The sequence below is a fragment of the Caenorhabditis briggsae genome (genome assembly GCF_000004555.2).
Source record: "Caenorhabditis briggsae complete genome, chrX, whole genome shotgun sequence".
In the NCBI taxonomy this organism is placed as follows: domain Eukaryota; kingdom Metazoa; phylum Nematoda; class Chromadorea; order Rhabditida; family Rhabditidae; genus Caenorhabditis; species Caenorhabditis briggsae.
The window spans coordinates 11,982,498-12,039,158 of NC_013491.2; the positions used below are offsets into that span (position 1 = coordinate 11,982,498).

A 56,661-nucleotide genomic window follows, 5' to 3' on the forward strand; every position below is an offset into this window, starting at 1 on the left:
TTTTGGCAATTAGATCAGTTTTCAATTCAATTTGAATCGGTGTGCAATATGATTCACTGATAAAAATCGCTTCACTTGCCCCTTGTTTGACGCAATCGACACCTATTCTTTTCTGCGTGCCGACACAGGCACACAGTCCAGCTCAGTCACTCTCTCTCTCTCTGTTTCTCTTATTTCACGGCGCCATCAATTTTAAGCTTTCATTTCGTTACTTATCACCAAGCGGCTTATTTTTCTGGAAAACCTCTCACTTGCTCTCAAATTTCACATGACACTGACCAATCGTCGGTGATTAAGAGTGTGAAACGCTGTCAACCTTCAAGCGGGCGCGCGCCAAATATCGCCCTTTTGCTGATAACCGTTCTGAGCCGAAAAAGGGGTTGGTGAAAAGGGGGTTGGGTGATAAAAAATAGAGAGTTGACTGATTAGCAGTGCCACTTTATTCGTTATTACTCGAGTGCATAAACAGGTCTACTTGACTTGTTCTCTCCTCCAGTTGTACTAACATCATCCTATCAATAACTAACATCAACATGGCTGCTGCTTACTGTATGTACCGTACACCAACTTAGAACTGCAAATGACAAAAAATAAAATTATTCCAGGCGAGACCCAATTTCATGGTTTGAACCAGTTTGGATTTCCGTTCACAACTTTGAATACAAGTACGGAAGTTGTGAGTTTATGAAGATATCATACCAAATGCACACAGTACATTTTCAGATTCTTCTTCACCAATGAACGGAGCTGGCTCAGTTGGTCACCGATGGAATTCTCTGAGCCCGGAGCCCCACTCGGGAACCGAATCTACTGCTAGTACTCCTTTTGTGAAAGCGAGTTTCCATTTGATGATGATCTTTTTGGCATCGACCAGGTTTGTGTTTTTTCTTGCCTTTTTTGGGTGTGGTGTTGCCGTTAATTATTTTATGGGTGCTCTAAGAAAAAAAATGGGAGAAAAACGATTTGATTGAAAGGTGGTAGTTGGAAGAAATTGAAATTAGGAAATAGTATTTGAGAAAGGTTTTCAAAAAAAGACACGTCATTTTTTTGTCGTCCTCCCACTGATTCATAGTACTTGTTATTGTTTTTCGATAAATTTTCAGTGTCGGTGCAAATGGTCAGTATGGGTATTGCTCCAAAAAGCAGTCTACAAAATTATTTTGAAAGAATTTCCATATTTTTTTACTTGTCGTCGGCTCTTTTCCATTTCTAAATTATTTCTTAATTCTAATTATTTTTCTTTTTCTTTTTCCATTTACGGTAAAGCACGTGTTGCGCCATTTACGTCAATGGGTTAATAGATGATAAGACTTTTTTGAGTGACTTTTTTTGCAACATTAGAGACAAGAACACAATGTACAATAAGGTAAATTTCAGGTAAACAACGTAAACAAGCAACATCCGATGGATATGTGTCACGTTCCAGTTCCACCTCTTGAATACAACCGAAGATTTGCAAAGGACGCTGATGGCACCTCATTTGTAAAAAATGAGATTGAAGGTGGGCTTACTGTAGATGGAATCTAGAATACATGGATTTTCCATTAGTCACATAATAAATTATTCGCATTCAAATTTACGACCAACATTGATGTCAATCATAATTTCGGTTTCGTTGTTTTCCTCAATACGACCTGCGACTTCCTCCTTTTTGATCCCAAATGCTTTTCCTCATTGGAAAACATCTCATTGCGCCGGGGCGGGCATACTTTTAGAAAACACGTTTTTGTCTCGATTAGGGTAGTTAGGCACAGGTCAGCTTTTCCCAATCTGACGGCACGCTTGGATTGACCAGTGAAAGTTTTCAATGTTTGTTGTGTCTGCGAATAAAAAAAGTTCTAATCGGGGTCACTTTTTATACTGTAAGCAATCGACGGAGAGGATTAAGAAATGACACTTACTGAAATGACAAGTGTTATGAAAAAAGAAAAAGTGAAGAGAGAACGAACGATACTAGGTGTATATGGAAATGTGTCAGGGTTAAACAGTGCGGGTCATTAGCGGATGACCGACATGCATCGCCGCTTTTTGTTTCTCTTGTTTCTCTGAATGAAAAAGTACACCAATCAGCCAGAAAAAGTTTCAGAAAACATCCTCAATTTCAATGTCAACCCGGAGATTGCGCAAGACAACGGTCTGGACACCCAACAGATGGATATCTACAGGGATTTGATTCTTCGTCATCTCATCCAGGATATCAGCACGACGTGTGCCAAACTTGGCCTTCCCACTGACTTCTATCTCTGGACACCAGAGCACGGAGCTCGTTGGATCAACGAAATGTGCCAACAGTTCACTCTTCAACCTCCCCGAAATTGTTTTGTCACCGGTCGTGTTCTGCTCGGAATGAGTCAGAAAGACTTTGAAATGTTTTTGCCGGAGGGAGGAGACACCTTGCACGCCCAGCTCCAAGTGTGGAAGACCGGTACGTCAGATTACGTGAGGAGAGAAGAAAAAAACGTGATGAAATCATAAATCACGCCCTTCCTTATCACTTTACGAAACGTCAATCCGTATTAAGAATTCCTTTTTCAGCCTTCGAATCTTATCATCCACCAGCGACAATGCAAAGTTCTGGAATGACCGCTGCCGACAATAACATGCAATCCAAAACTAATTGGGTATGTTAATAGTCCTCCTCCCGCCCGGGAGCAACTCTTTGTGTCTGCATATTTGCTCAATGCGTTTTTGCGTTTTTTTTTCATAAAGCCTTCTCGTATTTTTAGATGGCCAACACCAACAATCAAACAAATACCATGGCAGCTGGCGAAAACCCGGCTCACCAATTCTTCAATGGAAACGGTAAGACAGACCGGAAGGAATGCGAATTGATAAAAACGAATTATTTATAGGTGGGTATCCAAACATGTCGATGAGCGGCTTCTTCCAACAAGGAACTGTCCTGCCGTCGCCAAGCAACAGCGACACAAGCAGCAATGGAAGCAGTCAAGACAGTATGTGGAACAAGGGATTAAACATTTTAACTAATTGGAGTTTTTCAGTGAATGACGATGATATGGACATCCACATGAATACTCCAAACTGTGGACTATCCAACTTCTTCCATCCAGGTTATATGAACTCTCCACTTGACTCCATGTGCAATGGAAGCGAGGGAGACGATGATGACCGTGCCTACACTCGCCACCAAGGAACTGTCCATTTGTGGCAGTTTATCCGCGAGCTTCTGGATCAACCGAAGCAATACAGCAACTGTGTCCGATGGGTCGACAGAGACGAGGGAACGTTTAAAATTGAATCTTCCCTTCTGTTGGCTAGATACTGGGGGCAACGAAAAAACCGTTCACAAATGAATTACGATAAATTGTCTAGAAGCCTTCGCCAGTACTACAAGAAAGGTAATTGAATGATTTTATAACGTGGATAAAATCATTGATTTTCAGGAATTATTCAAAAGCCAGAAAAGAAGCAACGTCTGGTCTACAAATTTCTACCTCCTTACAACATGTAGTCATCCGACTAGACAGACCTATTATCTGTGTATTTCGTTTGTTGCGCAGCGCGTGAAGTTCATGCGTTTCCTCTCTTAATCCCCAGTTGTACATTCTGTCCGGTCCAGTGTGGTCCCAATTCCCGATATCTGTGATACAAGATATACTTCCATGTACTGTTCGTTGTAGAACACTCTCTTTGTTTTTCGATTGTATTAATCCCAAATGTCAAAATATATTTAATCCAAGTTCTTTAATTGTTTTTATTTTGGGAATTTTCAAAAGTATTACTGTATTCTATTATTTCCTGTCCGAGCGCGTAGTTCAGATGTCTGAATGATTGTCTCACTTGCTATTATATTTATTCTTGCAATGTATACCGGTTCGAAACCGTGCAATGTTGTACTTTGGCTTTGTCCCCACCCCATCCAGTCCTCTCGAAACCCCTTCTCTCTCCCGAATACTTTACCAAAAATAACGGCTCATCATCTATTCACCAGTGACAACAAAAAGAAAAAGCGTTTTACTGTCTTGAATTGAACTGTATTTATTTTTTCTAAATTTTGATATTTTTCCGAGATTTCTATTATTATCGTATCAAGTCCACATTCCACGTATTCTCTCTTTTTCTCCCCACCCTAACTTTAATATATAGCCTAGATATATCCTCCCCCAAAGAGTTTGTATTAAAACAATGTATAGTCCCAGTGTTTTCGTGTTTTCCGCCCTTTGAACATTTTGAAGATTCATTGTGCAATAATCTTATCAAAAATTGTATAAATTATGAACGTATTGAATATATATTTTTTTTTGAATTATTAAGTCTTCCAGAGCAATTTAAGGGTATGAGATTTCAAAACAGACATACAAGTAAAAAATGTTAGCATTATTATATAAACTGTTATCAATATCATAATAAGTCAACCCAAATAATTCATCGCTGGAAATGTTGGTTGTGATACCGGCGGCTGAAGAAGCGCTTGCTGCTCGACAGTTTGCTGAACAAGTCCAAAGGTCTCGAATCCGGTCGGGTAGAACTGCTAAAGAACTATAGGTTATTACGTCAATACGTTTTCGGAGAGCTACCTGTCCATTTGCATTATCAGTAATTGGCATTTGCTCTCCGACTGTGAAATAGTTTGGCTGTTGAAGAAACCCTGGAATGTCACTTTTTCTGATGATGGACACAAATTGTGCTTGCGGTTAGGAATATAACGGTAAACATGGCTGGAAATCGAAGAACAGGGTCGACTTTGGAGCATGACAATTAGTTAGGAAGGTTAGATGAGAAATCGTGAAAATAATGTATTTAAGAAGAGAAGCTGAAATTTCAAAAATTTTGTTAAAAAGTATTTACAGTAATGGTCAATGAGATACGCAAAAACGTATTTTTTAGCTGATTTTCGTTCATTTTGACCAATATCAAAAGTCAGGAGCTTGGCTGTCAAGCTTTTGCTCAGTTTTTAAATTTCGTAGGGTTGTGAACTAGACCTAGATTGAGTTGAGAAAGTTGCATTCACAGAATTTTCAAAATGCCTAATTTTTTACCTATTTGCCAATTTCTGAAAGACACCTCCTTTTCGGCCCAATTTTTCAATCAAAAACGTGAAAAAAACAGGTTTTTTTTCAAAAATCGACAAATAGCTAAAAAACTGAGAAATCTCAAAAAAGTCTGTAAATGCCAAGTTTTCAATCTATGTAAGTCCTTTTACACCCTTCAAATCATTCAAAGTGGTTGGAAAATAGACAGCCAAGCTCCAGGCTCCTGAAAATGGTCAAAATGAGTGAAAATCAACTGAAAAAAGGTTATGTATGAAAAAGGTCCGAAAAACCGAAAAAATCGAAAAATGCTTCAGCGCGTCTTTTTCAACGTGAAGTTATAGAAACGATTGAAGTAATACATTTTTTTTTTGATATCTCGTTAGTAAAAGAGCACACACCTGTTAGTAATAGCTCACCACTCGAATTATTGATTACGGTAGGTTGAACGCTAGGAATCATCATTGCTTGCATTGCAGGATTCACCAATGGCAAATTCAGAATTCCCGGATTCACTAAATTGGTAGATGCAGCAATTGCTGCTTCTGTAGCAGCATTCTGTTCTTCCAGTTCTTTTTGTCTTGCCTCCTCAGCAGCAACCGCAGCGAGTCGCTTCTTCTCTTCTTCCTCACATCTCAGAGCTTGTTGTTTCGAACGGATCCGTTGATTCCCAAACCAATTGTTCACCTGCAACACTAATCCATATTATATGTATAAACAAAAAAACAACAACACATCAAGTTAATCTTCAGAAGTTCATCTCTAGTCCCGTATTAGTACATATGTGTTTCATTCATTCAGATCTGGCTGTATTTAAAGATCTCTGGCTAATGCTGGTCACATAGTTTCTGTTGTCAACTATGTATTGTTATTTACAAATCAGTCTCGTCAACAACATCAACGCCGACGCACTGATGTTTAGAAAAGTTTGATGATATCGAGAATGAGGAACGGATCAAGAGGTGTTGTGTATTTTATTTACATCTGAAGAAAAAAGAATGCTATTTTTGTGTCCTGTTATTCAAAAAATCGGATTGTGTCCTATCAAAAAGTGATATCAAATCTTGCACATATCAAAAATCATGTTTCTTTGAAAAGGTCGCTGCTGATTCTAATGATCTTATGAAGTCTGGAAAAAATCCCCAACGTTCGCATATTGGAGAAAATATTGTTGTGCACAAACTCCACTTTTGTCAAACGATGATTTCAGCTACACTACCCTAACAAGATTTTATTTTTTCTGTAGTCCTAATCGGCTCGGGATAGTATTTCCTCGGTTATCCCATCATCGCGTTTTTAAACTTCGACGTCAGTTTTCTTCTCTCTTTTTAATGCAATTTGTGCTGATTCACGAATTGTTTTCGAACGGATTCGATACATTTTGAACATCACACACCTATCACTAATCATACATTTGATCTTACCTGCGAAATTTTGATATTACATTGTTTTGCTAATTCGGCTTTTTCCTGGTCGGTGGGATACGGGTTTTGGCGATGCTCGTGGAACCAGTTCTGCAGAGTATCCGTTGTGTTCTTGTCGAAATTGCGTCTCTTCCGGCTGGAAAAAGTTCAATGTGAGGTTTATCGAGATCTTTGTCCATCATTGTTTTGCAAAAAGTTTTATCTTAGAGTTCGTGCTCGCTGTTTTCATAATCGTACAAACCGAAATCTGATTCGAAACGCTGTCTGAGTTGTCGTGAATGGAAATCATTCTTGCAATTCGATCTCCCCCTCTCCTTCCCGGCACCCGTCCCGTATCGATTATTCGCTAACTTTTTGCCATCATCGCCATGTCTGCCATGGCGCCTCCGGCCAAGAGGAAATTTCATTCGAGCCTGGACTCCGAGCCTCTACTGTTCTCTCCAACAGATCCTGCACCACCTCTCTAGTTCAATCTTTTTCGAATTATAAAGCTACTATTTTGAAATACAATACACTAGACGTCGTCTTTTTCGATTTCCGCAAAGCTTTCGACCAGGTACATCATCAACTTCTCATCCAGAAACTTGCTAGCTTTGGAGTCCCTAAATCTTACGTAGCTTGGTTCTCCTCGTTTCTCTCTGGTCGAACGTTCTCTGTCAAAATCTATGATTTTATTGGACCCCCTTCCTCTGTCATTCCCTCTGGTGTTCCTCGAGGATCAGTCTCTTACTATTTCTCATATTCATCAATGATCTGCTCTTAGAACTTGAACAAATCCCTTCTCTTCACTGCCGCCTTTGCTGATGATATCAAATTGTATTCTCATGACCCAATTGCCCTTCAAACTGGTATCAACATGGTTGTAAATTGGGCTACCGCCAACCATCTCCCTCTTGCCCACTCTAAAACTGCCCTTCTTCGCCTAGGTTCCCATAATTCTTCCCATCCTCTCAATATTGCGGGTGTCACACTTACTCCCTCCTCCTCCGTCCGGGACTTGGGACTCATTACTGATTCCTCTCTCAAATTCTCTGCTCACATCAACAAAATCACATCTTTAGCTCTTCTCCGTTTCAAACAACTCTTAAAGTCATTTAGATCTAAATCTCCAGAATTCTACATTCATCTTTTCAAATGTTATGTTCTCCCAATTCTTGAATATTGTTCTGTAGTTTATTCCCCTCCGCCTTCTTCTCGCCTTGCTCTAAAACTAGAATCTCCCTTAAGATTTTTCTCTAAGTGTATTTTCCAGCGTTGTAATATCCAGTACAGTTCCTATTCTGATCGTCTCTCTATCCTCAATATGTTCTCCATTCGACATCGTAGGCTAAAAGCTCAATTAATTCTTCTCTATAAATTTTTAAATGGCTTCGCCTACTTTCCTAACCTAAATGCACATGTCAAATACTCCTCCTCCCCTCGTCGCCCTATGAACTTCATTATTGTTCAGCCCTACTCCTCTGACTATTTTTCTTCAATTGTTCCCCTGTGGAACGCCATCACTTCCCAAGTTACCCGATTTCTCCTACCTTCCGAGTTTGAATCCTTAATTCCTTCCAGTATTACCCGTTATTGATATATTTGCTCCCTATTTTTCTTTTTCTACCGGTTACATCTTTCCTGTGTCAAATATCTTAATTATCCCGTTTCCCCTCCCCTACTCAGATAGGCCTCATGAGGGGCATTTTTTCTGAGTCTTTCATGTCCTGCCCTCTAATATTTCATTACACCTGATCAATAAACAAATTAAATTAAATTAAATAAAGTCTCAACAAGTGGGTGTTCATGATCTCAGCCTTTTTCTCAAATGTAAAAATGGAACACTGTCTCAAAACATTTTTTTTCGTGCTTCCTACTCAAAATCTTGAAAATCCTATTCAAGCTACTGAATTCTTGCCAACTTATATTTCATGTAGGTTTTCACGGAGAATGTCTCTAGAGGACCGAAGATATCATCTTGTTATTCTTTTCTGACCCCCGGGTTGATGTTGGGACTGTGTCATAGTTTGTCTAGTGAATGTTTTGGAAGTATTTTGGCAAATGCCGAGCTACGTAGCGTCTGGTATGGTATGACAATAAAAGTAGGCTGAAAGTATTCAGATGAACAGAAACTAATTTTTTCAGTTCTTAAATTAACAATTATAAAGCGAACGAAATTTAAATTTAGTCGTGAATTTTGTTCTGATCGCCTCCGGAACATTGCTTAATTCGTTACTGCATCTTCAATGCTCAACTGAATACTTGTATGGTTTTTATTCCAGTTTTCAAAAACATAGCCTGACAGAATACAGAATGTTTGCTAACATGACAAACGTTCTGTTAGTTGCTGATTGTTTAGTACACTGATTAATTACCGTATTTTCTTAAATAGAATGTTATCTCAAGTTTTTATTTTGACCTAATTATCTCGATTCTTATAAAAATTATCACGCTCTTGTCGACTACTGTTTTCTTTGAGCCTATCTACCTTTTTTACCTTTGTTTTTTATTTCGACTGTTAGATAGGAAAAAATCTATGAATATTGTCTAAAAAGACTAAAAAATACGGTAGTACGCTTTTGCGCCTGAAAAAATTGAAGAGGTAGCTCTCAATGTGCTTTGATTTTGGACTACAGTAATATCCCCTACGCCTTATCAATTAAAAGATTTTTGACATCTTTGACATCTTATGGACCGAGATTATGGCGACCAAAGTGCAAGTATAAAGGTGGCTAGGAACTTCTGTATACGAAAACTCTAAGTGTGACATCTTTGTGATGGTTTGTTATTCTCACAAACCCCAATGATTGCAACAACTCAAAAAATCTGACTTGATATTATTGTTTTTATAATGTCTTTACCCTTGTTGCTCGATATCCCTGCGGAGGACCAGAATCTTTGTCGCTGCTTCTCCACGAAGACTGACTTTGGCCTGATCGAAATGTCGACTGATGCTTTGCCTGATGTTACAGTAGTCCTGTAAGAAGACAATTTTAATACAGATCAAAAACTTTCAATATCTTGATCCGTATATATTTCTTCCTTTTGCTTCTCAAATCCTACTTTATGGGGAAAACTGTGTCTGATTATTTTGCAGTAAACCTCTGGAATCTCGGATTGTCGTGTAAATAAGAATTTCACTTGCAATGTTCAACCGTGACGTTGCGTTCATACGATGTTTGTTTCTTGCTCGTTAAATATTTTCAGAACATCTTAGCTTATCGTGTTTTGTGTTGAGCCGTTTTGTTGAAGCGCGGAAGTAATGTCATTCACGTAGTTTTAATCCGAAACAAACATTTGATTTTTTGGCCATTTTGATCATCCTAAACTCTTGATATTTTGTTTTTTTTCCATTTTTTGTAGATGTTTTTGTATCAAATCCACAACGGAATTGAAACAAATAATTGTTCGAGCAGTTGAACTGGGAACTCGCGTCGTGAGTATTTATAAGGATTACAGTAGGTTGGCGCCAAACAATTGAGCTAAGCTTTTCGAAAGGATAAAATTCAAGACAACAAAACTCGTGTTGTGTTTTTATCCCATTCTTCAGCACCTGACTTTTCCACTTCTGGATTACTAATCCCAATTATTTTCCCAAAAACACCTCGCTACAGACTGATCGGCCTGATCTTTTTTCCTGAACTCACTCTTTCATCAACTGGCCGAAAATCGCGGTGACTTCTGAGCACCTTCTCTCCGTGGGTCAACGATTGCTCCATGTCCTGAAACATGATAAACATTCTGAAAATAGTGACAAAGAGAAATCCGCTCTAATAACCAAAGTCCCTTAAGCAAGGCTATCCCAGCTTTCCGAAAAGCAATCCAGCATTTCATTAAACTTGATCTAGCATGATGACATATTCATTGACAGGCGTACTATCCTGTCACGTCTGTTGGATTCTCAGGATGAGAGTGCCGGAAATCCGACTTGGCATTCAATGCTGTCATATGCCAATGATCCCTCTAGAACGTTCAAGGACAGTTTTCTGATACCTTTTCCAATTGTCCTTGTTTTAAAAGCATATCCTCCTTGATTTGATTTACACCATCCAAATATTTTTTCTCCAATGGTTGCCACTCTTCATCTTTTTCTGTATTCACTTCTTCGATCGGGAACGTCGGATTTTGAAATTGAGCCTGTAAGATTCGCGAGAAATTCTATTTCCTTCATGACGTCTATTTTGATTACTAAGAGTGCTATGTGAGTAACTCTAGAGTACATTGTTTGTGACTTTTGAAAGTCATCGTAGTCCATGTGTAAACTTTTAACAATACTACTCATAGTAGTACTACTCATCTATTTTGCAGAGAAAAAATGAGCTCATCAGAGTATTTTGTATATAAAAAGGAAGTGGTCTAAAATCTTCTAAAACTAGATTCTACAATCTACAGTTTATTTTCTCGTGTTTAGAATTAGCATTTAGCAGGTGTAAATATTAAAGTCGGATTTCACAGACTCATCCAACCATTTTGAATGATTTAAATTGTTTTGAATTGGTTGTTTCTAGTATTCCATTTTTATAAATTTGTTTCTTTCCTCACTCACTAGGATTTCCTCAATCTCCGTCGACGGTTCCTCTGTATCGAACATAACCACCATGTTCATTCTGGAGCCTACAACTAAAATTAATTTTTGATGCATTCGTCGCATTTTTAAATTTGAATTTATGTGTCGTTGAAACTAGATAATCTTTTAGTGCATCCTTTCGGAATTTCCGCTCGATGAGCTAGCTATATCCTAGCCATTAGTTTTTAATTCCGTAAAAGACCGCCGGATATGGTTGCGACCTTTCATGCAACTTATGTTTCTAATTTTTAATATTTTCCGCTTACGTAGAAGATCCTTCCTCTCGAGTAATACTTCGTGAAGCGTTCGTCGGTACGGATTCATTTCCACGCCTTTTCTGCAAAACAGTGTCTAAATTATTATTTAAATAACAAAATTAACAAATTTTTTGAGTTGTACTCCCACAAGGTCTCTGTGGGATGGATTTGTAGCCTTAAGGGAGGCAAACTTTTCCTGGATTCAGAATCCGTGAATCACGCACCACATCATTTAAATGTGAGACTACTTGTATAGGGAATTGTAGTTCAAACGCCCAGATATTTTGATATTTTTCCTAGCAGATCTGACCTGTTTCTGGAAAAGAACTAGAACGCCCACTTGTAAATCTGTATAAAAGACTAGATTTTATGAAATTCAAATTTGTATTCATTTAAATATTTTTTCTAAATTCTTTGAAACGTGAGTTACAGTTTTTTTCCACCCATTTCCTTTTCTATGACTTTCGTAATCCAAAAAAAAATCACAAACCATAGGTTTATATTTATTTCCAGACATGATCTAGATCAGGAAATGTAGATCCTAACAAGTTTTGAACAAAACAGCACCTAGTATTGAAATAAAACACATTTTGTGTCGTGTGTGTCATATATCTCAATTTCTAAACTTTTTTCTTTTTCAAATTGGACGGATCAAACTCACGCGATCGTATTACGGTCGACGTTATCAGTGGAAACTGCTTTGTGAAGTTGCTTCATCAGCTCATCCATGATAAGAAGATCAAGTGAGTTGTAGTAGGAACCTTAATAATATTTTGATGTGTCGAATTGGTTAGGATTAAAAATGCAAAATGCAAAAAGACACGGAACAAAATATAGGCTACTGTACTCCAGCCAGTAATAGGTTTATTTGATAGAGAACGATATTTGTAGTGCAAATACAATTCTATTGGATTACTGTCACCCTTTCGCCTACCTCCCCCCTGTCGATCTGATATTTTGAGATCCAATTGTGTTGACTCATTACGTGATACATCAATAAGCCGAGGCCGACACTTATTCTCTAGCAAACACTTCTGTCAATTAAGCACTAATCTTGAGGCACAAAAAAGGAAATAGTATTTAAATTGACATCTATTTAAAAAAGCGAAAAGAAACATGAGAAAGCAATGAAAATCTAAAGTTTTTTGAAGGGAAAGCAAGCAAAAAAATCAAAAAGCCACGCAAAAAACTACTGATAAAAAACATGAAAGAGTTATTGAGCGAGAGTTTCTATGTTCTTCTAGAGCATGTTACACGTTACTGATAACGGGTTCCAAAATTGTTGCGATTTAATATTATGGCAAGTGTCAATTTCGGAAACCTTGTTCATTTATTGGTTTTATTAGGTTCAGTTGTAAAGCATGTGAACACTACAGTATTTCACTGAATGCACGCATCCAATGGGAATTAGAAAAGTTTTTGAAAGCTCTAGTTTTGTAGTGACAGAACTTTGATTCGAGTTGTATAAATGATCTTCACTCCCATGCTAATTACTCGAGTGTAAATATCACGGTAGATTAGTTTTTTCTTCTCATTCTCGTTAGTAGAATGAGAATTTGACATTTTAAAGAATTGCTCAAGCACACTTGCTATACTTTGCAATATTTTTTTCCCTGTTGCCCAACACAAGTAGGATTTTGATAGTTATGTTTTTGCACCAAATTGCACTGGAATTCGGATAGGATCAGGAGAGATTTGAAATCAGATAATGTTACTCACACACCCTGCGGGCAAATCCAACGGAACTTAGTGAGAGTTATGGTATGACATATTGTGTTGTGCTCTACTTTTTTTTCCTGTTCTCCCGGGCTACTGTACCCAATGAGAATCGTGTGTTTTGTATTTGTTTTTTTTTCACTCTCTGCGAGAGTCACATATGTGACAGGACCAACATTCTCACTCCGGCTTGATCGGTAGGTTACATGATGAAATTTTTTTCACGTGTGTCAAGCAAAATCAAACGTAAAACTTGTACGATAGAAAGAGTGGCAAAGCACAAATCACTCCAGAAAGAGGAGGCGACAAGATGAAAGATATCAATTGAGAACGAATCAAAATAAAAATCGAGTGTTGTTTTTTTTTTGATGGGGGGGGGGGGTGTCTCTGTGTTCACAAAAAACAATTTAAAAAGTTTTTCCTGTTGCACAGTCACCTGTTTTGTCTATCTGGACGCTAGGGGGCTCACGAGGTGCTTTTTGTTTTGTCTGACCACTGTTAAGGGTTACTGTAGATATGATCAAAGACCATTTTTTAGGCAGGGATGCCCCACTTTCGAAAGTCGTCGTTCTTTCAAAATGCATTCTTTATTTTGTCGGTTCCCTTTTTTTTTAAGTTCTCAATTTCGATTCTCTAGGAACATGTTCGTAATTGGTTTTTATGCTCGATATTCTGACGTTGACTTTGTAAATAAAAGTTCAACATTTGAACTTGTGTTTATTTCCTCTTGATTTCTTCTTACTTTTTTTTCGATCTGTTTTCTTCTACCGGTAAATCTGGAATCATTATTCATAATTGAGTATTTCTTGTTTGACTTTTTCTTCTGTTCTCATTTTAAAAGAACATATATGATCAAAATACATAAGCAGAAAGGATTTCTGCAGAAATGACAGGCTTGGACCACCCCTGATCTGTCGGTTTCAGCCGGATTTCAATCTGAACGCATTTCGAATTCACCAGGATTGAAAGATCTTTCACTTTCCAGTTGAGTCGGTATGTAGTTATTCATTTTTAGGTTTCGCTCTATGAAGTTTGAAAAACCTTGACTTGGAAAATTTTTTGACTCAATCTGCTAGACATACTTTGATCTTCTCAGCTTTTTGTTGATAGTTTCAGATTATGTTGTCTTCCCTGTCTATCATTTTCATCTTCTCATTCGGACTAGAGTTCTTTTCCAAATCCGTCATTTAATTAACTACGTATCTTCTAAACATCATGGATCATAGAGCAATATAAAGTGGATAAAAATGAAAACATTGTGGGTTATTTTTACCATAATTTCAGTCATATAATATTTTCATTGTCTGTGACATGGAATGTTGGTCCCAATTTAGATACATCTATTATTAGATTAGACGCTTGTTCCTTTTCATTTCAACAACTTCCAATTTTATTCACTTGGCAGTCTGATGTCATAAATTTGACCCACTGACCTCTCGGCCCACTCAATTATTTTTGAATTTGTTCAAAAGTTTTTTGAAATTTTTCTTTTGGTTTTGGCTTTCAAAGTCACTTCTGTTTGCTCTTCATGTTTTCGGAATGCCATCAAAAATGAAATCTCGAATACCAACTCATATGATCACTGTGATATTTTTCTATTGGAATCCTCTGAAACTTTTCGGTGTTGTAAATTTGTTCCGGGTGTTTGGTATTGCTATTAAAAGCGTTTTTATGCATGACTATTTATTTTGATACAAAAATTGGATTTACAAGAAACGTTTCAAGAATTAAGAGCATCCACAGCAGGCGTGGACTCCGTTCCAGTAGGCTTGAGTTCCGCCGTTGTGGCATCCGCGTGGTCCTCCGTTGTGGTTACGGGCCATGATCTAAAAATGTCAAAGATTGTGTTTTTTTATTATTTGAACAAAAATACAACGAAAAGTTATTATGTGCTTAAAACTACGTATTATCGTAGCCTTTTTTGATTTTCGATCCGTTTTTTTTGTCTTAAATTGCTTTATGCATATATACACAAAAAAAATAATAGTCGAACGTGACACGGCGTTTGTAATTGGCAAAGGAGTCAAACCGTTTTGTAGTCCACTCTTTCTTGCTGCTTTCGTCAGAGTCGTTTCGAAAAGCTAGGTGGACATGTGAATTTTTAAGTAGCTAAATGTTATATACCCACTTGTATCCCATGGAACGTTTTACGTCAGTTGGGCTTTGTACAAGTTAAATTTGACCTTTTCAACTTATTCTCATAAAATGTCACTTGGTCAGTTGACATTTACTGGTCAAAATGGGTTCTAAGAAATTTGGTTTTTCGTTCCTCTCTTTTTTTTTCATTCCTTGAACTCCCAAAAAATGCCACCGATTTTGATTCTGCCATTTTTCAGTTTTAATGTTAGGTTAGAAAAAATGAGACATGTTCTTAGTCTATCATTTCAAATTAAATAGACCAGGAAATTTTGATTTCTTAGATTCTTAAACTACATTTTTCGAAGAAAATACATGTCAGAAAAAGAGGCGTTACTGATCATATCACAATTGAATGTTGCCTAACTTTTTCTGACCCCATCACTTTGTATGGTGCTTCTTTGATACCGTGATTAATTCAAAAATCAGAAAATGGCTGGGCAACCTCCGCTGAACAACTAGACACACCCGCCCCTCAAAACTTCGGATTGTATCCTCGAAATACAAAATTCGCTACTAGAAACAACAACGTTTTTTTGCGTAGGCGAGAATCTTTACCTGGCAGGCTCCCATTCCGAGTCCGTTGCACTGGCTCTTGTAACGGTTGTAGTAGTTCTGAAAAAAAATTTTTGATTTTTAGAGTAGAATGTTCTGAATTTCCATGATTGGCGTTTTTGTTCAAAACCAACTTGATTCGAAGAATAGAAAAGCTTCTAACGCTTTAGCGTATTCTGTCATAATCTTGGTTTTTAGGTATCCATAACAATAAGTACTTTTTGTTGGTCTCTATTTCATTCTCGCAATGCAAATCTATTAATAATGTTTTGCCTCAAGCCAGAATGTGCATGTTTACGTTGGGATAGGTTATTTTTGTGATTTCCTTCAGATCATTGTCTCAAAAATTGTTTTTCTTATCACGGAGATGTGTGTATTCAGTTCCTATTAAAAAATTGGGAATTCTAGGCTATGACGTGATAGACAATTAGCGCTTAGATGATGCCACCACACCCTCACAATTTGCAAAATTTTCTCTATCCCAGGTGGGCGCGAAAGAAAAAACACGTAATCCATGGGCTAAATTAGGAGTCAAGTTCGCCAGCATTTCTCATTTCCTAGAGTGATCTACCAGATGACGGGATCCTCTTGAGGATCAACCATTAGGTATATGCTTTAAATAGGCGACATTCTATCCGGAATTTGGAGATTTTACGGATTCAAGCTGCTCCTCCTACTCGGATCAGCTGTGAAAGCAGAATTTCGTGACTTTTGCAAACCAGCTTGCTTTATATTTGGGTACATACCTCGACGCAAGTGGTTGAGCAGCTGAGATCGTCAGCGCATCTCTTCCAGGCGGCTTCAGTAGATTCTCCAGACTTCTTTCCTGGCTGTCCGCAGTCCTCGTAGTATCCGATCTTGATCTTAAATCAAAAAATATGTTTTTTTCTGCTTTTCGGCGCTGATCGTATGCACCCCGTTTTCTAAGATCATTTTCAATATAACCGGGTTCAACTTTTTGCTTTTTTTGCTTTACTTCTTCCGAGTTCTGACACCGGCTGTCTGCTCCAAGGAAGTATTTAAATTTCAGTGACCACTTTTTTTTCAATGTCAGTTTTTCTGTTGTTTTTTGTTTTTTTATTGCTAGCCTACTTTGTGGTCCTCAATCCGGTGTTAACCTTCTCAATGTTCTCTTCTTATCTTCACGAGCTAGCTCACGCAACATTAAACAAAATCAATTCTGTGCTCTTTATCATTCCAAATACCGCGTGTCTTCCAATATTTACATTGTGATGAATATGGCTATGTATAGCCAAACTATACTAATTGTCAATTTTCGATCTGCAGCTCAAAAGCAAAAAATGTTTAAGAGGCAATCTACCGTATTAAAATTTAGTTCAATGCATAATTTTGGTGATATCCGGAAACTTTCAAACTATCGAACATCTTCCTAATTTATTTTTGACAAATCTCATATTTCGCGATGTTATTGTTTCCTCTTTTGAATGTCAAAGCGATCAACAAACCACCGAACACCTAATAAGGTTTCGTTTTCAATGAACAACTTTTCGAGAAACCAAAACTTACGTTCTCATTCCCACTTGTCACATTTTTCCTACTTTTCCTCTTTTAATTCTGTATGGTTTACCTGGTAGTATCCGCAGGAGAGAGATCCAACGTCCATGTGGCATCCAATTGGCTTACATTGAGACTCTCTCATGCAGATGCAGTGAAGGCAATCAGCGGAGACGTACGCGATAGCTGAAAAAGTACCGTATTCTCGTGATGTTGGTTTTTTAGAATTTCTTTGTATTTTCAATATCAAGAATCATGATTCAACATCCCAATTTTCTATTGTTCCAAAACAAAAGAAAAACATAGAATTTACTTATTGCTAAGCTCAATTATAATAAGCCAGAACTAACAGCTGATTAGATCCCGTGGTTAAAGTCAAAAAATGATATGAGCTGATTCGTCGCACTTTTATTCGGTTAGCCTCTCCCCCCTCTAATGATATCCAGCAAACACAACAACATAAACAAAACCAGTAAACATATTAGCTAAAATGTGGAAGGTGACTAGATTAATCATTGGTTTTCCTCTTTTCCGGGTCCAGCTAATATCCGTGGATTTTTCTCTTTTTTTTCAATTTGCTTCTCCGAACATGTTATCTTTGAGATGAACTTAAGTGTTAACATAGCAAATTGAATGTGCATCAGTGTTCAGGCTGATCAGAAAGGCTACACCACAACTCAAAACTAAAAGTCAAGCAAAAAAGTAACATAAAACTAAGTTACCACCTTCCAATCTAATTACTAGCAGAAACTAGTAATTTTATAGAAAAAAATCAAACAATCCATTTATCTTGAGCTACTGACTTGGTTTTTTCTCGTTTAGAAATACCTTTACTGAAAATATAAATTAAATTAAGTTGACTTACCGACGGAGAGAAGGAGAAGAGACTTGACAAACATATCGGCAGATGGACAAGCTGTCTTGTATTATCTGTTTCAGAACTGTCTTTTTATACCGTTTTCCACGTGCCTCTGCCCACTTTTCCCTTATCATTGATTCCGGTAATTCCTACGTAAGCACCGCCAATGATTGTACTAAAGACCATAAAAGGCGGAGCCGAATAGATACCTGATCAGAGAGCGAAAGAGCAGTCAATTTTATTAGGTACTGTTGATAGAAACGGGAAAAAGGAAAGTTCTAGAACACATTCTTCGAATTTTTCAATGAAAGGGAGACACCAAGTCAGAAAGATTGTGATTATTGCCGCAACTTTTCAATAGTTGGGGATTAGGATGGATGTTTTTGGTTAATCCGATAATCTAATCTTCGAGGTCAAAAAGAACGCTCAATATACACTTGATTATTGGGGGTGTGCTCAAAAGAACAAGGAAATGCTCAGAAATAGCCGGCTGGATTTGGATTAAACTTCTTTCCTTCCAATCTCATCTTTTGTTCTTCCCCGATGAGTCTTCAGTTGTGTCGTAGTAGTAGAATGGTGTTTTTTTTCTAATAACAAACGTAAAGCTCTAATTTTTTGAACCCTTTTTTTCAGTTCCCCGCAAACATCGCGAACGTGTGTTTGTTGCTGAAAATGAGCAAAAATGTGTTTTTTGTTATTTTTTTAAACACAAACATTCTTCGAACCCATTATCTCTCCTCAGCAGGTAGTAAGTAGTAAGCGTAGTATTTGGTGTTTATATATGCGGAAGATTGGCATAAATTATTTGCAAACTTGTCATGTGAAACTGATAAACTCACTAGTAAAATCACTCATCCCTATCCCTTTCGATTAAAAGGGCAATGTGAGTACTACCTTTGAAAATTGAACATCAAATAATCAAAAATCTGAAGAAATTGTGTTTTTTTTTCGAAGGTTCTTGAATGCGAAATTTTGAAAAAGGACCATAAAACAGTCAAACCGTATTTATTGGAATCAAATCCCTTTTTGTTGGCGTGTATGTTTTCTGACGTAGCGAAATAACAACTATTTAATTTATGTCCTGTCACCCACTGGTAGAAACTTAACAATAATAGAAATATAAACAGATCCAGACGCTGACGACGTAGCCCGGATTTACCTCCAAACAGAGATATTCCAAGTTTACCCACTACCCCCCGCTTTTATTCCCTATTGTTCTTCCATTAGTGCAGTCTGTTGTGTCATATTTTCATTCATTACGGCCAAGTTTCGACGTCATCGAGATGTGAAAAAAGAAAGCATATTAATTGATATATCCATGACTAAAAACGCATCAACTGGTCATCTTCGCAATTATCCTCCCGCCCGTCTATGTATATGAACTTAGGAAACTCTTGCTTTCGGTACATTTGAGTTCAGTCATTTTCGGATTTTCTCTCTATCTTCAAGATTTTAAATTAATACTATATTCTTGGCAAGCTGCAAAACTTGACCATTGCTATCTGTGTGATGCTTTTCGATTCTTCACTCCTCTTATCATTTTTCTTTCGTTATATGATTGTCTATAAGTAGTGTGCTCGGTATGGTTTTGGGCCGTTAAGACTATTCGGAAACGAATTAAAAGTTGCGTTTATGCGATAAATGGGAGTGAAATTGTTCTGAATTCGGTGTAACTCCACTTTTGTAGAACTTGTAGCAGAGTGGTTTTTTCCTGGAAGAATTGCTATTCAGGGCCAATGTCCGCTCCGTGCAAGCCATTCTGATAAGTATTCCGAGGCAGAAACTCCTCTATAGTGCTTCGGTAAAATCACAAAATCGTACGAAATCGAAACAAGCATGTGACACTCATACTGTCTATTTCAAAATTCTAAAATGAAATCACAGATCATACGTATCGTACTTCCGATCGTCTAAAATGTTAGTTGATTCATTGATACCAAATTTAGAACATTAAAGCATTGCAGAATTTACAAAACAGGATGTTTCCAAATTAAAACTCAAGTAACAAAGGTTAACCTTCATGACTGTAAACCCATAGCAAACATGTTTAACTATGTTTAACAATTCTTTCCGCTAGTAGTATCCCCAATTGGATCTACTTGATATGCATAATTCGAAGCGTAGAAACATGGAAATACACGACCAGGAAGAAGAATGGAGATCGCTGACCCTTGGACTTACAAATTGTTAACGAAGAATACTGATCACGGAGGAAGCGAGTACTTCTCGTTCGAGTTGAGGGTTTTCTTAAAATTGGAAACAAATTTGAAATTGATGCTTATCTGGGTATGATCACTATTTTCATATCTTTGAAAATTAGTCCTCTCGTGATTTCTAAAAATTGGTGTAAAATCTTCTTCGGAGTGTTGTAACAGAAGATCCTGATGTCTCGCCAATATATTTCTCTCGTTTTCGTTTGCGATTTGAGATTTACGATTCATTTCTGATTGACTTTAAGCTTTTTATAATACCGTAATCTTTTAAGCTTGTTTTCACCGCCGTAATGAATTTTTCACGCAGAAATTTTCGGATTCGATGTTTTCACACCAGACTATATTTTCTGACACCTTCTTCGTTCTGTCTGTTGATTCTGCCCAGGAACTAAAGTTCCGTATGAAACTTTTGGCACCTGATGTGCAGTAGGCAAAAAGGTGAAAGACGTGATGATGTGCGTGAATGACACGTGTTTTTTACTACTACATTAGTTTACGTTTTTAAGAGAAGCTAATGACAAAAAAAGCCGCGATGCAAGAAAAAAATAATGAAAACAAAACTGAATGACCTAATTGAATGAGAAGAAGTGACGACGTATCTTTGGGCCGTATGTTGACCACAAGAATTGTCAGAATCGGACACCACAGATGTCAAATCACGTCAGAGCGATGCTGTTATAGTGCGCTATGATTGTCAAAGCCCAGGTTGACAATGTCAACCAGTGCACATTTTTTTTGGTCGAGACATCCTAGACTATTTTTTTGCATTAAATTGAACACGTGTACCAAATAGAGCTGCGGATCAAATGAAATGATTAAATTTGTTCTAGATTAGATTTAGATGATGTCTATGGAGTTTGTTTCCATTTTTTGTCAATCGGAAACAAACACAGTTTCCCGGTACTCACCTTGAACCCAAAAGTCATATGTCGAAAGGAATTGACTCATCACAGTTAACAAGCATTAGAAAACATCCGGTATACGGATGCATGTACTTGTATGTATCCGGACCTCTCCCTCTCCCCCGGTTTTCCTCGTTCCATCCTTCCGTCTAATTTTCACATTTGAAATGCACTCTTTCTCAAGTTTTTTGCTCTTCTTACCAGCACATAATTGGATTGGAAAGAGATTCTTATGCGATTAGACTTTTCATCTTTATGGTTGCAACCTTTTTCGAAAAGCTTCTTGCCTGGTCTCTAATCTTTCCTCTGCTGATTTTCATTTCCGCTATCAAGGGGAAAAAGATGAATGAAAAAAAAACATGAAAAAGAGGGAGGTGGAAAGTAAATGAACGTGAAAATTTGAAAAAAAAATAATCTGCAGGTAATTAAGCTACTCTTTTTTAAAAGAAATTTCTCTAAATGAAACTTGATCTCATCTACTTCAATCTATTCTATATTTTACCTACAGTCGGAAATTGTGATTGTCAGCTTTTGTGTTACGTGTAGATGTATTGTCAACAGCGTTGTGTACGACATTGAGCTGAAATAAAAAAAATATTGGATAACGTGATAACACTTCTGCCGTACCCAAATATCTCTCGTCACTTCAATCAAGCTCAATTCCCGAAAGACTATTTTTTAGGAACCGGGAGACAGAGAGAAATGATATATGTATATTTTACACCCCCAACTCCGCCATCCGGTTCGAATTGGAAATTAGTAGTAATTTGAACAGCAGAGACCTCCAACGCTTATCGACGTCACATCCTTGTTTATCATTGTACCGAGTAATCTGCATTTTGTCAAACTTTCCCTCTTCCAGACTTTCTTGTCACCCCATATTGCTCCCCGGTTCATGTCTTATTCACTGATCTAAATTTGACATTTACGTAGAACATTTTGATATCCTCTCGGGTTTCTTAGAATATTACTCCTACTCTATTTCCGACGTAGTAAAATGACAAAAGCAAAACCATTTCTGGGATTCCTAATCCTCCTATACGGAAACAATGAAACCCACTTTTTGCATATACAACACAAAACGAGAGGTGTAATAGGGTGTTTAAAAATAACATGAAACCCTTGGAACAATGATTTTGCAATTCGTTCCCAGTAACTTGAAGTCATTAAAAATGATGAGAGTTTTTTATTACGTTGCTCTTTGATGAAACCAAAGAAACGAGTAAAAATAATTTCCCTTTTTTCCAAGGAGACATCAAAAGTACGTCACAAATCGCTCCCTGACCCACTCAATTCATGTTTTGACGATTAATCGCGCCCCGTTTTTCAGAGAAAATGAGTTGTGGAATTGGAAACGAGTAGTGATTTACGGGATAGAAGGTTAAACCCATTGCACGCTCTGGGTAAAAAACACGAAAGTAAACTGGGGAAAAATTAATGAGATTCGATGAGCTCTCGAACTGACTTCCACCCTCAATCCCACCTACACCGCGAGAAAGATGCATTTTCGCCCCTATTTTTACTTCTGATGCAATCGTTGGGGGGACCTCTTTGAATATTCAACGAGACACCTAAAAAAGTGCAACATTGCGAACCAGATTCCGGGTTGGCTAGGTTGGAGTCACTATTAGAACTTGGATGACAAACAAAACCGTTGAACAGTTATTCTAGAACCCCACTCTTTGAATAATAAGCTTAGATTCACTGAGACCAACATTACAGAAATAGAACCAAAAGATAGCATTTATCTAACCGGAGAATCTTAAGCTTCAATTAGAGAGTCTCGGTTCAGTCATGTCAAAACAGTGGCATCAAAATTGGTTTTTCCAAAGATCCACTTCCTATAAAAACATCTTCGAAACATGTTTCCTCAAACCTCTTGAAGACGTCATCAAGTCAAAAAGACTTGATTTCAGTTCAACATATACTTCTATGTAGTTCGAAGAAATTTTAGCACCACTCAATTCATCGTTAATTTTTTGAGAGGACTCTTCACATTCTTCTCCTTTTTCTTCACTTTTTTCCAGACGCCTTTCTCTACTCCTCTTCCTCTTCTAGCCTGTTTTCGCTATTGTTTCCGTGAGCCCTTCTCACCCATATCTTTAGACTCTCATTCATTCTCAAAAAAAAGGGGCGGCGCTTGGGATTCTAGATTTATAAACATGCTACCGCTCCCGCGATAAGTTTTTTTGTTTGGCTGAAACTGAATTCCAGAAGACCTAATATGTTCATTTCCTTCTCTCATTAATTCTTCTATTTTTCGACCTTTCTTCCTGGTTTTTGGCTTTTCCACATTATACCGTAGCACTTGCTTGTAAACACATAAATCCCTTCTCGTGCCCGAAAATGTATAGCCTTGAACTTCTCTGGCCTACAAGATGCAGCTGTAAAATCTTTGTTCGACCGAATTTCGATAGTAGCATCTTTCAGTTTTCGAAATTTTTTACTATTACTACTACTACGATTGAAACCTTTCAAATCCCAAGATTAAAATCGAAAAGCACATGGAAGAGTGTCAGAAAAAGAAACGTGGATTAAAAACTCGCAAGTCCTTTTGTACTTCTGCGAATCACAACAAACAAAAATCACACATGATATTACTACGACGTGTTGTTTCAACAAACAGATTAAAATATAGGAGATTTTCTCATTGTACTAATTCCGAAATTGCTACAACTTCATTCCTTGTGATCAAAAGCCGTGTGGATAGATGTTCCCTGATCTTATGGTATTTTGTTGTTTCCCTCATTTCTTGTCATGAGCTACAGTAGTACTCTTTCATTATTCTTGCAAAAGCATCGACCAAAGAGGAATCTTCATGGACCAACCCAATAAGAGTGTCTAAATTCGCTGGATTGTGCTGATCAGTTTTTGCCAATTAGGCATATCAGCCATTCAACCCCATCTCGCCTCCTTACTACAATCTCCTATCTTCATCTTTATTTTTTTTTCCGCTCTACTACTTTATAGGTAACTTCAAAGTGAGGTGATTTATTTTTTTTCTCCTGCACACACAAATTTTGATCGGAGGCGGCGTCCAAAAATTTTGGAGGCGTTCAAATAAATAAAAAATCTAGATCCTGGATTGAGAATACTGATCCCGAAACACCTAAATTTCTGATAATCCTGGTTACATCAGTAGTAGAGAATAAGTTGGAATTTTTAGACTTTCTTTGAAGTCACATACCACACCTCCCGTTTTGTGTCCGCTCTCCGTTTCCTGCTCCTCCTACCTTTTGAAGCCCCTCCGCCACCTCAAATCGTTACGTTGAACTACGCGTTCTTGTAATTCTGCAAATTTGCTTTAGTTTGTTAAAGAGAAGAAGCAGTTCATCAATCTCTTTCAGCCCCGCCCCGTTTCTTCTCCCACCCACTTTTTTCAAGTCATTTTCTATATGAGCTGAATCTAAATAATATTCAAGATGTATTTTAACCGAAACATACTCTTAAATTAGATTACATTCGAAAGAGGATGAAAACACTTCGGTTCTATGTCCTTTCTTGTTCCTGTTCATTCTTTTCTTATATATTCGTCACTTTTTTTGAAAATTGAGACCTGTTTATTTGTTCAACCTTTTCTTATATACTCGGTTCGACTTTCGGCATTCTCAAGAACATTCTGGTTCCTTGTTCTTTGTTATCCTATTTTCTTTTCTCGCATTATTCATCATACTGTAAACTCATTAATAAAACATATTTTCTATATAAAGATTCATTTTAGGATGTGCCGTTGGTTCACACTCCTTTCGCTTCAATACCTTGTTTATCTGATCTCGGCTTTCGGACAAGAGGTAAGTACAGAAAAACCCACCACCGATATTTACTTTTTCGTTTTTCTTAGTATTACCCAGATAGACGTCTTGATTAGTTTTTTGCTATCCTTGCTTATTGCCTTTTTTCTTATTGTCACATCCTTCTTATTTCAGGAAAGGAACTCATTAATACGACCCATCCATCCGAGGCGACACAAAAGAACGGAACAAGTCCGTCGGCCAGTTGTACCAAGAGCTCCTTTTGTGATGTGGAAAAGTAAGGATTAGGGATAAAATATGGATCGTGATGAACACTGAGATCTTACCAGGGTCACATTACTAGAGCTCAAACAAAACGCGACCTACTTCCTCTCTTGCAGATGATCTAAAATGCATGACAATTCTGGAACGTCCGGGAATGGCATGTCCCAAGAAAAACGTGGACGACCCACTGGAAAAAACAGTATGCATTGAACCTTACCAACTATGTGACGATATGCGAGACTGCCCGGGTGCCCATGATGAAGAACCACATTTCTGCATGTTCAAGAAGCTGGTGAGTGGAATGGCGACACATCTCATGAGATAATATACTAACTGTCCTTTTCTTTTTCAGGAAGATGCAGAATTGAGAAAGCTTGAGTCTGAAATAATCCTGATTATCCAAAACAAAGAAAAACAACGACCAGAATTCAAGGATGTCATTGTCAAAAATGATGATGCAACTGCCACAACAGTTCCAGCCACGCCTAGCACTATTCAAGAACCAATTCGGGAAGGAATCTTCCGGTCTAGCGGTCTGGGTAAAGCAGATAAGACACCTAGCTGGATGCTTAAACAAAACGCACAAGAAGATATGAACAAAACTGTGGAGGAAAGTGAGGAAGAAGAAGAAGAAGATGAGGAGGAAGAAAATGAAGAACAAGAAGAAGAGGAAGAAGCTGAAACCAAGAAAATTCAACATCCAAGAAGGAGGACGACGAGGCATCTGTTCGCGATAAGGGCGATACGTCTATAACCCCGAACAGATTTTTCTAGTCACCTTTTATCTTTTTCCTCTAGGTATCGTGTATTCAATTCTCTTCTACTGCCTACCCAATTCCCCTACCTGTTCTGAATGTTTTCTATCGGAGCCATGTCTCATGGAAACTATCCCACTGCTTGCTTTCTTGCTTCCCACATTTTCGGTTCATTTGAGTGCCCGATCATCTCATGTCACAACCCCAACCTATTACGAGTACTCATTTTTAAATTTATTTTGTTCCCACTATAACCCATCAATTTATTTTGTTCATAGTGTAAATAGAATGTAGGTGTCTACAATAGAGTTGTACTGCAATTTGTATGTATTAATATACCTAGATCTCCGTTTTTTCTCTCCTGATGATATAATATTGTCGTTCCGGGTAATCAGATATCTAAACAAGTGATCTCACTTCATATTTGGTTCTCTTCTTTCCATCTCTGTTTCTATTTTTTTTTGCTGCTACTTAATACGTGTATGCTTTTATTTTTGTGGATTACTTAGCACATAATAATGTATTCTTCAAACAAAGAATTCATACAAATTGAAATCCGTCTTTTGTCCTTAACAACGCAACACAATTCACAAGTAACGTGCACTTTAAGGTGCGTAGGTTATCAATGTAGTCTGAACAATGACGCCAAAAATTTCTGTCTATATGACATTTGCGGGGGGCATACTTTGGGATCAAGCGGGTTTATCTCAAATCCAGATTCCTGGCAACATTCTCAGGTAGGTTTTAGCGGAATTTAAGAATATTCAAGTGACATTTCTCCTTCAGTTTAATTTTTGATGCTTCTCGCTATTTCAGTTCTCAAAAACGCCATCATGTGCCACTCCATTTAATGAGTCGAATTCAAATTCTTCCGTGTTGTTTAGAATCCTATTTAGAAGGATCTAGATAGAAGTGTAGGTGTTTCATTCCCTGAAAATGACTGATCTTCGCATTTTCAACAACAAAAAATTGCTGTATCACCTTCCAAGAAACACAAACATTTGACTTTATGCACTGGGAATTATAACTTAATCCCTGAGCTGTCCATCCACCCTCTTCTCGCAATTTCTAGACCAATGCCATAAATAAAACAAAAATTAGTTGGGCATTTTTCTGATCTGCTTTTTTTCTTCCTCTTCAACTCCTTCTAACACAGATTAGCACGGAAAGTTGTTGAAAAAACATACTGGGAAGACCAAAAAGACGGGAGAAAGGTCAAGCCGGTTTCGCAGAACACTACTACCTGCTGGACATTTGACTGAATTTGGATGACATAAGCAACAGAAGAGTAACCAATATATGTGTTTTGCAGTTTTCATTTGTCCCTGGGTCACGATGTAGTTAATTTGCAATGAGTAATATGTTTGGGTGATCCACTTGAAATTATTCTCCCGGTCCGAAACCGTAGTCCGAGTGGTTCAAAGATCTTCAAAGAAGCGGGACCAACACAAAAACACAAACAAGAAAAAAAGATCATGTGCCTGTTGTATGTCTGTATATCCGGATCACTTCTATGACATATAACAAAAATCAGTTAAATGCCAGGCTTCATTTATGACGCTTCCTGTATCTCGGTATTTTCTAGATTGAAATTTGTTAGTCTAATCCATTAATGTGTGGCTGCCTACTCCTCCCTTTTTTGCGGAGGTCAAACCACAGGGAACACCTCTAAGCGAAAAAAATTTGTGAAATCAAAATTCGAATTTTCCAAATCCTTTAATTTGTTATGTTTTCATATATCTCGTATCACTACTCTTCCTGTAAGGATTCCTGTAAAATTTGATTAATTAGTGCGGGATCAGAACAAAAGCCCCAATCAGAAGAGGATCAGTTGCCCTATCCGTGTAAAATTGGTAAATAAATAGAGCAATGGTGGCCAAAGAATTATGAAGACGTCCAGATAAGTGGCGTGTTTACATTCAACGAACGCTAAAGTGCATCCAGAATTCCGATAAAGTACGTAAGCAGATTTCTGCATTAGCAGAGGGGACTTCTATCAACAAGCAAAAAGGGATACATCGTCGTCACAGGCGAATGTAGTTCGCGGACTCCGAACTTGAATTCTGACGGTTTACGTAAAAAGGCAACACGAGTAGGTACAATTGAAAGCCATGAAAAGCACGGGGTTGCACGTGTGAAGTTTCAAAAATTTTAAAATAAAATCACAATGTTTTAAGAATTGTATTTTGTCTTTTGATGTGTTTCAGAAGCTATCAAGTTAAAAATTTGGGAATGATGAGGGAAATGTATGAGACAGACAAAAAAGGGATCAGACGAAGACGAATTTAAAATTGAGTGTAGTGTGGGTGTTTGCACTATTATCCAATCAGAAACTGATGTACAATACTTTCGAAAAAGTTCTTTTTTGAGAACTTAGGGATCATTACAGTTTCGAACTGCCCTAAATGTCATTTTCATAAACTTTATAAGTTAATTAGCATTTTCAATAGTTTCCAAATGCTATCAAAAGTTCTAATTTATTAACATATACCGAAAATAATTTGTTTCAGTTCTTCTAACATCTTAGATGATGTGATTCTAAGATTAGTGCTCTTTATTAAAGAATATCAGTATAATATTTCTCAGCACATGGTATTCTGACCAACCTCTTTACTTTTAGAATATGTGATTCTGACTAACCGAATGACCGGAGCACACTTTCCACCGCCATATGTTTCTTAAATGTTCCCTTCCGGTTTCTTTCTTAAAGTGCAAGTGTTATTTTTGGATATTTGCAACATTGGGGTGGTGTCCTGTCGTCGACCGACCAACAACGTGTAGCATCTTAATCCTTATTTTCTAATCAACGACGTTGCACAACGTGGCCGGATAATAGATGAAACAATTACGTAGCAGTCCATTAGTAGCCATCGGTGCTTTTGCACCGGTCGCGATTTCCTGGGATTGTATCTAAAATTGGCTTGGCTCTTGCTGAATTAAAATATGTATTCTGGGAGACGATTTTCATGAGAGATTAGTTTAAAAAACCAAATCAGAGGAAACGTGGCGGATATGAAGCGCATTATTGGGAACAGGAATGATGATAAGAGAACATGTTCCAGATGTATTTTTCAGATGACACTTTCAATAGATATCAAACCTCCTTTCGTGATGATCTCAATGCATTCGAAACTTACATTGTAAGTGATGTGATCCGGATCCTTAATTAAAAAAAACTTTGATAACAATTTTTGCCATTATGGATATTAAACTTCAATCAAAATTAGAGAACAAAAAATTGGAAGCTTCTGCAACAATCATTCTGGAAAAAATGCTTACAACAGTAATAAAATAAAATTGCATAATGATATTTTACGCGGATACCGTAGGCTCTGTGATAGCGGACCTCTAAAATATATAAAATAGTTAATTTTGAACGAATTTTTTTACAGGAACCGAGATGAAATCGGACGAACTTGGGTTTGAAACTCAAAGTAATTTGGTGCAGTGGTGACTGAAAATGAAGTTATTTATTTGTAATTACAGAAAATCATCAGATTATCAAATAATGCTATACCTATCATTTATAATTTCAAAGAACTTTTCTGTATTTTTTCTAATAGAAGTTCATTCGAACTGTGAACTTAAAAAACAATCATTTCGATTCTTGTGAGAAATATCACAAATATGTCAATTGAAAAATCATTTATCAGAATATCACCAATATTTTGAGAGTTTACAATTTTTTCAGAGTGTTTGCGGCATAGTGTTTGCGGCATTTCCCTTACTGATGAAATGTTTATTAGTAAGGAACTTTGAAATTCAACTTTCTAATTTTTGTTGTTCTGTTTGAACTAAGTGATAGTTTTCAGTCATGTTTCCAGTTTCATAAGATAATCCATCAAAAATGTATGTTCAGAATCATCACAAGTCCCATTATTCAAAAATAGTTCGAAACACAGGAATTTCAGCTAAAGTTCAATAAAACATGTCTTTCCTTTGACTGTAAAAACTGTCTTTCTGATTTGTGATTGAACAAACTTCCAAACAAGTCCTAAAAAATTCTTCATGACGCTGCCCTTTAATTCGGAAATGTGGAAATTTGATACCGCAAGACCTCACGACATTGAGAGCGCCTACTATTATTCGATTTGACGACCTTTTTCTTACTTTGTTTGTGTGCGAAAACTGTTGAAATTGAAAAACTGAGCTGCTCAAACCGACTTTTTTAGTGCTAGACAATGAAAAAAAAACTGAAAAAACGGAAACAACGTTTTTTTTTCTTCTCGCTTGAATGAAACTTAAAAATTGAATGAGTGCCTAGTTGTGAATGTGTGCAGTATTATTGCATTCCATGTTTCAAACTTTTCTTTTTTTTTCTTCTTTTCCTTTTGTAACATACATACATTTCTTCATTGCGAAAAACGTTCTTCCCGATTGTTTTCCCATCTAATGTTTTTCCCCTATTGTTTATAAAAAAAGTATTTTCCTCCTCCTGTTTTTTTAGCATGAGAAGCCGAAATTTCAACTGGTTTCGCAATACCGAATTCAATTTTTATTTGTGAGAAGAAGATACGTAGTTACTCAATTTAGTGAAACGGGTGGTATGTCGTAAGCGACAACGGAAGAGAGCTATTTCTGTTTTTTATTATTGCATTCAAAAACCGAATTCAGTCTTTTTTAAAATAAAAATGAAACATTCATTTGTATATCAAAATATCACCTAGATTACTACACTTAAAGAAAACAAAAATCACCAGGATTGGATTAAAATTCATGTGAGCTCGATCTTTGTTATTGCCCTTTCAATTGTTTATATCAATGACGAGACTTGAAACTTTGTGAGACTAGGATCAGAAAAATGAATGCCATCATTTATTTAACATACTGGTGGATCGAATCAGAAGAACAAAACTAGAATATAGCAGAAAACTGATCCATTTAGACGGGGTGGGTTATCGAAATGTGAGACAGATTACATAATTCAAGCAACTTTTTGAGGAAATGAGAATTTGGAAATGGAGATGTGGGAGTTTCAGGGATTTCTAAAACTGGAGTTTGAAAAGAACGTCACTGTCTTATAGATATTGAGATTATAGAATTTGGAGTCCAAGTATTAAGTGGCGTTCAATTGAATTATTCACAGTTAATGGGATGATAGAAAATTTAGAATTGAATTAATTTTCTTTTTGAAGTAGGTGAAAAGCACACTTGCAATGAGCCGAGTTTTTGAAAAAGAATTTTCAGGGTTCGGTTCCACGGTCCAGTGTTGTTGTTTTTTCCCTTCTGGAGTTAAATGAGAATTTTTTTTAACTCGCAGAAATGAACTCATAAAGGGTAGTTTGTCGTAAAAAATATTTTTCACTAGCATTATTTATCAAAATTTCAGAAATCTCAGAACTATTCTAATTAGAATCCACCGGGCCGGCCTAAGATTTTTCAAGTATGATAAAAACTATAAAAGAAAACCCAAAATCTCATTTTCTCCGTTAAAGACCACTCGAGGACTAACCTCTTGCGACAACTCTTGAGAACTCTCAAGAGCTCAACTAGTGTTGATATCATAGGGAGCAAAGGGTCAAGAGACTGTTCTTCCTTTTTTTTGTGCACAAAATCGGAAAGTGAAACTATCTGTGTCTCGGCCCTCAACCACACATTTTTTGATTTCACATTTGTCTGCCTGCCATAATATTTTGAAAGGCAAACATGAAACGTTATTCTCCCTCTGTTGCCTTTTTGCGGAAAACGTTGGCAAGTGTTTGTATCTCTTCTAGACACGTTTTTCGGGTTTAGGGCCATCATTATTATTTTGGTTTTTATTCAGTGATGAATGCGGCTGGTTTTTTTGTACTCAAAATAGTTTCAATTTCAGACTGAATCTTCACTTAATACTAGAAATGAATTTGGAAAATTCCTTCTCTCGTGGAGTACCACATCAATTTGAATTGTGCGAACATTCTAACATTTTGAGTTTTGTCAAAACTGTGACTTGATTTTCTCGTATCAAATTGTGACCGAACTTGAGAATTATTAACTTGTTTAATAGCTTTTGAAATATTCGAAAAAAGCTTTGAATGAATAGTTTGTAAATAGCCGTGGTTTACCAGTTCATCATACGTTAATTTTTTAGTGTTTCTTCTTTCAAAAAACTAACTTTTTGGTTTAAATATTGAGAAATGAGTTTGAATGACTTTGAAAGGGTAATTGACACAAAAATAGGAAAAAGTATATTTGATTTTTCACAAGCTTGCCGATTGGTAATTGAGAAACCCAAATTTTGTTTTGATTTAATGCTTGAAAATTAAGAATTTTGAAAATGCATTAATTTAAGAATTAAAAAAATGATCTGAAACAAAAACGTACTACTTTTTGAATATTTTGTCTTCTTTTTCAATCTTACTATCATATTTCGGAAATCATCTTTTGTCAGGGCTCCGTTAAATTTTCTTTTCTCCATTTAATAGGTTAACTGTCATTTATGACTTTCAACTTTACCGAAGCACACGCTCTGGTACGCCTCGACACACGTACAACCCCCATGGTCGGAGAAGCGCGAGGGAAAGAGGGAAGAGGTTCAACACCCTCGATACGTAATATGATTATACATGTCTCATGATGATTCGATCAATAACCGAACGCGACAGTGCGTCGAAGGCCGGTTGGCCGAAAGATCCATTGTGTGTCTGTGTCTCAAGCACTTGTTGTATACACGCACTCACTCTCTCACTTCCTCCAATTCGGCCCTCACTCTCCCGAAACCTTCCGTCTCCCTTGCGATGTTTTGCTTTCCATTGCTTTTTTTCGTTCGGTTCGTCTCTCAACCAATCTAAACATTTAACCCGGGCCTCACGCACCGTATTGAGCATTGTGTTCAGCTTTTTGTATTCTTTGTTTTTCTATCTTTTTAAAGATTTTCCTTTCTCAAAAATTTAATTGAAAAATCGTTCATGAATATTGGGCAATTATCTTTTGCGACATCAGCGGAGAAACGTTTTTGTCTTTTACACACCTAGTAGTGTTGTCTATTTCTTCCACACCCAGTCATAATCTTTGAGGTTTTTCTTCAATGAGAGAATTTCTTACAGTAGTGAAACTTATGACCTTTTGCATAATCTATCAGTTCCCCTGCCTGCACATTTTCACGTGCGTGTGGTGCAAAAAGATCTAAAACAATACAAAAATCGTCCCGACATGACGAGAAATGACATCATCACAGTCAGTTTCTCCCTCACAACCCTTTCCTTGATACTTTTCCCCTATCAATTCGTTTTTTCTATTTCTAAAAGAACAAAAAGATTGTGAAGGAAAACGAAATCGTCATCGGAAATGGGTCGATCAGCAGCAGTAGTTGTTCCTGTGTCAGATTTTTTTGGCCTCTACCCATGACTCACTTACTGTCATTTGTCGTCCTCTCTCTCCATGATTATAAATCTTTTCTCAATCCTTTTTTCCTCCTATAATCAACCATCAAGTTGCGTGAACGAACCCCCAGTTAAGCCTCTCTGAATCACTAGCCAGAGGACAATGTAAACAGTATCTTTTTTAACCATTGCAATGTTTGGAAGTAAAAGCAATATGTGTTCATTTCATGAGTTGTTGAAATGTTTTTGATAAGGTTTTTGATAAGCTCCAAAAGCATGTGACTTTTGAAAATATTGATTATTGGTTGATTTTGTAGGAGAACATTTATGATTTCCGGTATTTTCCAATAAGTCATGAGGAACATAAAAAACTTTATAAAGCTATTTTTGCTATTTTTCATTCTTTTTACGATTTGTTACTATTCTAGAAACAGCTCAAGTTATCCGTTGAAAAATTAGTGGACGGTCAAACTATATCGACTGTTTTATTAATTTTTTTTAAACTTTAGATTATATTCATTTTTCCGCGCTTTAGTTATAGTACCGTACAAAAACTTTTATTTGAACTATCTCAGTAGTGAATACAGAATTTTCCGTGTCCTGAAAAATTATCCCAGTGTTTTTCTATTGCTATGAAAAGTTATTCTGATGATTTACGTTGTTTGTAACCAAAAAAAGTGCCAAAAATGCCCGAATTTACACTGGAATGGGTTGTTTTGTATATTCAAATATCTCTTAACTCGCATGTCAAATTTTCGCAGTAAGTCATTCACAAAAATGATACTCTCACTTTATTTAGGATATTCTGAAAGTTGAGACAAAATCGAAACATTCTGAATTACTTTTTCAGAGCTTATGACCAGAAATTAGCTATTTTTAAACAATTTTCTTTGTTTTTCTCTGTCAAAAATTCGCTAATCGACATTTCAGTTTTTTTCGTGTGATATTATATCACAGCTATATCATTTTGTTCATCTAGGAAAATAGAGTATAGCTGATACGAACAACTGTTTTTCTCCCAACCACTCCTCCTCCAATCGCTTGGCACAGATTTCAAAACTAAAAAATATACTGACACATCCACACGATGCGTTGATCTTTTTTGATCTTTTCAATCGTTTTACATAATTGTTCCATAGTCTGTCTGTGTGTTTCATCACAAAATACTCGCAAGTTGTTTCTCTGATCTTCTTCGCCTTCTCCTTCTCCCTCCATCATTGCGAAATGAGTGCGAGAAGAGTTGCTTCCGTTTTTTCCTCTCTGGAGGTTTTTTTGTATAGACAAGAGACACATGTCTCCCGTTGCATCTTCATTTCGGACCCCATTGCTCCCACTCGGTGTTTTTTTATTTTCCCTCGCCTTCTGTCTTTTTTTCATGTGAGACTCTAACATGTTATCAATTTCCTCCTTAAAACGGAATTTCTGGTTTGTAATTCGGACTGTGAATACTTGATTCTTATCGTTCTAAAGGGAGCAACCCGGGTTACAACTGATATGCGGGGTTTTTTCTTCTATTTTCTGCTGCTTAAGACAAGAAGGAAGAAAGAGAGAAAGAAGCAAGTTATGTGAAACGTCGCAAGTGTTTCAATTTTTCAACATCTGCTTGCTTCTCCTGTTTTCTCTATTCCTCTTATTCTTTCACTCTAATTTTTCTATTTTTTGTCATTGTTTCCCATTTTCCGGTTAATTTTTCTTATTTCGTTCTCAAGTCTTCAATTAACATGTACATTTTCAGGAGGCTGACAATAGCATGTCTTGCGGATAATCGACAAAATGGACATCGGCCCGTCGTCGCGAAATTCGGCGAAGGAGCTGATCAGTCGAAGTTCCATTTTCCGCTATTTGGTGCTGTTGACATGCTTCGTGTCAGTAATTGACGGACAACTCAACGGGAAACTCAATAGTAATGGCGTTTATGTATCACGAGACGAACTGCAGAATAAGAATGTATGTAATCTATTGGAAAAGTGTTAAAATAACAAAGTGGGAAAAATAAGAGTTAGAATAGGATCTGTTCTTGAACATTCATTTGCAATAAAAGCTTCTTTGGGGATAAAAAAAACAAGGAATTTGGAACAAAGTTCGAATCAAATCTAACTGAATTACTAATATTTTCCTTTCTCAGGTTCTCGGAGTCACAGAAGGCTTTGGTGTACTCGTCGTTGCCACTCATTCAAAACTCCACGTGTTTGAGAACGATGAAGAACGTAAGACTTCCAAATATCCTCCAAATGTATCGATTAATCATTCAGGACGAACAACCGGTCACGTAAATTTGGATATGCAACCACGTAGCAAATTTATTGAACTCAAGCTTCTCTCAAAATCTGAAATATGCTACTGTGACGAATCTGAGTGCGGACTGTGTACATATTCCGGAGTAACGTCTTCTTGTTCGAAACTTCAGTTACACGAGGATGAACCCAAAATTCAAGAAGTATTAAGCGCGTCCGCTGTAAAGCTTCAGTCATCTGGTGATACCCTGTTAGCGGTTTCATTCAGAAATGTGGAGGATGACTTCAGAACGGTGATGCTCAGATACAAATCACAAGATTCTGGGTGAGATTTGGAAAGCTATATTAGTTATTCAATTATGTTTAAATTTCAGAAACAACTACCCAATTGCATATCATGCGGAGCCAAAGTTTATCGAAAACTACGTACTGACGGCTTTTGAAAAAAATGGATTCGTGTATTTTGTGACGACTGCGACACAGAGCTTTGCGCCTGATCTGATTCTTCATGGAAACGCCAAACCGGTTACGGTCACAAAAGTGATTCGAATGTGCTCAGGAGATCAAACTCCAGATATGGCATCAAAGATTTCTGTGCTTGTTGGATGTGATCAAGAATGTAAGATTTTCAAATTCAAACTTCTCAGTAATTTTTCTCAAATTGCAGATCAAAGCATCAGTTCACGAGGCGAAGCGGCTGTCTACGATAATGAAAACGGACAGCTTAATGTGATCAGTTTTAATCATTCATCTATGGTATCTAAAATGGAATTTCTCGTGGTTAATTTCACTTAAAATTGATTTCAGGCTCATGTGATGTGCCGATTCAAATTATCCAATCTCGAAAAACGATTCGGCAGTGTGTGGAGTTTTTGTCAGGAGACTTCATTCAACGAGATCCCCGGAAAAAAGAACCAGTGCATCTTTCCACCGATTTTTGATGGTATGCGGAAAAAGAAGGGATGTCTCGTTTTCAGTCGAGTAGATGACGAGCTGATTCCAACGCTCTGTGCTAAATATGGCGTGAGTTTTTAAACGATTATTTTAAAAAAGTTAATCAGTTGATCGGTGTTCAGAGGGATCAAGTACTGGATAATTGTCAGCTTCATCAAGCAAAATCAGACAGCTATCGATACGGATGGTTGGAAGATTTCAACGTTCTTCAAGGAGAACTAATGATGAAGTAAGTTTCCTATTCAGAATGAGATCCTAGGACTACCAGTTCTTTCATTTTTTGAAATGCAAAAGTCTTGGGTGAAACTCTCAAAAGCTGCTGTAAGTTTTGTGTATTATAAAATTGTTTCAGAGTTCCTTTCCCTTTTTTGGAAAAAGTTGATGCTCTGATGATTGATGGAGGTGCATATTTTGCAGCCACTTCTGGTGATTCCGGTCACACTGATGTTATTCGCGTAAGGACTCATTTCTACTCTTTAGAAATTCATTGTCAGTTATTAGTTCTCCCCCTCGGAAAGCGCTGATTTCAAGGCAAACTGGAGAACCAACATCACAGAAACTGGAAAGTTCTCGATTTCTAAAATTCAGGAAAATCGCCTACTTTATACTACTGTTGAAGGAGTAAGTACAGTAATTCGTCGATTTTTTCACAAGTAATTTTTCAGCTTCAAAGCGTTCTCATCTCTTGCAAGGAGCTCTACCCAACCTGCAACTCATTGAAGTCTGGAGGATGGCAAGATCCACTGGATTGTTCTTGGTGTGCTGATGAGAACTCGTTCCGTACCATCACGGCGTCGGAAGTCGGTAGTTGCAAAAACAATCTAAAATTTGAATGCCCGCCAAGCATGCGATGGGTAAGAAATGTTCAGAGGAAATAGATGAAACTCTATGTATTCTCAGATTCACAAATACAACAACAATTCTGGATTCACCGCGGTGGTAGATGGGTTCCGAGCTCTGAAAAATCCAAAGTTGAATGCATGTGGAACCAACTGTGTTGTCACCGTGGTGGATGCATCCAGTATCCAATGTGATACCAATCCAAATGATATCATTGATGACTCTTGTAAACAAGTGTATTTGAGTGGAACAATTGGAGACAAAAACTACTCCTTCCCATTCGATTACCAACAAGCTGACAGAGGAACTCAAACTGATGTCAAGAACTCACAAGCCGAGGGACAAAAGGGTAGCAGTCCTGGGTGGAAGGTTGCTATTGCTATTATCTCGGTTATGACTATTATTCTCATCGTGGCGTTTATCGTGTACTGGATGAGAAATCGATTCCCAAGAATTAAACCTCATGTGAGACCACCATTCCGTGAAACTATCGAGAATGAGTACCGCATGGGAAGTTTACCGGGAAGTCTGACCCAAGTTGTGATCAATGGAGATAACTACGTTAAAGTGTTCAGGTATATCCTAATTCATTTTGGAAGCTTTAATTTTTTTTCATAACTTTCAGAAGTTTCCCACCAGATTTGAAAGTGGATTTCAAACAATTGAGAGTGGACAAAACGGATCCTATTGGCCAAGGACACTACGGAGTAGTCTACAAAGCCATCTATGCACCATCCAAGACGCATGAAGAGAAGGTGGTCTGTAAATATTTGAAGGACGGAAAAATTTCTGAGTTTTACGATGAAGGTATCTTTTTTCGATTTTATTAGTTTTTCCAAAAAAAATTTTTTTCAGCAAAAACCATGTCGGAATTCAATCACACCAATATTCTAAGATTTATTGGGTTGGCGCTAGACGATGTTTCCCATTTTCCAATTATCATTACCGAGTGGATGGCAAACGGAGATTTGAAGGTTTTCATCAGCAACACGAGCATTTCTATCAAAATGCGAGATTTATTTGAGTTCGCATTAGATATTGCCAAGGGAATGAACTATCTTCACGAGAAAAAATATATTCATCGAGATCTCGCTTGCAGAAATTGCTTGTGAGTATTTTAACAACCTGCTAAAAAAGTATGAATGTTTTTTCCAGGTTGGATGAACATCAACGTGTCAAAATTGCTGATTTCGGTTTGTGCAGGAAAGTGAACATGGAAACGGGTCTTTACGAGCCACATAATGAAAGAGATTTGCCACTTCGTTGGTTGCCACCGGAGATCGTTGAAAGAGGGGTGAGTATTTGTTGTATCTAGTGAACAGTGGTCCACACTAGACAAATCTTGACTAACATTTGTCATCAGGTCTGGCTATTTTCGGAAAATTTGCTCTAATGGCTTTTTGAGTTTTTGACTATAAAAAATTTCAACAATACTCCGCCGTAACGCTAATTTCGAAATATAAAAGTTGTCAAAAGTTTCAAAATTTCGAAATCTGATCCGGTCTGACTTTTATAGGACCAGAGTAAAATTGAGCCAAAGTTGATGATGAAGGGACCTAAATTATATCCCGAATCCTTTTGAGACTCATTATCAGTCAATTACTTTTGCAGTATGGAGTCCACTCGGATATTTGGTCATATGGAATTGTGATCTGGGAGCTATTCACCCGAGGAGCCACACCATACCCTAACAGGTCAACGAAATTCCTTTTGGACTGGCTCCGAGATGAATCAAATCGATTGGATAAACCACCATATTGCCCAGCTATTTTGTAAGTTATTTTCAAATTCACAAGAAATATAATTATTGATTTTTAGGTATACTGATGTGATGCAAGCGTGCTGGCGAGCCATTCCAGAGGAGCGACCGCAATTCAGCGAGCTGGTCACAATCATTCCAAACGTTGTGAAATATTTGGAAGGATACGATCGCTCACAGTTACATGCTGGTTATGAGCGAGTAAGTAGTAGGTGCTGCTTGCTTTTCTTTTTGTTCCCCTACCCCAACATAAGATTATAGAATTTCGAATTTTTTTTTGAAGAAAAAAAACAGGTTTTCACATCTTTTAATTAAATCATAACTTACTTTGTTCCTACCGCAACCTAACACGAAGGTTTTAACTGGTGGTTGTATTTTTTGTGAGACGTGGTTTGTCGTTTTGTTTTTACGTTCTGTTTCGTTTCTCGTTTTTGGAAATACTTCCGAAGTTTCATTCAAACCACTTTAATTTTCACTTTTGTTGACTTACCCCCAATATTTTGAAGCTCATAATCATTAAATTTCTATGTTTCAGGTTTCTGAGCTTATCACATCACGACCAAGCATCTCCAACATATCAGAATGAGCCTTCTCCAACCGAACCACTTCTTCGTAAAAAACCGTTTCAACATACCGATGTATCCGACTATCTTGCCGATTCCGAAAGTCCCTCCAGCCGTCCTTCAACTTCAAATGCAATTCCAAGCACTTCTGAATCTCAATACGAATTATTGAGCGGAACTTGTGAAACTCCGGTTTAAATCTAAATTCCCTTAATAGATCTCAAATAGTTTCTCATTCAGTTTTCTGTAAATTGCTTCGAACTTTGTCAATTTTTCAAAAATCTTTCATATAACATTTATGAAACATCCACAATCAAACGAATCCCGTTCCTCGCGCAATCAATCCGATTCTGTTCTCCATTACTGGTAATCGTCTTGTGATTTTTATTGTACTGTCCCTTTTTTTTCAGATGTTTGTTCAATGTCTTTGGTAACTTATATGCGTTTTGTGCGTCTTCCTTAATACGGAAATAAAAATGAATTTGAATTTTTAGAATAAAGGAATATTTCACGAATTTGAACAAAGGATAGTGTAAGACAAGAACGGAATAAATACAAATGGCATAAATTATTGGCAAAAATTGTGTTCATTCACTGTGGTTTTTTACTGTTTTCGTTGCTGAGGCTGGATTCTGTTAATCTCTTCCCGAATTCGTGGAATCATTTCTGGAGAGAATTTGTGGATTGTAGGGGCCACCGCGTCTGAAAACAAGACATTTCGAAAAATAGTTTTCAAAATGCACACCGCGAACATTTTATTTCTCTATTGTAAATATTTTCGAGACCAAAACCGACCTATTAATGTCCTCCATGGGTCATTGTGTGCCATTTCCTTCTTTGTTTCCGCGAACGCACTTAATGCGGCCGAGAAATAGTTGTTTGCCTGATTTCCGAGTTCCGTGAAGTTTAGAGAATTGGATTTCAACTGGTTGAGCAGCGGGTTCACCGCTTCTAATGGAGACGGGGACGGTGTAGTGGTTGTTCGTGTAAAGTCAATCTCCGGTGGAACAAATGACGGGTTTTGTATGAACCATGGTGAAACGTACTGAAGGATTAGTATGTGGAGGATAGCGTTAAGATAACTATAGTACCATTCCTGGAGCTTGAGTTGGCTCCTCCTTCACTCCGTCATCATGCCAATTGATTTCTACTCTCAATGGTTGTGTAATATTTTGCTCGGGTGTCATTTTGAAATTAAAGGAAACTGGAGGAGCAGCGAGCACATTTTCATTAGGTTTAACAACCGGAGCCAATAAACTAGACAGTGTTGAAACCTGTATATCATTTTTCTATATATTTTTGAAGATCCCTAACTCACCTGAACTGCATCAGCTTTGTAGTTCCATGGAACATAGGTTTGAGTTGGTTTATCACCTGCTGGGATGATAGTTCGTGTTGTTCTCACAATATCATTTTTCAGAGTATTTGGATTCTTAGTGGTATATGGATTTGGTAGAAATTTATGCACAATTTTTGGCTTCTGCGTTGTTGTTGTTGTCCTTGGAGCCATTGGCGCTCCCCGTTCATCAACAAACACCGTTTTGATAACTGGTCCAGCTGATTGAGACACTGTTGGTCTCGGCTTATTTTTAGAGTGAGGATCAGTTCGTCTCATAATAGGAAGACTAGTACGCGTGATGATTCCATCTATCACTGGAGGAAGTTCTGGCGGATGAACAGTCACATAGGTGGTAGAAGAGGTCGTTTGCGCAATCAGCGACTCTACAGGAAGTCCCTTCCTAAGTTCGGGTTCCGGTTTTCGACTCAAATCGTATTGACATTGCATTGGATATTCTTTGTTGGTTAGCACCTTGAAGGAGAACTATGTGAAAAAACTACGAAAAAGTTGTCAATACCTGTTGCATTTGTCCGAAGAACTGTGCTGCTTCAGTGGTACACTTTTGCCCAATTTTTATATAGGTGCAAGTAGATGCTTCAGAAAGTTCAATTTTTGTAAGACAATCCGGACGTGTACACATTTCTCTAGAAATATAATTTATGTTTTATCAAAAATTTTCATACTCACTTGCAAGACTGTAATTTATCTGCGAAAATTGTGTCATTCCTATTACAATCAGCAGTTTGTGGTTCAGCCAATACTTCTTGTATACATTTGCTTCGTCTCAAGAAAATCTTTTGGCGTTGAAGGGAGAATGGAGCACAGAAATAGGTGTGAAGACGTTTTCCACGTTCCAGTTGCATTTTTTCGGATGGAGTTCCACATTGTACCATTTTCTGATCAAAACATGGAAGTATCCTGCTATACGTCCTAAAATAGAAGATCAGTAAGGAATATAGAGACCAAAAAGATGAGAAACAAACCTGCAAGTGTGCATGAGCTTTGCTTCTGTTGTAATATTGAAAACCACTTCTACAGGGTTCATGTTAAAGTCAACTTTCTGGGCGCTCAATTGCATCACACAAGGTAAGAAATCTTTCAGCTGACAACATAATGAGACTGGAAACAGAAAATATTCGGAAGAAAATGTGAGAAACGGTTACCTGTGCATAATGTGGTGGAAAAGAGCAGTAACCGCATTTCTGTGAAACTGTTGAACTCTCTTAATCGACCCGCAAAACGAACACGCCTGGAATGATAGAGGGGAACAGTTTTGAAGAGAAATGAAAGAGATTGGAATGCGGTCTAGACAAATCCGGAAAGTCGATTTGAAAAGAATGACTCAGATTACGCACGTGCGTGCATAGATACACAACCACACGGCAAACCATATGCACATTACACACAAATTGCTTCCATCCAAATAAAGGCAGTGCTAAGAGCTGGTCGGGAAAAGGCTGAGGTGTCAATCTCAGCGTCTGAGGCTACCTAGCATCTCGCGTTCGGTTTCGGGCCCTACCTTTTTCTAGTTTCTACCGTAGTGTCAATATTGTGAGTTGAAGGAAATGCCCGAGAGAGGCGGGGTAGACGATGAAATGTAATTGCGTGGACGAACCTCGATTTCTGATCGCGATAGTTTGAAATTGAGATGCTGGGTAAAAAAAATAAAGAAAAAACTTTTGCGCCGGTGCATTGCGGCGCTTATATTAGTCAATCAGATGGGCAAATATCAGTTCCAGGAAGTGTGAAATGGAAATCGGCAAGGCAAATTCTAATGATACAGGTGTGAGAAAATAGAGTTTTGATCTGACAAAGAAAGTACCCGAAGTGTCCCCTCGCTTTTTCCTAGATATTAGTGGCAAAAAATGTGATTTTCTCCAACTAACACAAAACAAAAAATATAAGTTGCCCATGCGCAGTTATAGCAGAATGGCAAAACTTTTTGTGATTCGTGAAAAAGAAACTAAACCAACTGAATATTTTACTCTTAGAGATTTTATGTTGTATATGGAAAATGATCTCAATAATATCATGTATACATGGAATTGTTAAAAAAAATTATTTTTTCAAAAATATCTCGTAAATGAACGGTGAGATTTATATTTGAAACCATAGTTGTGTATTATGATATGAGAGGAATCGAATAGACATAGTCTCCCAAAGGTGTTTTTTCGAAAGTCGACATTTTTTGATTTCATACGATCGGACCATTCGGACACTTCGCATCCTAGTAAATTTCTTTGCAAAGATAGAATAAAGGTGTAGTAAAGTTTTTTGTAGCCTGTAATTTGTTCTACAAGATACATGTTAGCTAATAATTTTACTTTCTATATGTACAAAGTTATGATTTTTTGAATGGACTTGATCCACTTTTTCTGAGAAATCACAAAAAGTTTTGCCATTCTACTATAACTGCGCATGGGCCTCTTATATTATTTGTTTTGTGTTAGTTGGAATAAGGCCCATTTTTTGCTAATGATATCTAAGAAAAAGCGAGGGGACACTTCGGGTACTTCTCTTGTGAGGAACTGGATCACGGTCAGAAACAAAAACCAAAAAACTGCTCAGGGCGTCCATGCGGTGAACTTTGACACAACCAACGTAAATACTGCAATACCTAGAATCTCTCCAAGCCATAAACTGTGAGTCTGAATATCTCATTTCTTGTAAAAGATTTGAACAAAATGGTGAACTGACAAAATGTTCATAATGATATCAAAAATATTTGTTTTTTTTCAATTAGGCACTTTTTGATATCTTTCAAACGATTTGAAATAAATTGGACTGAATTGAAAAGTTAAAGGATTGTGGGGAGGGGGACTCTAATGGAATGCTTACAGTAACTTTGGTTTTTGTAGAATATATTTAAAAATAATCAATTGATTAAATGTTTATAATTATTTGTTAGATATTTCATTAGTGAGCCACTTCCTGATATTTCTTACAGGATCAGAGTTAAATGGGTTCAAATGTGACGGTAGAGGGGAATTTTTAATAAAGGCATAAAATGTGCTAAACTATTGACTTTAAGGTAACTTACTAAAGTCACTGACTTAGAAATGACATGCAGTTCTTACAGTTTACAGGGTGGCTTTTAATTATTGACACCGATTCAAGCCTTCATAACTCTCCTAAAACTCGATGAAAAACGTCAAAATTTTGGATTAAAAAATTTCAGACGCACAACATTTATATTAATACAAACGTTTTTGAATTCACTTCTTTTCACTCCGGCGACAGCCGTCAGAGGCTTCGGAAAGGAAACTACGGCGGCACCGTGGTAGTTTTAGCCTAATGGTGCCCATATCTTTTGAAAGGGGGCCTGGATAATTTATTGGATATAAATCTGAGGAGAAAGCGATTTATTCTTATGCCTAGTTCAACTCCAGAGATATGAGTTTGAACCACCCTGGGGTGTCATTGGCCCTGCAAACCGTGGCTGAAGCTTGTCGGAACACCCAATATTAAATGTTCTAGTAGAATCCAAACTAAGGCAGCATTTTGATCAGTTGGATAGTAACGATAGCTGATTTTGGTTTGGAAATCGAGGAAAACAAGGGATTTTTCACAATTTCCAGTGCTTCCATGAAAGATCTTAACCGAATCGGAAGGCAAAGTTCTATATGGGTTTTTTTCCTTATTGACAGACATACATTATATGTTTGAATATAATTTTGTAATTCAGGACAATTTTGTCAGCTTTGGCTAAAAAAAAATCATCACTCGAAAGTGGTGTCCTCATGCGAGTATTAGGCGCGTGCCGCTTAGAAAGTTTCGGTGCTTTTTGAGTCTCAACTATTTGTTTTATGTTTTTCAAAGAGATTATTTGGTAATTTTAGAAGCGTTTGAAGCTGTTCTCTTTTGATAATTATTTTCATCAAGCGTCGGGCCACTTTGAAGTCAGCAGCGAGCTTTCTGTGACTCTAGTCTGAATTTCAGCAAATCCTCTTTTTCGCGGCTAGAACGATCGTAACTAATGTCACAGTTACTTGAAAATTAGTTATTAGACGACCCACGTCAGTGTAAATGAGAAATACGTAATTGGCGGTACCAGCAACCAACATGCGGTCCAGACGGACTGGTTTTGTAACATCCTTCAGCAGGTTACCTTCAATTGAACCGTTGATGACGAAAACGATGGTTGGAAAATGAGCCACCATTTTCTTTAGACATAAAGTTATGTCATGAAATTTGGCAGGAATATTGACACTGAGTAGAGGAACGAGAAAAGTATAAAACAAACTGAATTAGTGCGCTTGGTATGCCCCAGACCTAGCTCGCACGTTTGGTGTCAATAATTAAAAGCCACCCTGTACTTAAAGAATCAAATGTATAGTTCTGAAATCCCAAATAGAACAAAATAACTAAACATAGCAAAAGACAGAGCATCCAACTTCTGGACTTTCTGAACCAGATCACTTTTTGCGCAGTTCGTTTGAATGAAAAAGCTCAGATTCGTGATGATGTTCAAGAACCATCACCGCATCCCTTCACATGTAATTTGACTCCCCTTATACCTAAGTTGACCGGAAGACACTGGTACATAAATAACATGACCTTCCTAGCCCGCCAAAAGTAAACAGTCTCTATTCCAGATTCCGTTTCTCACTGTTCAATCTCAATAAATGTTGAATGAAGAGCAAAGTAATGTTCTTTTGTATTTTCTTGTGAACGAAACAAGGGTTAGCACCATTTGGACACGACATTTCCGAAAGTGAGCACCGTTCAGAAATCTGTTTATTTCACAGAAGAGAAAAAATAGCAAAATATAAGAAGAACACTTGAGAAGAAATGATGATTACGTTTCACATGACACATAAAGTTTCCATTCTGAGACAATGTTGAGGCAATGAGGCAATTGGAGATCATCGCTTTTTGAAAAATCCGCATGAGAGAATGTTCCGGAACGCGTTTCGGAACCTTTGGTCAAATACTGTATAGATCAGTGGGTTTAGGGATGAATTGAGGCTGAAAATAGATTCAAAATGAATTATTCCAGATGAAAACAAACTCACTATCCCAGCCAAGTTGCAAGATATAATGGTAAAAACCCGATGCAATCACTATTAGAATCAATCACTAAACATATCGAATTGCTAAGATGAAGGATGAAGAATGGGAGCCAGCAGAAGAGGAAAACCGCTGAAAATTGACCACTACAAGGCACAAAAAATGCAAGACTTACCCAACACAACTGCGAGAGTTACTGTAGCTTTGTGTTCTCTTCTCATCTGCTTTGTAGCTTTTTTGACCATATGTCTCGATGGCCTAGGTTTGTTCCATCCGCTAGTAGCACGACTTAAACTGAAAACGAAATAGAAATAGGTTATTTAATTTTACGAAATCTCGGACACACCTTTTAAATAACCGATTTTTGTAAACCCGCATCGAATCGGTGAAAGAATAATCATCATTAGGCAATAAATCGGCTGTACTCTTTTTGTGTGAGTTCCTATTATTGTTCAAGGAATCTGTGTCCAGGTACCCGTTTGTTTTCAAAAGTGTAGTAGATTTGCTTTTCATTAGAATCCCCGGATTTGGCAGCAGTCTTTGTTTGTTTGTTCCGTTTTGGTGAGCGAATGGATTTTCCGGCGGTCGAGAGTTCATTTTCTTCTCATCCTGGATACTTGGCACGCTGATACTCCTTAACTCTGGTTTTACATCAAGTAGCCTTGTGGTGCTGGTATTCGATCTGAAAGTAAATAATTGAAAGTCATGGTACAGTAAGAAGACTGCACCTAGTGGCGTGCAATTGTTCCCTGGAATTTTTCACACTTGTAGATCCATCGATGAATGGGAGGATCTCTTCTAGCTCTTCACCGAAGGATCTGGAAGTTCGAAAACTAAAGGGAACGTTGGAGTGACTGTCCGAGAATACTTCTGTACCTTGTGATCATGGCAGATGTGTACTTGTCATCCAACATTTCCACTGTGTCATGCAGATCCATGATCGAGAGTTCTATATCTTTTTCTTTCTCTGGTGGGGCTGAAATTTCCATATTAGTATAGAATCTCTCACTTTTTTTGATCTACCTGGTCGTTCAATGATAGTAAGATTTGGCATTGATCCACATTCTGGAATTGCCGGAATCAATGTGCTTGGATATTGAGACTTCTTTGGAAGAAAATTATTGAACGAATTGATCATTGGAGAGATTGTTGATCCATCGTCAGACGACTCGGAAATCGTCGGGAACGATGACGTCTGCAATGCGTACTTTTTTATAATTAGCTTTCTCTTTTTTTTTCTGCACTATGATTCTGATTATTGGATGCGTGAATTCAATTTTAGTGAAAAACGTGTCATATTCAGTGCAATTGACTTCATTGAGAAAATCTTTCTCAGAAAAAGCATTGTCGAGTCAATTGAACCAAATATACAGCGGAATGCAAGTGCATTTGGCAGGTCTGACCAATTCTCGTGTGCTGCTAGCGCACGGAACGGAGTCAAAACAATTCGTGTGTGTGTGTGTGTGTGTGTGTGTGGTGATTGGTGATTGATTACTAATAATCTCAAAATGTATCGTTTACCTCATCGCTAACCTGAAAGCTGATCTCCAATAGAATTTGGTCTGTTCTGTTCTTGAAGTGTTTACCCATTTGCCGGGCAATTTGTGCACCGCCAAGCAGAGCAGAACTGATCTGTAATTCTTTTGATTTATTTTCCCGACCTTCGGACTTTGCTTCCAACCTTATCAGTTTCACTTCTCTGTGCTTGTCGTAAACTCCTTGCTCGTTCGCGTTGTCGTAACCGTCGGAAAATGATAGTGTACAAAATAATCATGGCTATACATGGAATGAAGAATGAGAAGATTGATGAGATCATGTTGAACCATGGATTTGCCAATTCGCATTGCTGAATCTAAGTGAATTATTTGTTGATTCGAAAAATCATGCATCGGCTTAACCCCTTTTTATTATTACCACACTTTTTATTTTCAGATTAGAATCTAGACGCGTTCTAATATAATCATAAAAAACCCCGCAATGGGTGCCTTTAGAAAGCCTAATTTAGTTTAAGACCCTGTCGAAATGAGTCATAATGATGTCACCGCGTTTGTTTCTTATTTCCTGTCCGCGCGAGCGTATTTTGGAGCCATCGCCACAAAGAAAAACGAGAATAGCCGGTTTCGTTTGACAATCCAATTAGTACTTACGACCCCGTCACTTTTTCGTTACGTCTTCGGACCACCGAACTTGGTTTAATCGAATTTTGACACACATACAGATATCCACACAAATACAAAATTACAACTAATATCACATGATTATTTTGTAGAGAATAGAGAATACACTAATCTGCTTGGGAGCCTCTTGAAAATCAATACTACTCAGATCTCTTTGTTTTTATTTTATATTGTGTCTTCTTTTTCAACAAAAAAAGTAATCTATCATGAAAAGTTTTTTCTGCTTGAGTTTGACATGTGGGCTGCATACGCGTCAGAACAGAAGAAACGGGTTCCTTTCTTTGGAAGTGTTTTTTTTTTTTGGTTTAGCAACAAACTCACATCGTTCTCCATCGGATTCACTCCGAGTAGCAGCGGCAAAGCTACAGCACAACTGACTCCCCAGACTATTGTGATGGAAATCATGGCACGACCGCCACGAGCACCGTATTGGGCATATGATATTGGATGGCCTATTGCGATATATCTGGAATGAAAAACATATATGAACAATGCTGGAAAAGTAGGGTATACCTGTCTAGCGAAATAGCAAGTAAGTTGAGTATAGAAGCTGTTGAGCACGCTACGTCTAGCGCTTGATACACGTGGCAGAAGAAGGAGCCGAGACCCCATTTGAAACCGTTCCACTCATAATATACACCAAATGACATTACACCAATTGCAACCTGAAAATTTTCGATTTACGGTAAAAAAATATACAAAAAATCGTTTTTAGTTTATTTTCAGTTATTTTAACCTAAATTTCCACCACTTTCAGGATGAAAACGTGAAAAACCAGTTTTTTTTAGAAAATTGGCAGATAGCTGAAAACTAAGAACATTTAAAAAAAAGTCTATGTATTCATCAATCAAGTCTGTTTTTTCGAAGTGATCGGAAACTTCGAAGTGACCGAAAATTTTCAAAGTGATCGGAAACTTGACAGCCATACTCCAGACTTCTGGAAATGGAAAAAATTGGTCGAAAATGAACTAACGTATCAGTTTTCACTTTTGATTGCTTGTATCATAATTTTTGTCTCTCTACTCATCCATCAAAGATTGACTATTTAGATTCTCACATCTTCTTTTAAAATCTAGATCCCAAATATTTCAACCTTCTCCGTTATCTGAAAAAACTTCCGGAAAGTGACGTCAAGCCCGACTTTCAACTTTTTTTCGATTTGTCTTTTGTTTTTTTTTTTCAACACCAAACTCGACAAAAAAGTGCCCTCGAAATCTTCTTCCATCTTTTTTTGCATGAGATTTTTGGTGTTCCCATTATCTGTGCGCCAACGCATATATTTTTTGGCTCGTGTCCCACAGGACCAATTCGCGTGGATCGTTTGACATCATGGGCTCTTCATATTTTTGTTGGAATTCGAAGTTAGTAAGTTAGTCACTGCCCTCGAAAAACAATTGAAATGGGGTCACATAAATAAAGAAGCGGGGAGCAGATACATAATGTTATGCTTTAGAAATTTAGAAAAGCCCGAAACAAATCTCCCTGGGGAGAATGCAGAACCAAAGTATGGACCTGGTCTGTCTGGGTAAGGAAGAGAATAGAATACATGTTGTTATTTTATTTGGTTCATCATCAAGATTTCCAGTCTTGTTTCTATTTCTTAGATTCACTTGAAGTATCTAAAAGTAGTATCTTTTCCTAGCTTCATAGCTACCGTAAGCTTTCAAGTGAAAAAACTTGAAGAAAAAAAACTCACAAACAAATCAGAAACTGCTAAACTGACGATGAGCATATTTGTGACTGTTTGTAGGTTTCTTTCCCGATATACTGACAAAATGACCAGCACATTACCGAAGACTGCCATCGTTGGCACGAGTGGCAGAAATACGCCAGCGGCCACTCGCCATAGTACAACCATCAGAGGTGATTCAATTCCTGGAATATGGTGTTGACCAGTCAACATTTTGGGATTTAAGCAGAGTTTGATCCGGGGAAGGTTTAAGGAATAAGTATCAGAAGAGGTGAAAGTAGTTGGAATAGGGAATACGGAAGTATCGAGAAGCACTATGAACAAGTTGTTGCGAAAACTAGGCAGCTGATGTGTTTGGGGTGTCGGCACATGGAAAACCAGTGGAAAGTCTTTGGGTGCCCCACTTCTCTTTTTATAGACTTATTCGGGAAGGAAACGGAATATAAGACGGGGAAGCTTGGGAAAGGGACGCTTCGGAAAGTGAGACGAAGGGCGGGGAGGAAAGGCTAGGTTTCTTGTCAAAGTTTTCTGTTGGGACCTTGTTGGTTTTTTTCTTTTCGTTCCGTTTTTTTTTTTCACGTTGTTTCGTTTTTTGTCTTGAAATGAATAACAGACAAAAAGCAACAAGAAGGGTACGAAAGTTTCACTCAAAAACCACCAAAATCACCAACAAGAGCCATTATTTTCACATGAAAAATGTCGGCGGATGGGTGGAAAGAGGTCCCGAACAGAAAATTGGGTCGGAATGACAAAAACAAAACGTTTCTATGGGATATTTAGGAATGCTGGGGGAAAACAACAAAAATTGTTTCACATCAAGGAGCCAAAACATGTCATTTCCAAAAAACCGCTTTGGTCAAAGGGGTCCTCAATATTTCTAAAAAGTGGCATCACTTTTTACCATTACATTTTGCATGGGCTCTGCAATTTTTGTGCATCGTTGAACAATCATCGCTCATCCCATTGTTTGATTATGCATCAAAAGTACGTATGTGTATTGGAGTCTGGAAGGACACGAGGACCCAAAAATACTGAATAATGTTGCGGAGTTTAAAGATTTTAATGGGTGTGCAAGAAACAAAAAAAAGAGGTGGCGGTCCCTCGGAAAAATAGTTTCAGACAAAGGAAATGGATAAAAGAGGTTTTGAAAAGTGGTATGGAGAGACAAAAGAGAGAAAAGCCGAACTTAATGTTGGAGGTGACACAAAAAGTAGAAAAAAATAGACACGTCAGTTGAAGGCGAGCAGGACAAAAATGGGTCCGCGTCAGCACAATCTGTGAGTAGGTGTTTTGCGAGAAATTTTGAAATTATAATAGAAAATTTTGGTGAAAGGAAAAGGAGTTCGGGAAAATAACTGTTCCGAAAACAACTTTTAAAAGGTTTTTGGGGTGCAAAAAGAACAACGCATCCCACCAGTCTACAGAGTGGCTTCCAAGTACAGTAGTACGGATTATGGTAAACCCTGTTTCATATTTTGTTTTTTGTCAGAATTTGTTACCATCATTCACTTTTTTGTCTGTTTTAGTATCTGGTCTAGTATCCAGACGATGCTTACCGAGTAAATACTGCACGAAAAAAAGGTTGTATGGTAATCCAGGATCAACCACAAATGGGGCGCTCGTCTTTTCAAGACAAAAAGTCAACTCAAAAGCAAAACAAAAGATTAGAAATTCACAGCCCTCCAACAAAACATGACTTTTTTCTGACAAGTTAATGCAGAGGACAATGAGGAAGTTTCGTGAGGGGGGCGAGGGGGTGGTGTCATTTGGGTCAGGTTCTCCTTCTGGAGACACGTTTCGTCGAGAGTTCCATTCTCTCAAGAGGCAGTGATAATAAGGTTATTTCGGCCGGCGAGAGGTTGTCTCCCACGGACTCGCGCACGTGTAGAAAATTTGTATAGCTCCAAACTCTCAGCTAATCAACTGAGAATTGTTTTTTTTTGAGTCGTATGAGTATTTTTTGAAAAAAAAATGATGTGTGAGACAATACTTCGGTATCTAGGGAATATTGGGAAATATGAAAACAGTTTTAAAATAAATTAACGTTACTATTCTGTTCCGCCTTATTAACTTATCAGACGCACCAGACAAGGAAGTTAAAAAACAAATCTGAAACAACAAAACTCAATTTTCAGATAATTGAGTGATCTAAACTTGTATATGTTTCCGTATCATAATTTGACGTCAGGAAAAAAACGTATTCCAGTACAAATAAAATTCAGAATCATAGCAGAAATAAGTGAATAAATCTAGAAGAGAACGATATATTACCGTATTTGCTCTAATGGAAGCCTTAAGTCTGCTTTGAGCTCGATTTCCTCAATTCCTATCAAAAATATTTAAGATCGGTCTAATGAAACATTGGTGGTAACATGATAAATGAATTATCAGTATAAATTTTTTTTGATATCGTTTGAAGGAAACGAAATAATTGAGTTCAATGTCTACGTATGGGTGGGATCATGTTAATACGGTATGGAGTATTGAAGAAAAAGTCGCAGGAAAAATATCACAGACGATAAAAAATCAATGGTCACACAACAGTTCAAGGAACAGTTTATATAATATATGTATATTTTTTGACAATACTATAAAAACTCAAGATAACAAATTATTTTTTGGTGAAGTTAGTTCAGGGAAGCAAAAGGAAACTACTGTAAACGCTCGAACATATGTTCACTGTATCCGCCCAATTTGAGCTCAATTATCTCGGTTCCTTGGAAAGATATCAACAGCTTGTTAATTGATAGAATCTTGGTCATTTTAGAGAGCACATTTCATCAGCTGACAAATTTTTACAGTCACTTTTAGGAAACGAAATAATAAAGTTTAAAATGAACGTCTAATTGGAATTCTGTTAGAGGTTATGTGTCCGGTAAACACATTTCAAAATGTTCCTTAATTTGAGAAATTGAAGCTCAGTTTTTTTTGTCATTAGCGTTTTCTTCTAACTTCTCTTCAGAATTTCAAAGAAGTGTTTTGAAAAAAAACAGCTTGGGGATATATCTTAAATTTCTACAATTGGAAATAGAAAAAAAAAAACTTTGCGCTGACTCGTCTGAAATCCAATCCAATCTTGTCAGCTTACATGTTAGCTAGAAAAGCCCATAATACCGTAGGATCAACGGAGGAAGAGCCAGAGTAAATAACAAAGCAAGAAAAAGAAGAGTAAAAAGAATCTAAGAAAAAAATAGAATTAAAAAAAGGGAAAACTAATAATTTGGTGAATCGAATGTTGCCAGATCTAGACAAACATAACCGACACATTCAGAAAAAAAACGAGAGGGATGTGAATGAAAAGCATGAGCAGAAGAAGTAAGGAAAGAGAAAAATGAATGTTTTAATATCTCGACGATGTGTGTATGGGGTGTGTCTGTTATTTTTTATGGAAAACGGAATGGGGATCTTGAGAATTGGGCGCCTGGAGGGCGTCGAATGAAGAATAAACCTCAGCGTCTCCTTAAAGCGTTACGCCTTCACAAAAACAGAGGACAGCATCGTCGTCGGCAACGCAGGAGCCGTAGAAGAAAACGTTGGCTGGGAGGGCGCCCCTAAATAGGGACGAGGACGATTGGAAGTGGAAAAACACTGATTTCGGTCCGTGTTGAGTGAAGGACTCAACAAAGTAACACGAATCAACCCTTTAAAGAGAAGAAGACTTTGGAGGACCTCCTCCCTCCCAAAGTAACAATTTAGATCCACAAGAGAAGAAATTGAGAAGTGGTTGGTGGGAGGAATGAAATGAATCGAAGTTTTTGGGTTCTAGGTACTAGGTAGTGGGTTTCGGCGGTCCGTCTGTTTTCGGGTTTGACTCAGACTGCCTATTTGGAAGGCACTTTCGGGTATTTCTAAATTATCTCCTTTTTTTACAAACTCATTTTTCAGGAGCCTTCTTCCGTTTCCCGTGTAGTTCTTATTATCAGTCTGAAAAGTGACATGTCAGAAAATTGTGGAAACGTGTGATTAGGAAACTCCGAAAATTGAAAATACAGAAAACCAAATGTTCTGAAATCCGATAATATTTGTAATTTTAAAATCTTTTTAACTCCGTAAAATACACAACCCAAAACTTGAAAATTGTGTATTTTGACAATCTAAGATTCCGAAAATTTGATATTTGTAGATTTCAATTTTTGAAAGATAATAAGATTCCAAAAACTTTCAGATCAGGTTTTAAAATTTTGAGCAGAGTTTTAGGCTCGAAAACTACCAATGTTTCTTCCGAAATTTTTTACCGAAATTTTTCAAGATTCTAATAACTTTCAGGACTTCGAGACCCTAAGATTCTGAAATACAAAGGTTCTGAGTTCACGAGTGTTCAAAGTTCTGAAACCTGATAATCGTGATTTTAAAGTTTTGAATTTTGTTTAAATTCTCAGTTTTTGAAAAAATTATGCTTCAAATTTGGAAAATTGCCAAACTGAAACATTTGATCACTGAAGGTTTGTGATATTCAAAGATTTTTATTAATTAGGAATAAGAGAGACGTGAAATTTTGTAGACTTTGAGATTCTAATCTTTGGGAATTGGAAAAAAAATCACATTTATTCCGAACTAACAGTTTCAAAGCTTATTTAGAGCTAAATTTGAAAAGATTCTGAATTTTCTGATAAAAATGGCTTTTTAAGTTTTCAAGATTCTGATATTTCAGAACATATTTCAAAGCATGAGCCTCCAATGAGAGTAAGAACTTGACACACTTATTCTGAACATGATAAATTAACCATGCACAAAAAAAATAACAAAGGACGCCCTTGATCCCAAACAAAAGCAACCTACGACCTACTCCCTATCCGGGGTCGATTACACTTTTTTGCAAGGCGCATTTATCAAAAATTCCAAATGCAAACACTAATTTGTGTGTTGGGGCCTACGCACTCTCTGTCTACGCTTTTTGTCCTCCCAATCGTTTCTTTTCAGGTCAATTTTGTCCGTTCTTGCTTCCGGTGGCTTGACCACATACATATTGGGACAAGGGAAAAGGTTTCGAATCTCCTCTTTTCGACCTCCGATTGGTTTTTGTGGACCACAAATCAAGGTGTTGAGATTGGTGGTAGCTGGGATTGAGAGGTAAGGGTAACACACAACACACATTATTTTTCTCCCACTCCCGCTTCATTCATCAATGAACGGCTCCCGGGAGCAACAAAGAAAAGTAGCAGAACAAGCGGATCATTGCAAAAAAATGGTTGGTGGTGGAGGTGTATGTGTGTGAAAGGGGATCAGAATGTTGAAAAAACAGAGATATAAAATCAAAACAAGGAGAGAAAAAGAAGATAATTTTCGCTCTTTTTGTGTTGCTGTCGTCTAAGAGCATCGTGTGCTCCGCCTATGACATACGAACGAACTGCGTCTTGTCAGGTTGCTATCAGCCCCGTGGGGAGTCATAAACCACAAGATAAATCTATGAAAGAACACTACTGGAAGAGGAAAAGGGGTGGCTAAATTTGAGAAGATTGATGAAGCTCGGCAAGAGCAGCGTGTCAGCCATAACTCTCCAGAAACCCGAACCAAAAATAATGACGAAGAGTTGAGAAGAAAAAAGCACTGTACTTTGTTTTTGCATGGCTCATTCATTACGTTCCGCCTCTTGCCGAGGTCGAGTTTTATGGGCGTGCAGTACATTAGAAAATTGGTAAAAAGCGGAAGAAGAAGGTTTATAGGATGTGCTTCGTTTGATTTTGTGAGTGAGATGACGTCTTAAACCAATGGGAATTGCCCAAAGTGGTGTGTTTTACTGCAGAAACTCGAAAAAACATCTGCACCGAGAGGGCTTCGAAGATGCCCTAGCTCTTAGAGAAAATTGGAGCGGTTGCTAGAAAAAACAAAACAGGAGAGATACGGTTGTAACCTTCAGACTTACAATCAAAACTGTAAATTTGGTCATTCACCAGAATTGAATATATAGTATGAAGCCTAGTTTTTTTTTTCTAAGAAACTGATACAATCAAATATGTCGGGTCCTAGGAATAATATTGGAGTAATATCAACGGAACAAATGTTCAATAAAACAACGAGAACATTTTTTGTCGAATAATTTTCATACTTCTCTAAAAAAATAGAATAAATTCAATAGCTGGTTGCACTAGTTCTGATAGAGGAGTACGGTAGTTATCAAAAATATAAAATAAATAGGAAATTATAAATATCTAAGGCAATAATCGGTTTAATTGATTGGGCTGACTGAAAGCTGTTATGGAACTAAAGCTGAATATTCAAAAATTGTCGTTAAATCCCTGGAATGCGAAAATTTAGATTTTTTGACTTTGCAGAAGGTAATTTTCAAGAATCCATTTTTTCTATTTTTGGAAACTTATCAGAGTTGAATTCTATAACTACTCTGAACAGCTTTCCAAAATTTGTTTTCTGATTCGAGCTTTTTCTGATTAAAGCTTTTTTTGAACTTAAAAGTTGGATGCCTAGTAATGATCGTTTAATTGATATAGAAATTTAGATTTTCGAATTTTACAGAAGGTAATTTTGAAGGATTTTGTCATTTTTTGAAATTCAGTTTTATAACTGGTCCCAATGAAATGTTATAACTTTTCTAAATTTCCATCAAAAACATGATTTTTCTGATGCAAGCTTTCGATTCATTTTTGGCAAATTTTTACAAAAATCATTCAAAAACTTTGCCCGAGTTACACTTTCAAGATGTTGTTGTTCTAAACCACTCGACCCCTCCCACTTCTATCTCCCTACCTCTTGAAAAATTACGTCTACTGGAACATTTCATTCACATGACACATAAAGTGGGGAGCCCCCCAGAGCATCTTTTAGTGGTCTCAATTGTTTCGAGAAAGATAGTTGAGAGCCATAATAGATGTGACATAAAAATGTGCATCCAAAAATATTGTAGAAAAATATATAGGGATAAATTGTACAATCCACAGAGATTTCCAGAAAAAT

General features: G+C 37.3%; 7 protein-coding genes across 7 annotated transcripts; 3 read left to right on the plus strand and 4 right to left on the minus strand.

The window, feature by feature from the left end:
- Positions 1 to 533: 533 nt before the first annotated feature.
- Positions 534 to 3,472, plus strand: Cbr-ets-4 (the record flags this gene model as incomplete). Its single annotated transcript, XM_045239852.1, has 10 exons — positions 534 to 553; positions 606 to 676; positions 724 to 833; positions 1,378 to 1,501; positions 2,087 to 2,425; positions 2,536 to 2,621; positions 2,727 to 2,802; positions 2,853 to 2,954; positions 3,003 to 3,359; positions 3,405 to 3,472. The coding sequence occupies 10 exons, from the start codon at positions 534 to 536 to the stop codon at positions 3,470 to 3,472; spliced, it is 1,353 nt and encodes a 450-aa protein (XP_045094373.1).
- A 900-nt stretch (positions 3,473 to 4,372) lies between these two features.
- Cbr-ceh-60 lies at positions 4,373 to 11,947 on the minus strand (the record flags this gene model as incomplete). Its single annotated transcript, XM_045239853.1, has 10 exons — positions 4,373 to 4,492; positions 4,539 to 4,609; positions 5,393 to 5,678; positions 6,416 to 6,551; positions 9,256 to 9,371; positions 10,042 to 10,116; positions 10,388 to 10,531; positions 10,941 to 11,014; positions 11,228 to 11,298; positions 11,880 to 11,947. The coding sequence occupies 10 exons, from the start codon at positions 11,945 to 11,947 to the stop codon at positions 4,373 to 4,375; spliced, it is 1,161 nt and encodes a 386-aa protein (XP_045094374.1).
- A 2,714-nt stretch (positions 11,948 to 14,661) lies between these two features.
- On the minus strand, positions 14,662 to 18,039 carry Cbr-ilys-5 (the record flags this gene model as incomplete). Its single annotated transcript, XM_002644854.1, has 5 exons — positions 14,662 to 14,760; positions 15,629 to 15,685; positions 16,372 to 16,488; positions 17,214 to 17,326; positions 18,006 to 18,039. The coding sequence occupies 5 exons, from the start codon at positions 18,037 to 18,039 to the stop codon at positions 14,662 to 14,664; spliced, it is 420 nt and encodes a 139-aa protein (XP_002644900.1).
- Positions 18,040 to 24,836: 6,797 nt separating this feature from the next.
- On the plus strand, positions 24,837 to 25,884 carry CBG10838 (the record flags this gene model as incomplete). The annotated part of the gene is made up of 4 exons (XM_002644855.1): positions 24,837 to 24,905; positions 25,041 to 25,143; positions 25,247 to 25,422; positions 25,483 to 25,884. 4 exons carry the CDS (start codon positions 24,837 to 24,839, stop codon positions 25,882 to 25,884), a joined length of 750 nt encoding a protein of 249 aa, XP_002644901.1.
- Positions 25,885 to 34,959: 9,075 nt separating this feature from the next.
- On the plus strand, positions 34,960 to 39,734 carry CBG10839 (the record flags this gene model as incomplete). The annotated part of the gene is made up of 15 exons (XM_045239854.1): positions 34,960 to 35,133; positions 35,312 to 35,745; positions 35,795 to 36,176; positions 36,228 to 36,443; positions 36,497 to 36,603; positions 36,727 to 36,829; positions 36,876 to 37,004; positions 37,040 to 37,228; positions 37,275 to 37,789; positions 37,840 to 38,021; positions 38,070 to 38,322; positions 38,370 to 38,508; positions 38,826 to 38,986; positions 39,033 to 39,185; positions 39,509 to 39,734. The coding sequence occupies 15 exons, from the start codon at positions 34,960 to 34,962 to the stop codon at positions 39,732 to 39,734; spliced, it is 3,363 nt and encodes a 1,120-aa protein (XP_045094375.1).
- Positions 39,735 to 40,140: 406 nt separating this feature from the next.
- On the minus strand, positions 40,141 to 41,953 carry CBG10840 (the record flags this gene model as incomplete). The annotated part of the gene is made up of 7 exons (XM_045239855.1): positions 40,141 to 40,238; positions 40,332 to 40,581; positions 40,628 to 40,825; positions 40,855 to 41,346; positions 41,393 to 41,519; positions 41,563 to 41,805; positions 41,859 to 41,953. The coding sequence occupies 7 exons, from the start codon at positions 41,951 to 41,953 to the stop codon at positions 40,141 to 40,143; spliced, it is 1,503 nt and encodes a 500-aa protein (XP_045094376.1).
- A 3,787-nt stretch (positions 41,954 to 45,740) lies between these two features.
- Positions 45,741 to 49,965, minus strand: Cbr-dop-3 (the record flags this gene model as incomplete). The annotated part of the gene is made up of 12 exons (XM_045239856.1): positions 45,741 to 45,843; positions 45,891 to 46,017; positions 46,061 to 46,179; positions 46,232 to 46,567; positions 46,614 to 46,703; positions 46,762 to 46,861; positions 46,909 to 47,080; positions 47,419 to 47,517; positions 47,567 to 47,731; positions 48,384 to 48,528; positions 48,576 to 48,727; positions 49,759 to 49,965. 12 exons carry the CDS (start codon positions 49,963 to 49,965, stop codon positions 45,741 to 45,743), a joined length of 1,815 nt encoding a protein of 604 aa, XP_045094377.1.
- Positions 49,966 to 56,661: the final 6,696 nt, after the last annotated feature.